Below are 60,948 nucleotides of genomic sequence, written 5' to 3'. Positions count from 1 at the left end.
ATTGGGTGGAATAGTTATTGAATTTGACGAACTTTTTTTGATTTAGCGAACATTTTTGGAAATGCCCGTGCCTTGCAACGGAAAAAAACTATCAAGTTATACATGTGTGGTAGATATAAAAAAGTATGAATCAAATTCACAAAGTATATACAAATCATGTCATGATGCGATAAGACACTTTTAAAATGTAATTTCAAAAAAGAACAATATGATGCTCATCAAAACTTGATTTTTTAAGGCGTCACAACAAAATATTTTGTGGCTGAGCAAACTGCATTGACGGACCCTGCCTGAGCTATACTAATAAATAAAGTGTCTCGTCTGGACTTAGCGTAGCGGTGTTTACCATAACCACTATTGTGATATGAAAATAAGCATAACTGTGTATGGAAGCAAAATAGACATTTAGTCATTTTAATATAGCTTACAAAAACAAACCCTTAGAAAGTTATGTCAATTTTGTTGGGTTCAGCGTTGTACAAAACACGGAAACCCTTTTTTACCCAACGCGAAGGACTAAATAAAATCATAAAACGAGCTATATAGATCTCCTAATAAAACCTTTATGGAACCTACAATTAGTTTTGTTCATTATTTACGGATGTGTTTTAATTTTTGTGAACATTTTCTAAAAGCTGATGGACATGATTTTTAAATTCCTGAATATGCTTTGAATATTGGCTCATTTAAAAAAATCATGAACATTTTTTATTTCATGAAATCATTAGAAATCGTGATTTGTTTATAATTTGTGAGCAATTTTTTAAGTCATGAACATTTTTTGATTTTTAGAATATTTTTTAAATTCACAAACAGTTTACCATTTTCCTACTTTTTTTCCAGAACTCGCAATTGTTTGATATTTTGGAAATCCGAAATTAATTTTGAGATAAAAAACCAAAACAGAAATAAAAAAGTAAAAAGAAATAAAAAATAGGGGGCGCCATCAATCCGAAATTTATTTTTAGGGAAAAAACAAAATAGAAATAAAAAAAAGATATAGAAAACAGGGGGCGCCACGACCCGCACATGGGCTGGCCCATTACTGCGCTTGGTAAAAAGAAAGAGAAAAAGCGTGAGAACCAGGGATCGAACCCTGCTCTCCTGTGTGGAGCATCGTTGCCTCAGCCATCGCGCTGCTCATGCATTGGTGCTACTATATCGTATCCACCTTTAATAACAGAACCCTGGAGCGATATTAGAAATTAAAAACGAATCGTTTTTGCCACTTACGGGTGGCATTGGTGGGTAACTATTGCCAACTTCAAGGGCACTTTTAATGACGGACGACCAGAAGCGATGCGTGCTTTATTAGTAGGGAAAGATATATATATATATATATATATATATATATATATATATATATATAGGGTCGCGTTATTCGTCACCCTAGGTGAGGAATAGTTATTCTTCAACCTCTCTCTATTTTGACATCAAGGCACCGTATTTTTACGTTTCGTAATTTTTTTCTTATTTCGTACATAAAAAGAGAACGTAAGAAAATATGTACTTGCCGTAAAAAATATTTTATGTTACGTAAAATTACGAATGTATGTAAAATATACATATAATGTGAGTTTTCTGATCTTATATTTTATATTTTTGCTTTTTTATATCAAAATTTACATATTGAATCAATATGCATGTAACTATTTATATTTTAAACGTAATTTATTTAGAAAGCGATCGTAAGATTATCTCGGATGAAGAATAACTTATTTTGCACCCTGGATTATGAATAGAGAGAGAAGCATACGCGATAGCTACAGCTCTATCTCAGTCCGTGTCATGTCAAGTAATTAGCTACAACAGCCTACAGCTCGCTTCAGGGGCGGAGCCACAGGGTGGGCCGCGGCTCACCCTGGAATTTTGGACCAGCCTATTATACATATACATCTATAACTGGGCCAGAGTTAAAAAACGGCCCAACGCACATACCGGTTGACCCACGCAGGCAAGCCCAGTCCAAGTAATGCCCTCGCATGGCACTGCTCGACCCCGACGCCCAGCCTCCTCACCAATTCATCATCGCCGTTCCTCACGACCTCGCCGCCCATCGCTGGCCGGAACCCGGCGCCCAGGAGGCTCCCGCGGTCTCGCCTCTCCTTCCCGCCCGCCCTGCCGTCCGTCCCTCTGGTCCGGCCGTGCCTCCCTGCCCGTGCCCCTGCCCTGCGCGCGGTTGCGGCTGCGCCCCTGTCCTTGCCCTCCTGCAAATCCGGCGGTAGTCACTGCCGCTCAGTCACCACACCAGCCCCAGGAATACCCCAATTGTAAAGGTATCCTAATTTCTGACTTGGGGTTTGATTTTCTGTACTATGCTATCCAGTACATGAATAGATACCTAATTTTGCACTAAAATTTAATTGAGAATTTTAATGTGTTGTAAGACCATATTGATCTACATATTTGTTTGTGATATTGGTAGTTAGTTAGGGCATCTTCAACGCTAGGCGCTAAGGGCATCTACAATGCCGGGCGCTAGTGCCGGGCGCCAGGATTAATAATGTGCTCAATTGGCAGTTAGAGTAACAAATCCCAGCGCCTTACCTGGCGTCGGCGCAAAGGTTGGAGGCGGGCGCTTCTCCTTTTTTTTTTCTCCAGCAGGCCTTCAGCGATGCATGTAGCGACAGGTCTTCCAACTGGTTTTGCTATTAATTAGCGACCGTCGTTAGCGCTCCCCGTTGGGTAAAAAGCGCTAAGCTGATTGTTTTTATTTTACGGTATTTATTTTGTCTTCCTAAGCGCCTACACAAGCGCTCTGCAATGGAAATGCCAACGCAGGTGCTATAAGCAGGCGCTAGGATGGATTTCCTTGCCGTTACCTTCATTCCCTGCTGATCCTGGGATTTTCCTTGGCGTTGACGTGTGAGGTGGCACCGGACGCTCCAGTAAAAAAAAATGTCTCACGTGTGGATATAAGTCATATAACGGGAGTCGGGCGCTACACAGGACGCAAAGGAAGGAACAGAAATCACCAGGTACATACGGATCTTGCGGTGAACTTCGATGGACGCTTCGTTAGCAGCATTGGAGGTTACAGGCGCTTGTATTTTTTTTTAATTTTCCTAAGCGTCCGCAGATTGATACGAGCGTTGGAGGCTGAGACTCTTACGTCGGTGCTAAGTGGTAAATTATTAATTTTTTCTTCTCAAGCGGCTGTACAAGCGCCTTCTCATTGGAAATGCCCTAAGGGTGCATGCTACGAATAATTTCCAGTCTGATCGGCAGTTACGCCCTCAATTCCTAGGGGTCTGGAGCTGCAGCGACGGAAAGAAAGGCATCGAGCGCTTGCCTCTTTTTTTTCCCACGAGATGAGGCGCGAGCATTGTTTTCCATACGTATTTAGCGCCCATGGTTAGCGCCAGCGTTGGAGCAGATAACGTTTGGGGATTTTTAAACCTTTTGCTATTTATTTTTTTCTGTTTAAGCACCTAGATAAGCGCCTACTATTGTACATGCTCTTAGACTAGCCACAGTGGAAGTAACTTTAACAGTAACATCGAGTCCAACTCAGCAAATTTGCTTATGTGGCAATGAGTTAATAAGAAAAGAGGTAGTTATAGTAACTTAGCTAGTTACTGTAACATCACATGTCCCAATGCAATATGAGTCTATAACCTAATAAATGAATCTTTGCATGTTACCATCCTTAAGTTACTACGCACTAGGGAGATAGTAACATAGTCTAAGGATATGTGTATGTTACTAGTGTATGTTACTATTCATTGTGGTTAGTTTTACTACGTTCGATGTGATATTGGTTGTCAAAAAAACTTAGGAGTGGACCACCCTGTTCTCAGATGCTAGCTCCGCCACTGGCTCGCTTGGTCAAGTTTGGTCGGGTCTACATATGAAAGTTTATCCGGATGAGTGCATGGTTGCAGATAAAAACAACCTGCAATTCGTCGCCATCCTCGCGAAAGGATCGGAACTCCTTCCTCCATGCGCGAAGGACGCATTCTCGGGCTGAAAGTTCTCTCTCTCTGTCTCTGGAATTCGTCTACGTTCCTGGAGAGCCGTGTACCGAGGGTAGTTGCGTGACCACTGAATGGTGGCCGTATCCGGTATCTAGCTGAACGAAGCCAAAGGCAGCAGCAAGTGGCATGGACCAGGCAAAGCAGGAACCATGCATGTACACACGTTCGCTAGCAGGTCCTACGCCAACGTAGTAGTACGTACTTATCCGGCCGAAGAAGAAAGCGAGGGCAAAATTGATAAATTTGACCTCAAAACGAAAGTATTTCACAAACTAAATTGTTTTTGAAAATATTTCACATCGCTGACCCTTTTGTGTAGCGTCCGACAACAAGGCGCTGCACTCTATTGTGCAACTTCTTACAGCTAGGCGTTGCACAGTGTAGTGCAACTCTTTAGAGTTAGGCGCTGCATAGTATGGCGCCTAAGTGTTAGGCGTTGCACAGTAGAGTGCAGCGCCTTGCTGTTAGGTGCTGCACATTAAAGGTCAGCCGAGTGAAATACTTTCAAGAACAGTTTAGTTTGTGAAATAGTTTCGATGTTAAATTTGTGCCTTTTGCCGAAAACGAGAGGCTGGCCGAGTGGACACCTGCGTACGGTTCACACGTTCCCGGCGTACGTGCTCATGGAAAGCTAACCTGACACTGACATGAGGAGCCTTTTGTTTGAGCAAAAGGGTTACGCAGGGCAGTAACCTGACCAAACGGACTGAAAGTGTATGTATGTATACCTATTGTTTTACACATTCCGCACGTGCGTCGCGCCCTTGAGGCCTTGGCCGTCCCGATCTTATCATGTCCGGTGCGGTCATCCACCGAGGGAAAGGAAAGAAAAATGGCGCGCGGTGCGGTGCGGCGGTCAGGTCCGTCACGCCCCTTCCCATCCCGCGTGCGGATCAAACTTGAACGTTCTTTTTCCATGCTTCGTCTCCGTACCGGCGCGGGCTGGGCTGGGCCTCTAATGCTACTAGTTGGTTCGGCCTGGCACTGCAGCAGGCACAATACAAGAGCTACAATGCTCTCTTTTTAATTTTATTTTTATTCTGTTTCCCTTAATGTTTGCTGCTGATTTAAATTCAAATGAGGGTTTACTTCCCACCTGAAAAACCTGTAAATTCCTGTCTAATCTCACTGGTGCAACCCAGCACACACAACAAATTTCACAAGTTTTGGAGATTATGTTTTTATTTCTAAACATATAATCCCAATTTGATTATGTTTTTATTTCATAAGTTCAGGGTTTTACCAATTTGATTAATAATTCTTAGAAAATTTATTATAGCTTCCAAATATTATTGGAGGATTAGATTCAAACTTTTAAGAGATTTCACAACGTAAAATCCCTCCTCCTAGATAGATCCAAGATTATCATTTTATTTATTTAGGTTCTAATTAAGATTTCCAAAATTATTTTATACTCCATCCGTTATTGTCTACAACAAGGTCACTTTGTTTTCATGCCAAACTTTAACTTGTATATTTTGGTCGTCAAAATATGGATTATATCAACAATATATCATCAAAAGGTTATTTGTAATATGCATCAAGGGCATGCTTTTTGTGGCATATAACTCACATCTTTTTGGTAGCTTAATGTACAAAGTTAGACATAAAATGTGAAGAGACCTTGTATATATAACGAGGGAGTACCATTCTTAAACCTTTGTAAAGATTGAGAGGATCCATATCATACACACACACACACATATATATATATATATAGTAAATTCAAAACTTGCATAGTAAAAAAATTATTTCAAAATTACTACATTTTATACAGTGTTTTACTAGATTTTGTACATAGCGTTACTGGGGTGTAGAATAAGCTATTCTACACTCACGCTTAGAATAGCGTAACCCTTTTATACAGTGTTTTACTAGATTTTTGTACATAGCGTTACTGGGGTGTAGAATAAGCTATTCTACACTCACACTTAGAATAGCGTAACCCTATATATATATATATATAATATAGTGCTACTGGTTGCGGCCAAGGACACACCTAAAACACCTAGGGTTTTACCTCATCTCGCAAATTGCACTACCATCATAGTCTACTTCATACCTAACGCCGACGTGCATCGGTGTGCGGGAGAGCAGGTCTCTGAAACCGTTCATCCTTGATCCTGCTCCGGGAGAGGACGAATTAGGTTTTTGGGAAGCGCTTGGCGCGACTGCTCAAGTTCGTCATCACGGGTCGTCTTCCATCCAAGTCGGACGGTGCTACTCATCGTCGTCTTCATCGCCATCAACAACAGATCGTCGCCAACACCGTCATCAACTCTGCTGCTCCTTCAGCAACTAACGAACAATACGTTCTACGTGTTATGTTCATGTCTCTCCTCGTAGTTGCTACTTCATGAGTGATGCCGGGGTACATGTTTATTTAGCTGTTCATCTAGTTTGTAAGACTGTTACATGCTAGTCTTTGTTTTAGTCATGAATTATTTACTAGAATTAATCATGAATTTACCTAATATTCCAACAGCAAACATCTCGAGAAACAATCGCTTTCCCAGCCTTGCCAAAAGAAAAGGAAAAAAAACTTGCACACATTTGAGCATCGCTTCCCCAGCCCTGCCACGAAGTCACCAACTAGCCAAAAAAAAAAAAGTCAACGGTCAAAACCCAAAAGAGTACACGAGGAAAGAAGAGATGAGTGACAGAGAAGCACGCGATAGCTACATCTCTGTGCCTCTCTCCGTGTCTGCTAATTAGCTCCTACTATAGCTCGCTTGGTCAGGTTTGCTTAGTAGCAAAAATTACATTAATCTTCATTTATCAATTTTAATAACCGTGGCAGTTTGATTTTTCTGTCTGCAGACGATCGAGGACGTCCGCTTGCATCCCCAGTTTCGGTCCATATACATATGGAGGTTTCTCCTACTAAGTGGTTGCAGATAAAAACAACCTTGTAAACTGTAGCTCGTCGCCGTTCTGTGAAAGGAACTCCTTACGACGGTTTCCACGCATTTCTGAGCGCTCCTCAAGTCAAATACGTTACACGTACGTACGTACGTTCCATCCACAGCCGCTCATGACCGAGGGTTGCGAGTGACCAAGACCAATGTATGGCGGTCGTATCCGGCTGAACAAATGGAGCCAAAGGCAGCAGCTAGCAAGTGGCACCGATCGATCGATCACTGGTTTACACGCGTTCGCTCGCAGGCAGGCCCTACGCCTACGCTACGTTGCGTACGCATCCGGAAGAAGAAGAAAGCGAGAGGCAGCAAACCGTGAGGTGGCGGCTATCACAGTTTCACGGCGTACACGAACCCTGACCTGACAGAGTAAAAATATTGTTCTGCTCATTGCTATCGTGCGTGCGTGCATGTTTGGTGCGGTCATCCACTCAAGGAGAGGAAAGAAATGGCGCGGCGGTCAGGTCCGTCATGCCCCAACCTGGCCTCCCCCCTCCCATGTAGTAGTACGTGCGGTGCGGATCACTTCAACGTGCTTTGACTCGCGGTGCGCCCATGCTTGATGCTTCGTCTCCGTTTCCTCCCTCGGAACAGTCAGAGCTGCATGGCATGCGAGCGGTCGTACCAGACCGCCGTTCCATTACCCGGCCGGCGGCTATAAATACGGGCGCACGCCGGTCAGCCTAAGCACAGTTCACAAAGCGCAACACAACACAACACATAGCCACAGAAGAGCAGCTAAGGCACCCGTAAAGAGGATCTTTGGTTTAGCAGCTCTCCTGTAAGTTCGTACTACCTAGCTGAAGAAGCTCGGGGGCACCGGCCGGTCGGAGGACCCCAGCATGTCGCCCGTGCACGTCCCGGAGCTCAGCAGCGGCGGGTCGGGGTCGGGGTCGCTCACCCTGAACCCCGTGCAGCGCGCGCTCAGCCGGCTGTCGTCGTCGTCGGCCCTCACGCCCAGGTCGCCCCCGCCGTCCTACGGGAGCATCGTCACCGTGCTCAGCATCGACGGCGGCGGCGTCCGCGGCATAATCCCCGGAACCATCCTCGCCTTCCTCGAAGAGAAGCTCCAGGTGAGTAGTAATTAGCTTCTGCTCCCGTTGCACCCATGGTAGTTACTGCAGGTGCACCGGTTCTAATGGCTTTCTTCTTATTTTCTGCAGGAGCTCGATGGGCCGGACGTGAGGATCGCCGACTACTTCGACGTGATCGCCGGGACAAGCACCGGGGGCCTGGTGACGGCCATGCTCACGGCGCCCGACGCCAAAGGACGCCCGCTCTTCGCCGCCAAGGACATCAACAACTTCTACCTGGAGCACTGCCCGAAGATCTTCCCCGCCGGCTACGGCGGGCCTCTGGGCTTGCTCAGGAGCATGAGGGGGCCCAAGTACGACGGCCAGTACCTCCACTCCGTCGTCAAAGAGCTGCTCGGCGAGACGCGGGTCGGCGAGGCGCTGCAGAACATAGTCATCCCCACCTTCGACATCAAGCTGCTCCAGCCAACCATCTTCTCCCGATACGACGTACGTGCATCATGATATATTTCCTACGTGAACTGCATGTTATTTCCTCTGCGTCGTGCTTACGTGAGGCATGCTTGTCCAGGCCCGCAACGACGTCTCCAAGAACGCTCTTCTGTCCGACGTCTGCATCAGCACGTCGGCGGCGCCTACTTACCTCCCCGGCCACCACTTCGAGACCAAGGACAAGGATGGCAGGCCCCGGGCCTTCAATCTCATCGACGGAGGCGTTGCCGCAAACAATCCGGTGAGTGATAGTAGACAGTTGGTGTATGTCTCCGTTCCTTAAAAAGCACTCCAAAGAATATAATGGAATTTCGATGACGTCCATCTACTGTGCTCTATTTTGATATGTTGACATTGGATACGTGTAGACAATGTTGGCCATGACGGACGTGAGCAAGCAGATCCTGCTGGGCAACCAGGACTTCTTCCCGATCAAGCCCGCCGACTACGGCAAATTCATGGTGCTCTCCCTCGGCACCGGCTCCGCCAAGGTGGAGGAGAAGTTCGACGCCGCAGCGTGCAGCAAGTGGGGGATCCTCGGATGGCTCTACAACCACGGCGCCACGCCGCTCATCGACAGCTTCAGCCAGGCCAGCGCCGACCTCGTCGACATCCAGGCGTCCGTGCTCTTCCAGGCGCTGCGCTGCGAGAAGCGCTACCTCCGCATCCAGGACGACGAGCTTAAAGGCGACACCTCATCTGTTGACGTGTCCACGCCGGAGAACCTTAACAGGCTCGTCGAGGTCGGCAAGGCGCTGCTCAAGAGGAGCGTGTGCAGGGTGAACGTCGAGACCGGCAAGACCGTGCCCGACGACAATAGAGGCACCAACGAGGAGGAGCTAATCGGTTTCGCACATATGCTCTCACAGGAGCGCAAGGCCAGGTTGCAGAAGAAGGGAGTCACCATCACACAGTAAACATGTGTAGTTCATAACATATAGCTAAACTCATATTACGTGTAAGGCAAATATAGGATAAGTCATTAGACGGTCGAACTTTGGTAGGCTAGAAATATTGAACTGCCAAAGCTCACAGACTTATGCAAGTTTTAGAGGTCCGCAAACAAGTTGTAAAGTGGGAGAATGAAATAAATGGCCAACTGTATATTGTGGGCACGACATGAAATTTATCAGCCTATATTGGATCCCAGAAAATACACATTGGCCCCCACGTCACTCCGCGAGGCGTCATCTGAAACCCAGACGCTCCTTGCCACCGCCGAATAGATGACGGGCATCCACTATGACACTGCAAAATTTGGCATTCGTCATTTTAGGAATATAATCCTTGTGTGTGACGAACATGCATAGGTAGTCATCATCGTAGGAGTAATCCTTGTGTATAAGTACCTCACTACGTCGGTTGTACCAAAACGTACCAACAACAATAGGATGGGAGAGGGGGGAGGGGTTGGCACGACGAAACATATGTGGGAAGACAGACAAAGAGATAGGCATAATAAACATGTGGGAGGACAGACGAAGAGACAGGCAGAAGAAAATTGACACAAGATAAAACATTTTCATCTTTTTTAGGTAGTATATACACTCTATTTCCTTATAACGAGGATGAGTAATTTTTTCATCAAAAATATAAAATCAAGTCTTGCCATGAATATGAACCAGGTCATTTCATACAAAAGAAAAATAAGAACTAACATGTATTCCTTGACCAACTCATTCTAAAAGTGATGAAACCTACAACCATGATCTTGTTTTGGATAACCAAACATGGATTCCCATTCAATTTCGGGTCCCTATAATGTATATCCTGTCTGCATTTGTGCACATGAATGTGCATGAAAGCATAAACTCTTCATAGGAGTGCAAAATCCGTGATATCTCTGAAAGCAATCATCATGATTCGATAGATTGACGAGAAAATATAGCTGATCAGAGATGGGAGACAAACATATGGAGCATACAGCTATTTTAAGTATGACAGAACAGGTTCAGTGGCTCCATTCTTTTGGAGGAGGCGGCTCCTCTGACGTGCCATTGGCCCACTGACATGTGGACCCGGGCCCACACGTCAGTGGCCCAACGTCAGGGCATCGTACGTCAGGGGAGCCATCCGGCTCCCCTTTTGGATTGGTTCCTTTTAGACTTCCTCGACCTATGAACACAATTTTCACAATTCATCATTCACTCACCATTAATGGTTATAAAACTCACTTAAATGTAGATAGTTTTTTTTAGCTGGAAATGTAGGATAGTTGCAAAAGTAAGCAAACAGAAGTTCAATAATATGGCTGCAAATGGTAATTGCTGGAAAATCCACATCGGTATATCAGGCAAACTAGCCGAACTTTACTATAAGCACCGTTTCAAAATGTATGGCCAATTTTATCAACAAGAAAAGCGATTATACAAGGATCGGTCTAAAGTATACATAGCATTGAATATGGTCCAACTAAATAGAGAATAGTATATTTTTGTATCACATGTATTTCCGAAATAAAAGACTATGTGCATCTTTTAGAGTCTGTTTTTAGAGAGGAGGCCTGCTTAAGTATCATCAGGACAAGTTTGCACAACACTTCCAAAATGGTAGCAGAAGATGTATGTCTGTGAGAGAAAACAGTTCATTAGGAAGAACTGGATCAAACATGAGGTTGAATGACCGACCTGTGGAAGATTCATTAACTCCATAACAGCCCTCTTCGGAGTTAGTTCATTATCAATTATCCGTGCTACCGCTGTCAAGACTGGCAGTTTGACGTTGTACTTCTGAGCTAATGCGATGACAGCGCCAGCAGTTGACACGCCTTCAGCAACCTGAAGTGAGAGACAATATACTAATTACCAACCATACAGGTGATATATCGAAGCAATAGAGGGGAATATTACAAACCTGATTCATTGAATCCAAGATCTCATCAAGTTTCTCGCCTGAACCAAGACGCAATCCCACGTTTCTGTTCCGTGAAAGATTGACAAAACATGTAAGCATGATATCACCCGAGCCAGATAAACCAGAAAGGGTTGTTGGCTTTGCTCCCATCTGCAAATTAATAAGTTGATCCTTTAAACCAGTAGTTTTTTGTTTTATAGATAATACAGTCCAGAAGATAAACTACTACTGCACACCTTTGTCGCCAACCACCGAATTTCAGAACAGCCTTGAGCAACAAGGGCAGCCATACAATTATTTCCAAGATGCATACCTTCTACTATACCTGCTGCTATTGCAAGAACATTCTTAAGTGCCCCTGCAATTTCTACCCCTGTAACGTCACTGAAGCATCACAGTTCACATTTAAATATTTTTTCTAATACTTGAATGCATGGCTATAAATCAATGCACAACCCTAACAGTATATCTTATAATTCATCTTGCCGGTCTGAAATCTTAAAATAAAGCATAGTAAAATTAGATAAGATAGCTTTATCTGGAGAAGAGATTTTCAGTGTGTGCCACACCATCTGAAGCTACTACTTAAAACCCAGTGTGCTATATCAGCTGAAGCTACTGCTCAAAATCCACCACTACAATGCATAGTAGCCAATCGATGGGGGTCCAGAAATCCAGAGCGAGGCTACATGGCACTCCAACATACAGCAGCTTCATTTTCTTTTCGCGAATACGGAAGAGATCTTCATATCATTCCATTCCAAGAAGGAAAAGTTTACACTGCCGTCCTACGGCTCTACAAACATAGCAGATTCTTGAACACGTTTGCAAGGAAACACGAGAAACTGCTCTAGAAAAATACAAAAGCCTATTATCTAACTATATGAAGCAAAGCAAGTATACATCTGACGAACCACACTCAGAGAGGAGTTGCTCTAGGCTGGACAGACACAGGTTAATCAAATATACCTCTGGTCTATCTATAGCTACTGGCTTCGCTAATGTGGGTGTCTATTGTGAACCTTGATTCACAACAGGGTAACTATGGTGCTGAAGATAGCCAGATGGCATGGCTGCGAGCGAATGGGTAGACATAGGTTTAGTTGAGAGAATAACTTGGGGAAATAGATTGATCGTTCTTGCTTTCCTCAACCCCAGACACATAGTATGTTCATACGGTAGAGCTTAGGCCTCACTTACACAATTGGACTCCTTAGACCTATGCTAAATCTGATCATTAGTCCGGCCGAGCTGGAGGCCGGGCTTGCAAAAGACCAACCTTCAAACTGCAAGCCCAAGCCCGGCCCGAACAACACTTCTCGTCGCCTCCACATGTAAGCCTGGCTTGAAGCTTGAAAGCCCCGCCCGAAATCATGAAAAACAGAAGCCTGAGCCCAGCCCAAACTGCCTTTCGGGCTAGATAATGAAGCCCAGCTCGGCCCGAATGCCAAGCCTGACCCGGCCTGGCCTGGCTTTTTCGGGCCAGGTCGTTGGGCCAGGCTGTCCATGCCCAGGTCTAGACAGGACGTAGAGCTATTACGCATCTAGGGGGCTGAACCTGGGTAAACCACTGTGTCAGCATCATCGCCGACGAGAACCCTTTGGGCACGGCCCCTCTTTACATTTGTTGCACGACTACCTTTAGATCGCAAGATCGACAGACTATTATTCGCCAACACAACCCTAGATACATGGTATGCTTATATACTACTCCCTCCATCCTGAATTAGTTGTCTTAGACACGTTTTAGTCTTAGGTACATCCGTATCTAGACAAATCAAAAACAACTAATTTGGGACGGAGGTAATAGATGCTTAGGCCTTCCTAATTAATTGGACTCCTTAGACCTATGCTAATATGAACTCTCATGTTAACACCTAGCCTACGAAATCTGCTAGCAGAACCCTTCTCTCTGTTTGGACTCCCTCCTGGTAGTCCACAACACTTTCCTACATGAATAACTAAATCAATTGTCCACAGGTGGGCAATATAGACCCTCTTATGCAAAAGAAATCTCAAATTGTTCACAGTAAGTCATATCCTATTATTTAATTATGTAATAGCAACTAGTTTTGTGGCTGAAGACAATACAGCGCAACCAAACAAACAATAATCATGATTATGACATGCATGCTTTTGTACACGTTTTGTGGCTGAAGATTATCATAGCGTCTAAAGCTGAAGTATTAGGTATAATTACCTTGATGTGCTTATCCTCAAATTTGAAGACGCTAAGAGCTGCTGAACAGCACTTGCCAGCTTTTTGTCTTTGGATGCCACCACCATAGCTGCAATATTAAGTTGGATAATTATGTAGTTCTATTTACACAACAGATTCCAGAAAGTGCTTGGAAAGCCAAAAATTCTTCAACATAAGCAACATGAACCAGACAACTTTGTGTCACAGGAAAGCACAAGAGAATATGACATAAAACTTAACAATATGAGAAATGATGTTAACTAACCTGTTGGTAGTTTCTCCATCAGTTCCACGGCAAAAGAAGGTCCTGACAGAACAATAAATGGCTGGCGAGGATTTCCCAATGCAAGAGGAATGATTTGAGACATTGTCCGAAGGGTGTTAAGTTCTAGCCCTTTGCTAAGCGATATGAATGGCAACTTTGGATCAACATAAGTTGAAATACTGCCAAGAAAGGATGAACTGAACTGCCAGGGAAAATATCAGACTCCAAAAAAGAAGAAACCCTCCTGGAAGCCACAGTGCTTCATAAAGAAGTGTTAATACCTGAACAGGGACAGCGTGGAAGCAGAAATCAGCTCCTGCTAACGCCTCGCTAGCACTAGTTGTTGCAACAATGTTTTCTGGCAAGCTGTATTCTGACAAGTATTTGCTGCAGTGGAATCAATCAATCAATCATCGACGAAAACATGACTATGTGCATCAATCAATCGAATCGTTTGCAATATTTTTCTTACGAAACTAGTCACATGGTCTTTTCATGGAGAAGCATCTGAATGCTCGCATGAAATACATTGTACCTCATCATATCAATCATGGACGAAAACATGACTAAAATGGACCCTCTTCGTGTTAGGCAGATACTGCAGTAAGGAAAGCGACGAGGTTACCCACGAGTTGACATGGCGGTGGTTGATGGAGCGGCAGACGAGGTCATCCCGGAGCAGCATGGCCACCTCAAGGTCGGGCTTCTTGGCTGCCACCTGCGCCGCCATCGCCGTTCCGAACGAGCCCCCACCGAGGACCACCACCTGCAGTTTTCCTCCGACGATCAGATCCCATCCCACAAAAAAGTTTGCGGCTCCATGGGTTGAAGCAGACAAGAGTCTTTCCGTCACCTTGCGCGTGGTCTCGAGGACGTCGCTGCGGTTGCGGCTGCGCCAGGAGCGAGACCAGCGGACGAGCTTCTCCCACGCGATCCGCACCACGCGGCGCCGGTCCTTCCGGCCGCTGCGTGGGGCCTCTCCCTCGTCCGTCTCGGCATCTGGCGGCGGTACGTCGGAGGCGGCAGCGCAGATGGGTGAGGCACGGTGGCGAGCGGTGGTGGTGCGAGGGCGAAAGATTGGGGCGGGGGGAAGGAAGGCGGCGGCGGCGGCCATGAGAGCGAGCAGCAAAGGGGGGAACGGAAGAATGGGGGTGTTTTGCTATCTTATCCGTTCCCGCCCCTTTTCTCGGTTTCTTGTTTGTCGCTCTGCTTCGTCTCAAAACGCCCGCTCGCATCTCGACCAGCTTTTGCCTAAACCAACTCCAATCCTTTTACCAATTAACATCTTAGAAGATTTCACAAAATCGTTATCACTTAGCTTTCGACTTTTCGGGAATATATTGACGGATGAACTAGTTATTGTTGTTGTTGTTGTTGTTTCTTTAGTTCCCTTAGTCATCCCTATACATGTTTCTTGGATTATTTACAGGCGGTATTCAAGCTCTTATTTTTGCAACATTAGTTTCAGCCTATATAGGTGAATCCATGGATGGGTCATCATTGAATTGACTAGTTTTAGAAATAGTATTTATTTTTTTGTAGCTTAGCTCAATTCATGCATGGTTTCAGATAATCAGCTTGGTTACAAAAGAATAGTTCGTATGAATATATGAGATTTTCAAAGTATATATGCATTAAGGAGGGTTGAGTCAGGTCATTTTATTATCCAAACGGTACCTTATCGATTCTTGTCTGGAATCCTGCAAACAGCGTCCATGTCGACGACATCTCGGTCAACAACCCGATGCACTATATGATGCTGCGTACCACGACTACGTACACCCAAGCTACAACATGTACCCTGCCATGCCGCAACACAATTTGCCTCCACCAGGGCCAGGTAAGAACATACCCATGCTTGTGAGTCGCAACATGGTGTTGTCCTCTCTTTCTTCGATGTACATTGTGACTTACCAACATTGCTTTGTTGATTGAAGGATATGTTTACCCGGTGAACTCCCATCTGACGCACCCGGTGCTGCACCATGACACCCATGGCAGACTATGGCTCTCAATGCCGCTAGATAACCGCTTCCACCCGCACTTGTCTCCGGTGCCAACGTACCCGTCTATGCCCTCCAACACAATGACGATGCCTCTGATGCCGCTGGATGGTCGCTTCCATGCACAACTGCCTCCTTCGTTGTCGGCTTACCCGGATGCACCCTTCGACCCAAGGACGCATCCAGTGTGGACACGACGACCCACATATATACCCTTTGTAGAACCACAGTAGTTCTCGCGTCTTGCAAGGCATGCTGATGGTTTTTATTAGCATTTTGTAACTACTGATATCCGTGACAATTGATCGACAATCAATCTCCTATACAAATTTGGCATATAGATTCATAGCAATGACTATACGAGTAGTTCACCACAAGGAATATGTTGATTTATGATTAAAATATAATGACAATGACCAAACTAACCATAAGTCTAGGAACGTTTTCTATGAGATTGTCATCGAATGTTCCAACCCTGCAAGTTTATTGAAGATTTGTTATAAATTATATGTTTTCATTGTACGATATCGTCATATAAGTATGTATCTTCTTTTATGACCTTATTTTTAGTCCATTTTGACCAAATTATATCATCATAATTTGTAATGATAACAACGACACAGATCTTGTCGATGGTGCTGACTGGGCGATAGCTTGACATTTCCTCCTAGGTGTTTGGGACCCACCAAGTGTAAACCGCATGGACTCGACATTTCGTCCTACATGTTTGGAACCCATCGAGTGTAAACCGCATGGACAAGTAACTTGGGAAGCCAAGTGAGGGACTCACGACTAATATATGGGTCCAATGACTTTGTGGCACCCACTGACTGATTTTTCGGCCAACCTGAATGGTGATACTGAAGTGAGGGACCGTTGACATGTGGTGCCAACTTGTTACTCTCAAATCTTACGATGAAGCATTGATTTTATCTATCGGGGCTTGGTTATAATTCAAGCCGTGTGTGTGAAATATTGGGCTTGCTTGGTAGCCAATTTGGAACGTGAGCATTTGTCAAGTCTAAAAGCTGCCAAAAATTAGCAAGTTTTGTGAGGTGGCTAAGTAGGCTGTAAACCAACCAATTTTTTGGCTTGCCTATGTATTGCGAAGCTAACTTTTAGCGAAAAAAAACAAATAAACATGCCAACAAGGATGAAGGATCAAGGATTCAACTAAAAGGACGGAATGAGTAGGCAACTACAATTTTTAACTTTCTTTGTTGATTCCAGGGATTGCGAAATTAAAGGTCCTCTAAAATGCAGTTAAGATCAGTCGACCTATATGATTATAAGCAACTAGCAAGCAAGATACACAAGATAACAAACTAGATAACATGGAATGAGAAACTCTTTGATAGATATAACCAAATGCATAGATATGGGTACATATCCAAAGTTCACGTCCTTGGAGATACTAACTACTCCCTCCTTTCCGGTTTATAAGGCTCAATTCAAAAATCTCACCAACCAAGGTAGATGGTGAGTGGTGGAATACTTTTTGTAATTTGCAAAAGCACCCAATTAATGCCCTTGTTTTCCACAAAAAATTAAGTTTACCAATGTATTAATTACAATGCATGCATGCATAAAGTACATGCATTGGTCAATTTTTTCTTAATACTTGCATGCAATGATTTAATGCACCTTGACATCTGAACTTGTGATGGGGAACAACCAAATTGAGCCTTATAAAATGGAAAAACTAAGATCTTCAGATAAGCCCTATAAACCGGAAAGGATGGAGTAACTAGATAACAGGTCATGTCAAGCATGTGAAGTATAGATTTTCTAGCGGTGGGATGTTGGTATCTATGGTGAATCCGACGACAGGTAACGCATAATGAACCAAGCCTGCCGGCAGACAAATGGTCATTATCAGTGTTGGCAATAACAGGTGGTTACTGTTGGGGATCGTAGCAGAAATTTAAAATTTTCTACGCATCACCAAGATCAATCTATGGAGTAATCTAGCAACGAGGGGAAGGAGAGTGCATCTACATACCCTTGTACATCTCTAAGCGGAAGCGTTGCAAGAACGCGGATGAAGGAGTCGTACTCGCAGCGATTCAGATCGCGGTTGATTCCGATCTAAGCGCCGAACAACGGCGCTTCCGCGTTCAACACACGTGCAGCCTGGTGACGTCTCCCACGCCTTGATCCAGCAAGGGGAGAAGGAGGGGTTGGGGAAGACTCCATCCAACAGCAGCACGACGGTGTGGTGGTGGTGGAGCGCGGAACTCCAGCAGGACTTCGCCAAGCACTACGAGAGACGAGGAGGTAGAGAGGTAGGGCTGCGCCAAGAGGGAGATGATCTCGTGTGTCTTGCAGCCCCCAATAACTCAAGTATATATAGGGGAAGGGGAGGGGCTGCGCCCCCATCTAGGGTTCCCTCCCTAGGGGTGGCGGCAGCCCCAAAACCCATCTAGGGTGGCGGCCAAGGGGGGAGAGAGGGGGCGCACCTAGGGTGGGCCTTAAGGCCCATCTGGACTTAGGGTTTGCCCCCTCCCACTCTCCCTTGCGCCTTGGGCCTTGGTGGGGGGCGCACCAGCCCACCTGGGGATGGTCCCCTCCCACACTTGGCCCATGCAGCCTTCTAGGACTGGTGGCCCCACCTGGTGGACCCCCAGGACCCTCTCGGTGGTCCCGGTACGTTACCGATAGCACCCGAAACTTTTCCGGTGACCAAAACAGGACTTCCCATATATAAATCTTTACCTCCGGATCATTCCGGAACTCCTCGTGACGTCCGGGATCTCATCTGGGACTCCGAACAACATTCAATACCCGCGTACATACTTTCCCTATAACCCTAGCGTCATCGACCATTAAGTGTGTAGACCCTACGAGCTCGGGAGTCATGCAGACATGGCCGAGACAACTCTCCGGTCAATAACCAACAGCAGGATCTGGATACCCATGTTGGCTCCCACGTGCTCCACGGTTATCTCATCGGATGAACCACGATGTCAAGGATTCAATCAATCCCGTATACAATTCCCTTTGTCTATCGGTACGATACTTGCCCGAGATTCGATCGTCGGTATCCTGATACCTTGTTCAATCTCGTTACCGGCAAGTCTCTTTACTCGTTCCATAACACATCATCCCATGATCAACTCCTTGGTCACATTGTGCACATTATGATGATGTCCTACCGAGTGGGCCCAGAGATACCTCTCCATTACACGGAGTGACAAATCCCAGTCTCGATTCGTGTCAACCCAACAGACACTTTTGGAGATTCCCGTAGTGCACCTTTATAGCCACCCAGTTACGTTGTGACGTTTGGCACACCCAAAGCACTCCTACGGTATCCGGGAGTTGCACAATCTCATGGTCTAAGGAAATGATACTTGACATTAGAAAAGCTTTAGCATACGAACTACACGATCTTGTGCTAGGCTTAGGATTGGGTCTTGTCCATCACATCATTCTCCTAATGATGTGATCCCGTTATCAATGACATCCAATGTCCATGGTCAGGAAACCGTAACCATCTATTGATCAACGAGCTAGTCAACTAGAGGCTTACTAGGGACATGGTGTTGTCTATGTATCCACACATGTATCTGAGTTTCCTATCAATACAATTCTAGCATGGATAATAAACGATTATCATGAACAAGGAAATATAATAATAACCAATTTATTATTGCCTCTAGGGCATATTTCCAACAGTCTCCCACTTGCACTAGAGTTAATAATCTAGTTCACATCGCCATGTGATTAACACTCACATGTCACATCGCCATGTGACCAACATCCAAAGAGTTTACTAGACTCGATAATCTAGTTCACATCATTATGTGATTAACACTCAATGAGTTCTGGGTTTGATCATGTTATGCTTGTGAGAGAGGTTGTAATCAACGGGTCTGCAATATTCAGATCCCTATGTATTTCGCAAAACTTTATGCCATATCGTAGATGCTGCTACCACGTTCCACTTGGAGCTATTCCAAATTGTTGCTCCATTATACGTATCCGGTATCTCTACTCAGAGCTATCCGGATAGGTGTTAAGCTTGCATCGACGTAACTCTTTACGTCGAACTCTTTATCACCTCCATAACCGAGAAACATTTCCTTATTCCTCTAAGGATAATTTTGACCGCTATCTGGTGATCCACTCCTAGGTCACCTTTGTACCCTCTTGCCAGACATGTGGCAAGGCACACATCAGGTGCGCTACTCAGCATGGCATACCTTATAGAGCCTATGACAGAAGCATAGGGGACGACCTTCGTCCTTCCTCTTTCTTATGTCGTGGTCAATCTTTGAGTCTTACTCAACTTCACACCTTACAACTCAGGTAAGAGCCCCTTCTTTGACTGATCTATTTTGAAATCCTTCAAAAACATGTCAAGGTGTGCGTTCTTTGAAAGTATCATCAGGCGTCTTGATCTATCTCTATAGATCTTGATGCCCATTATGTAAGCAGTTTTATCCAGGTCTTCCTTTGAAAATCACTCTTCAAACAACCGTTTATGCTTTCTAGAAATTCTACATTATTTCGGATCAACAATATGTCATCCACATATACTTATCAGAAATGTTGTAGTGCTCCCACTCACTTTCTTGTAAATACAAGTTTCTTGCAAACATTGTATAAACCTAAAAGCTTTGATCACTCCATCAAAGCATATATTCCGATTCCGAGATGCTTGCTCTAGTCCATAGAAGGATTGTTGGAGCCAGCATACCTTTTAGCATCCTTAGGATCGACAAAACCTTTTATTGTATCACATACAACCTTTTCTTATGAAAACTGGTAAGAAAACTTGTTTTGACATACATCTGTCAGATTTTATAATCGAAAAATACAGTTAATGCTAACATGATTCTGACGGACTTAAACATCGCTACGGGTGAGAAAATCTCATCGTAGTCAACTCCTTGAACTTGTGAAAAGACTCTTTGCCACAAGTCGAGCTTCATAGACGGTAACATTACCGTCCACGTCCGTCTTCTTCTTAAAGATCCATTTATCTCAATGACTTGCCGATCATTGGGCAAGTCCACCAAAGTCCATGCTTTGTTCTGATACATGGATCCTATCTCGGATTTCATGGCTTCTAACCATTTGTCGGAATACGGGCCCACCATTGCTCCTCCATAGTTCGTAGGTTCATTGTTGTCCAACAACATGATATCTAAGACAGGATTACTGTACCACTCAGGAGTAGTACATATCCTTGTCGACCTATGAGGTTCGATAGCAACTTGATCCGAAGCTTCATGATCACTATCATTAACTTCCTCTTCAACAGACGTAGGTGCCACAGAAAACATCTTTCTGTGTTGCATCACTCTCTGGTTGAAGTAAAGGTTCGACAACCTCATCAAGTTCTATCTTCCTCCCACTCAATTCTTTCGAGAGAAACTCCTTCTCGAGAAAGGACCCGTTCTTAGCGACAAACAATTTGCCCTCGGATCTGAGATAGAAGGTATACCCAACTGTTACCTTTGGGTATCCTATGAAGATGTGTTTGTCCGCTTTTGGGTTCGAGCTTCTCCGGCTGAAGCCTTAAGCATCGCAGCCCCAAACATTAAGAAACGACAACTTTGGTTTCTTGCCAAACCATATTCATACGACGTCGTCTCAACGGACTTAGATGGTGTCCTATCTAAAGTGAATGCAGCTGTCTCTAACACATATCCTCAAAAATGAAAATGGTAGATCGGTAAGAGATATCATAGATCGCACCATATCTCATAAGGTTCGATTACGATGTCCGGACACACCATTACCCTGTGGTGTTCCAGGTGGCTTCAACTGTGAAACAATTCCACAATGTCTTAAGTGATTGCCAAACTCATAACTCAGAAATTCTCATCGATCAGATCGTAGGAATTTGATCTTCTTGTTATGATGGTTCTTAACTTCACTCTGAAATCGTTTGAACCTTTCAAATGTTTCAGACTTGTGCTTCATTAAGTAAATATACCTATGTCTACTCAAATCGTCAGTGAAGATGAGAAAATAGCGATATCCACTGCACGCTTCAATTCTCATTGGATCACACGCATCAGCATGTATGATTTCCAACAAGTCGCTTGCCCGTTTCATTGTACCTGAAAACGGGGTCTTAGTCATCCTACCCATGAGGCATGGCTCGCATGTGTCAAGCGATTCAAAATCAAGTGACTCCAAACATCCATCGATATGGAGTTTCTTCATGCATCTTACGCCAATATGACCTAAGCGGCAGTGCCACAAGAAAGTGGTACTATCATTATTAACTCTACATCTTTTGGCGTGAACATGCGTATTACCACGACCGAGATTCAATGAACCATTCACATAGGGTGCATGACCATGAAAGGTATTATTCATGTAAACAGAATAACCATTATTCTCTAACTTAAATGAATAACCGTATTGCAATGAACATGATCTAATCATATTCATGCTCAACGTAGACACCTGATAACATTTATCTAGGTTCAATACTAATCCCGAAGGCAGATGGAGCATGCGATGGTGATCTCATCAACTTTGGAAACACTTCCAACACACATCGTCACCTCGCCCTTAGCCAGTCTCCGTTTAGTCCGTAGCTTTTGCTTCAAGTCACCAATAATAGCAACTGAACCGGTATCCAATACCTGGGTGCTACCAGGAGTACTAGTGAGGTACACATTAATAACACGTATATACTTTGTTGAAGTTGCCAGCCTTCTTATCTACCATGCATTTGGGGTAATTCCGCCACCAGTGACCGTTCCCTTACAATAGAAGCACTTAGTCTCGGGTTTGGGTTCAACCTTGGGTTCCTTCACTGGAGCGACAACTGGTTTGCCATCCATGAAGTTTCCCTTCTAGCCCTTGCCCTTCTTGAAACCAGTGGTCTTGTTAAACCATCAACACTTGATGCTCCTTCTTGATTTCTACCTTTTTCGGCCTTAAACACCGCGAACAGCTCCGGGATCAACTCCATCCCTTGCATGTCATAGTTCATCACGAAGATCTAGTAGCTTAGTGATAGTGGCTAGAGAACTCTATCAATCACTATCTTATCTGGAAGTTTAACTCCCACCTGCTTTAAGTGATTGTAGCACCCAGACATTTTGAGCACATGCTCACTAGCTGAGCTATTCTCCTCCATCTTGTTGGCAAAAGAACTTGTCAGAGGTCTCATACCTCTCAACACGGGCATGAGCCTGAAATCCCAATTTCAGCTCTTGGAACATCTCATATGTCTTATGGCGTTCAAAACGTCATTGGAATCCCAATTCTAAGCCGTAAAGTATGGTGCACTAAACTATCAAGTAGTCATCAGGATGTGTCTGTCAGGTGTTCACAACATCCACAGACGAGGTTGTAGGGGTTTGCACATCGAGCGGTGCATCAAAGACGTAAGCCTTCTGTGTAGCAGTGAGGACACTCCTCGGACTACGGACCCAGTCTGCATCATTGCTTACAATATCTTTCAACTTAGTCTTTCTCTAGGAACGTATTGAAACAGGGAGCTACAACGTGAGCTATTTATCTACAACATATTTGCAAAGACAATTTAGACTATGTTCATGATAATTAAGTTCATCTAATCAAATTATTTAATGAACTCCCACTCAGATAGACATCCCTCTAGTCATCTAAGTGAAACATGATCCGAGTCAACTAGGCCGTGTCCGATCATCACGTGAGACGGACTAGTCATCATCGGTGAACATCTTCATGTTGATCGTATCTTCTATACGACTCATGTTTGACCTTTCGGTCTTCCGTGTTCCGAGGCCATGTCTGTACATGCTAGGCTCGTCAAGTCAACCTAAGTGTATTGCGTGTGTAAATCTGGCTTACACCCGTTGTATTCGAACGTTAGAATCTATCACACCCGATCATCACGTGGTGCTTCGAAACAACGAACCTTCGCAATGGTGCACGGTTAGGGGGAACACTTTGTTGAAATTATTGCGAGGGATCATCTTATTTAAGCTACCGTCGTTCTAAGCAAATAAGATGTAAAACATGATAACCATCACATGCGATCAAATAGTGACATGATATGGCCAATATCATTTTGCTCCTTTTGATCTCCATCTTCGGGGCGCCATGATCATCATCGTCATCGGCATGACACCATGATCTCCATCATCGTGTCTTCATGAAGTCGTCTCATCAACTATTACTTCTACTACTATGGCTAACGGTTTAGCAATAAAGTAAAGTAATTACATAACGTTTAAGTTGACACGCGGGTCATAAATAAATTAAGACAACTCCTATGGCTCCTGCCGGTTGTCATATTCATCGACATGCAAGTCATGATTCCTATTACAAGAACATGATCAATCTCATACATCACATATATCATTCATCACATCCTTTTGGCCATATCACATCACACGGCATATGCTGCAAAAATAAGTTAGACGTCCTCTAATTGTTGTTGCAAATTTTTTACGTGGCTGCTATAGGTTTCTAGCAAGAACGTTTCTTAACTACGCCAAAACCACAACGTGATATGCCAATTTCTATTTACCCTTCATAAGGACCCTTTTCATCGAATCCGATCCGACTAAAGTAGGAGAGACAGACACCCGCTAGCCACCTTATGCAACTAGTGCATGTCAGTCGGTGGAACCTGTCTCACGTAAGAGTACGTGTAAGGTCGGTCTGGGCCGCTTCATCCCACGATGCCGCCGAATCAAGAGAAGACTAGTAATGGCAAGTAAATTGACAAAATCGACGCCCACAACAACTTGTGTTCTACTCGTGCATAGAAACTACGCATAGACCTAGCTCACGATGCCACTGTTGGGGATCATAGCAGAAATTTAAAATTTTCTACGCATCACCAAGATCAATCTATGGAGTAATCTAGCAACGAGGGGAAGGGGAGTGCATCTACATACCCTTGTAGATCACTAAGCGTAAGCATTGCAAGAACACGGATGAAGGAGTCGTACTCGCAGTGATTCAGATCGCGGTTGATTCCGATCTAAGCGCCGAACAACGGCGCCTCCGCGTTCAACACACGTGCAGCCCGGTGACGTCTCCCACGCCTTGATCCAGCAAGGGGAGAATGAGAGGTTGGGGAAGACTCCATCCAGCAGCAGCACGACGGTGTGGTGGTGGTGGAGGAACGCGGAACTCTAGCAGGGCTTCGCCAAGCACTACGAGAGACGAGGAGGGAGAGAGGTAGGGCTGCGCCAAGAGGGAGATGATCTCGTGTGTCTTGCAGCCCCCAATACCTCAAGTATATATAGGGGAAGGGGAGGGGCTGCACCCCCATCTAGGGTTCCCTCCCTAGGGGTGGCGGCAGCCCCAAAACCCATCTAGGGTGGCGGCCAAGGGGGAAGAGAGGGGGGCGCACCTAGGGTGGGCCTTAAGGCCCATCTGGACCTAGGGTTTGCCCCCTCCCACTCTCCCTTGCGCCTTGGGCCTTGGTGGGGGGGGGGCGCACCAGCCCACCTGGGGCTGGTCCCCTCCCACACTTGGCCCACGCAGCCTTCTAGGGCTGGTGGCCCCACCTGGTGGACCCCCGGGACCCTCCCGGTGGTCCCGGTACGTTACCGATAGCACCCGAAACTTTTCTAGTGACCAAAACGGGACTTCCCATATATAAATCTTTACCTCCGGACCATTCCGGAACTCCTCGTGACGTCCGGGATCTCATCTGGGACTCCGAACAACATTCAATACCCGCGTACATACTTTCCCTATAACCCTAGTGTCATCGACCATTAAGTGTGTAGACCCTACGGGCTCGGGAGTCATGCAGACATGGCCGAGACAACTCTCCGGTCAATAACCAACAGCAGGATCTGGATACCCATGTTGGCTCCCACATGCTCCACGATTATCTCATCGGATGAACCACGATGTCAAGGATTCAATCAATCCCGTATACAATTCCCTTTGTCTATCGGTACGATACTTGCCTAAGATTCGATCGTCGGTATCCCGATACCTTGTTCAATCTCGTTACCGGCAAGTCTCTTTACTCGTCCGGTAACACATCATCCCGTGATCAACTCCTTGGTCACATTGTGCACATTATGATGATGTCCTACCGAGTGGCCCAGAGATACCTCTCCATTACACGGAGTGACAAATCCCAGTCTCGATTCGTGCCAACCCAACAGACACTTTCAGAGATACCCGTAGTGCACCTTTATAGCCACCCAGTTACGTTGTGACGTTTGGCACACCCAAAGCACTCCTACGGTAGGGAGTTGCACAATCTCATGGTCTAAGGAAATGATACTTGACATTAGAAAAGCTTTAGCATACGAACTACACGATCTTGTGCTAGGCTTAGGATTGGGTCTTGTCCATCACATCGTTCTCCTAATGATGTGATCCCGTTATCAACGACATCCAATGTCCATGGTCAGGAAACCGTAACCATCTATTGATCAACGAGCTAGTCAACTAGAGGCTTACTAGGGACATGCTGTTGTCTATATATCCACACATGTATCTGAGTTTCCTATCAATACAATTCTAGCATGGATAATAAACGATTATCATGAACAAGGAAATATAATAATAACCAATTTATTATTGCCTCTAGGGCATATTTCTAATAGTTACAATAAACCTTCAACCCGGACCAGGAAGGAACCGGAACAAAGGTCGACACGGTATGAACCAAGATTTGTTAAAGTAAACATTGATGTTATTTTTTATGAGGATGTTGGAGAGGAGCTACGGCTGATATAATCAGAGATGAGAGGAGACAATGCTTGGAAGCACAATGCAAACATATTGAATATGCTTATGATATAACCGACAATCGAGACAAGGCCTATGCGGTGTGGACTAGAGATTGCAAACTCTTTAGGATTTAATTGAGTTGAGGTGGAATCCGACCCCCTTGAAGTCATCAATTTATACACAGGACAAACTCAATGGCGGGATGCATCAGCACCAATATTCTCATATTGTCTGGATACGAGTGATGGAGTTCTGGACTAAGGGGTCCTCGGGCGTCCGGCCTATTAGCCATGGGGCGGACTGATGGGCTGTGAAGATACGAAGACCGAAGACTGTACCCGTGTCCGGATGGGACTCTCCTTGGCGTGGAAGGCAAGCTTGGCGATCAAATAAGTAGATTCCTTTCTTTGTAATCGACCTTATGTAACCCTAGATCCTCCCGGTGTCTATAAACCGGAGGACTTAGTCCGGAGGAAGGACAATCATTACCATAGTCATACATGCTAGGCTTTTAGGGTTTAGCCATCTCAATCTCGTGGTAGATCAACTCTTGTAATACTCATATTCATCAAGATCAATCAAGCAGGAAGTAGGGTATTACCTCCATAGAGAGGGCCCGAACCTGGGTAAACATCATGTCCCCTGTCTCTTGTTACCATTGATCTTAGACGCACAGTTCGGGACCCCCTACCCGAGATCCGCCGTTTTTGACACCGGCATTGGTGCTTTCATTGAGAGTTCCACTGTGCCGTCCTCAAAAGGTTTGATGGCTCCTTCAATCATCCACAACGACGCTGTCCAAGGGGAGGTCTTCCTCCCTGGATAGATCTTCGTGTTCGGCGGCTTTGCACTGCAGGCAAACTCGCTTGGCCATCTGGAGTAGATCGACAGCTACGCCCCTGGCCGTCAGGTGAGATTTGGGAGTTTGAACTATGTCGCGGATATCGGCGGAGACTTGATCTTCGACGGATTCGATACCACGGCAATCGCTCCCCGTCACCTTGATGAACATGACTTAGATCTGTCATCAGGCCATACCCAGGAAATTGCACCTGTAACCGCTCTGGCCTTAGATTCGGAGCAGGTTGCGCCATCCGAGGACAGGAAGCTTAACCCCGCCAAGGAAGCCGCAGATTCCACGGCATTGGAGCCGCACACAGACCGAACCTCTGGTAATGCCTGTGTCACCGGAACCTCGGGCTCCTTCCCGGTTAAAAGTTCCAAACTATGTGCGTCCGCACATGTCGAGCATGATCGGTTATCGATCGCCGAATTCAGCGCCGCAGACGTATTCCAGTACTCACCCTTGGGCGATGTGCTGAATTCATTAAAAAATCTATCCTTAGCGGGGGATTCACAGTCGAACTATATTCGGTTCGAACTAGAAGCTGATGAAAGGGAATTTTGCTTCCCACCCACCACCCACTTCATAGCCACGGTCAAGGATTTAACTGACACGCTCGATTACAGCTCTCAAGACATCGACGGTATGGACGACGATGCTGATGAGGAGCAAAACCAAAATCCACCATTTACTGGACGCTGGACGGCCACTTCTTCGTACGATGTGTACATGGTGGACACACCCAAAACAACCAACGACGATGATAAAGAAGATCCAGTCGAGAATAAACCTCCTGAGACACAGCAAAAATGCCGGCGTCCTCAGCACTGCTCTAAGTCACGTCGTTCAAAAGACAGCAATGCTGGCACCGGAGAAAATAATACCCTGACGACGCCGAAAACAATGAAGACCTTGCTGAGGTAACATCCGAACAGGAGGAGCAAGAAAACGGGCAAGCTAGTCCCGACGAACAGGCCAGACCCAACGACTCGAAGGACGGTAGTTATCGTTCGCTCTCCGAGGATGAGGAAAGCCTCGGCAACGAAGATTTCACCGTGCTTGAGAAACCTCTCGAGTAGGAGCGCTTCAAGCGCCGGCTAATAGCCACCGCAAGGAGCCTGAAAAAGAAGTAGCAACAGCTTCAAGCTGACCAAGATCTGCTCGTCGATAGGTGGACTGATGTTCTCACAACCGAAGAATACGGCCTCAGATGCCCAGCCAAGAGCTACCCGAAGCGAAGGTTGCTACCGCAGTTCGATGAAGAGACGCCGGAGCCCATACCTCCCTCGCGTAATGCGGCCGATCAACCACTACGCGGTTGGGACAGTGCGGTGGACCAACCACCACGTGGTCAGGATAGAGTGGCAACTCAGGCCGAACAGCAACCTGCCCCACCGCCACGTAAAAATAGAGACAAAACAGTTCGGGGTCATACATACGACCTCTGGCAGACCCTGGATAGTAGAGCAGGATATACCCGATCGATTTACGGATCGCGAGGACGTTCCTCGACACATGATGATGGCTACATATTCGTACGTGACAAACCTGGTCATGCCCGAGCCAACAACCACAGACGGACTCCATCGGAGCTACTCGCGATGCGGCCAGGTATAGAGGCGCCGCACCCCCTCTTTGCTTCAGTGATGAAGTAATGGATCACGAATTCCCTGAAGGGTTCAAACCCATGAATATTGAATCATACAACGGGACAACTGATCCCGCGGTATGGATCGAGGACTTTATCCTCCACATCCACATGGCCCGCGGAGATGACCTCCATGCTATCAAATACCTCCCACTAAAACTTAAAGGACCAGCTCGACACTGGTTAAATAGCCTACCCGAAAATTCTATCGGCAGCTGGGAGGACTTGGAAAAAGCCTTCCTCGACAACTTCCAAGGTACATATGTCCGGCCACCAGACACTGATGACTTAAGCCACATAGTTCAACAACCTGGAGAGTCAGCCAGGAAATTCTGGACTAGGTTCCTAACCAAAAAGAACTAGATCGTCGACTGTCCGGATGCCGAAGCCCTAGCGGCCTTTAAACATAGCATCCGCGATGAATGGCTCGCCCGCCACCTCAGACAAGAAAAGCCAAAATCTATGGCAGCCCTTACGACACTCATGACCCGCTTTTGCGTGGGTGAGGATAGTTGGCTGGCTCGCAGCAAAAACACAGCCAGCGAGGTAGGCCCCTCCGAGGTCAAAAACAGCAATGGCAAGCTCCGACGTAACAGGCACAAACGCCGAAGCAATGGTGATAATACCGATGACACTACAGTCAATGCCGGATTCAGCGGCTCCAAGTCCAGCCAGTGGAAGAAACCATACAAAAGAAATAATCAGAGACCATCCAGGTTGGACCGCATACTCGATCGCCCGTGCCAGATACATGGCACCCCAGACAAACCAGCCAATCACACCAACAGAGATTGTTGGGTTTTCAAACATGCCGGCAAATTAAACGCCGAGAACAGGGAAAAGGGGTCACAAAGCGAGGACGACGACGAGGAGCCCCGACAATCGAACACAGGGGGACAGAAGAAGTTTCTCCCTCAAGTCAAAACAGTGAACATGATATATGCTACACACATCCCCGAAAGGGAGCGCAAGCGCGCACTAAGGAACGTCTACGCGATAGAGCCAGTCGCCCCAAAATTCAACCCATGGTCTTCATTCTCGATCACCTTTGATTGTCGGGATCATCCGACTAGTATCCGTCATGGCGGCTCAGCCGTGCTAGTCCTCGACCCTATCATTGACGGATTTCACCTGACGCGCGTCCTTATGGACGGGGGTAGCAGCCTCAATCTGCTCTATCAGGACATAGTGCACAAAATGGGCATTAATCCATCACGGATCAAACCCACAAAGACTACCTCCAAAGGAGTCATACTAGGTGTAGAGGCCCGCTGTACGGGCTCAATCACGCTTGAGGTTGTCTTCGGATCTCCGGACAATTTCCGAAGCAAGGGGTTAATCTTCGACATAGTCCCCTTTCGCAGCGGCTATCACACACTGCTCGGACGGACCGCATTCGCCCGATTCAACGCAGTGCCACACTATGCTTATCTCAAGCTCAAGATGCCCGGTCCACGTGGCGTCATAACAGTCAATGGAAATACGAAACGCTCCCTCCGTACAGAAGAGCACACAGCTGCCTTAGTAGCAGAAGTATAGAGCGACCTTCTCAAGCAGAGCCTTCATTCGGCTGCCGAGCCCACGGACACCATCAAGAGGGTCCGAACTACCCTGCAGCAGGACAGCTTGGCTCGTCAAGAGCTAGACTAGCAATTCGGCCTCCGTCTCAGTCCTGGTCAAGTAGTGGCACTCGCACCACGCGTACATAACTGCGCACTCAAAATTCCATGGGCATCGACACAAGCATAACTAGTTTGTGATCCACAGTACGGCTCAACCGACACCGGATACACACATACTTTCACTTTTATTCGTTTCCTTTTCAGGTTTCAATCCTGCAGGCCCCATCTGATGGCCTGATCACCAGCCCTCTTGAAGGATAAACACACCAAGACGGCGAGAAACGCAGACGTATGGGGGATTTTCAAGGTGGTTTCGTTAACAATCACTCTACCTGTTTTTCAGGACCCACATGCAGCTCTCCCCTTGGTTTTTGGCATGATAAATAGCCTATTGCTTATCGCACTACTTGTATCATTGCGCCTCGACGTATTAATCAAATTACAATGAAAACAGTTCGCGGCTGGAGCTTTAAGGCCCCAGCTTATCACCTTTGCACCCTTTATGTTTTCTTTCTTTTTTCTCTTTTTATCCCCCTGTGGGTAACCCTATCAGGTAGCACCCGTACACTTTGGTACGTTTGATGTTTGCCAGGGGCTTCATAGCACCCCACACTACAGCAACAAAAAGTCTGAACACTTCTCATAGTATAGTTCGGCACCCCGAATTTAGCACTATATGCATTGGCTTCGAATCATGTCTTTGGTCAATATTTGGGTTACCCAGCTCCTGTGCTTGCTACCTTATGTTCCGCTATATCGGCTAAGGTAGTAAAGGGAGAACTACTGCGATTGTGCCTTGGTTTATCCAAAGGAGCACCTCAGTAGAGAAAGCCGAAAACTGACTGTCATGATGCGGCGAGAGCCGGTGAGCTCTTCGGATGTCTCAAATCGTTAGAGATTTTTTTCCGCATTACGCGAGGGATTGGTACTTACCCGATCAGGTGTTTATAGCTTCCTGGTTCGAATACCAGGGGCTGCGCCCAAATTTTTATCGTCAAACTCCTATGGCTAAGTGAGGGTATTCAAGCCGAATAGTCTGATTGCCTATTTCGCTGCGCTAAACACCTCCTTCAAGGACCAAATAATTGGATCAAGAGTGTTTAGATTATATCCCGAACACCCCCGTACTTCCTACGTGGGGGTAGAAGCTGACGACTGACCAACTCTCAGATTTCATACAACACGGCCGCATAGGAGGTGAATTTTTTTTAAAAAAACATTATATTACATAACAAAATTTGTTTCATCATACAAGGCAGAGACAACATGAATATATTCATTCGAATATAATGTCTTGCGCACATTGCGTCGCCACAATGCGGGACCCCTCCAGGGCGTCTTCAAAATACCGCTCCGGCATGCGGTGCTCCTTGCCTTCAGGTGGCCCCTCGGTCACACGCTTGACGGCATCCATCTTCGCCCACCACACCTTGAGGCGGGCGAAGGCCATGCGCGCGCCCTCGATGCAGGCCGACCTCTTGATGATGTCCAGCCGAGGGTAGGCACCAACCAGCTGCTTCACGAGTCCGAAGTAGCTGCTGGGTATAACTTCGGCAGGCCACAGCCGGATTATCAAATCCTTCATGGCCAGTTCGGCCATCCTATGCAGCTTGACCAGCTGTTTTAGCTTATCGGTGAAGGGCATTGGATGTTCTGGCATAAGGTATTGCGACCAGAACAGATTCTCTGCTGAGCTCCCTTCTTCGGCTCGAAAGAACTCCGCAGCGTCAGACACACTGCGCGGTACATCTGCAAATGCCCCTGGAGAACTCCGAATTTGGGTTAGTAGGAAATACTTCTTCTTCACATACTTGCTTTGCATACTAAATGCCTTACCCGCCACGATCTTCTTGGCCTCTCGGATCTCCTGGAGGGCACCCTGGGCTTCGACCCGGGCCGTTTCCATGCTTTGGCGAGCCTTGGCGAGTTCGGCCTCTCAAGCCGAAACATCGCCTTCCAAGGCCTCACACTTATTCACCGCGTCCAGGAGCTCTTGCTGGACCTCGTTCAGCCTAGCCTTAAGCTTCTTACGAGCGGCCTGCTCGTTGACAGCTTTCCCTTCGGCTTTGTCCAGGGCCTTTTTAAGGGCCTTGACCTCGGTCGTCGCTCCTACACATATCCTAACATTACGATCAGTATACATCATTTATTCTTTCCGAATATATAGCGAGTCACTACATACCTTGCTAGTCTTCTAGCTGCTTCCTCGCTTGCCCGAGCTCCTCTTCGGCCCACTCCAGTCTTTGCTGTAGTCCGGAGACTTCGGTAGTGTGTGAGGTCGCGGCCAGCAACGACGCTTGCTTATTCACATAAGACGCATTTAGTTAGTTCCCTGCGAAATTTAATTGATCCTCTATCCGGCTTTTCTTTCTGAACACCGGACAGTGTCTCAGGGGCTACTGTCTATATATAAGGATTTTCCCTTTGGCGTCGCTTACCTCAAAACCTGTCAGCAGGCCGCTGCAGGCTTCGGTCAGTCCACTCTTAACGGACTGAACCTTCTTAATCACCGTACCCATAAAAATACGGTGTTCTTCCACAATGGAAGCGCCTCGTAGCACTTCTAGTAGATTATCTGGCGCCTCTGGATGGACAGAGGTCACCGGTGGGACAGGCACGCCCCCTCTCTGGAAGGAGACTACCTGTCAGATTTCGGAGCCGCATGGGTCTCCGGATCCATGTTCGGATGAGGGCCGAACTGAGCATGGCCCCCATCATCATTCTCCATGGTGGTCTGTTCCCCCATGTGTCCGGCGGCCGAGGTGTCGCCCTCCGGCGCCGCCATGACGGCCTCCTGAACCTCTCCCTGGCCCGGGAAGGTCCTTTGGGATAGCACCTCGCCATCTCCCTTGGCCTTGGGAGAGTAAGCGGTCGGCGGTGAATCGCTAGCCGTTGCTTTCGAAACAAACGAGCCTCTTGATGAGGATCGCTGGGAGTTGTCGTGGGCCGGACTGCAATAACATGATTAGTCATATAAAATACCATAAGGTGGAGAGGCTGGATAAATGGATGTGTGTGGGTTCCTAGTACTCACGATGCGGCCAGGGGCTTGTTCCGGGGGCGCCGCTCCGGACTACTGTCGACGTCCCATGCGGAGTTGTCCGCGAGAGGGCCTTTCCCCTTCTTGGGCGCCTCCGCCTCCAGATTTGTGGAGGCCACCTCTTCTTCCTCCCTCCATCAGGGGGAGATTTGCTCTCTTCCTCCTCCTCCTACTCGTCGTCTTCGGCGGCAGAGGAGCGGGTCTTGTCTTCAGACGTCACGTCCGAACTGCTCTTGCGGTGCGGGCCACTCCGGACCCCCTTGGCCTTCTTCTCCGGTGCCGTATAGGGCACCGGTACCAGCATCTTCGCCAGGCCCGGGATGACTGGTTCCTCGGGCAGCGGAGCCGGACACCAAATCTGCTCCGCTCTCTCTGTCCATACCTGAAACAATAAAAGTTTAGGTATCCTCCTTGAAGTAAACAAGTAGAGGGTGTGTTAAAGGCTTACCTCGTTGGCAGGGTGGGTAATGTCGTGCCCACGGTCTGAATCTATGGCCGGCGGCATCTCATTGCCTTTGAAGAGCAACTTCCAGGCGTCTTCGTGAGTGGTTCCAAAGAGCCTTTCCAGAGCTTGGTGCTTCCTCGGATTGAATTCCAATAAAGGGCGGCTTCGGCTTTGGCACAGGAGAATCCGGCGAACTAGCATCACCTGGATTACGTCGACGAGCTTGATATCTTTATCCACCATGCTTTGAACGCGCGTTTGCAGCGCTATCAGCTCATCTGAGGAAGACCAATTTGGGCCCTTCTCAATCCAGGAAGTGAGCCGCATCGTAGCTCCGGAGTTGAATTCGGCAGCCACGGCCCACGTGACGCCACGAGGCTCTGTGATATAGAACCACAGTTTCTGCCACTCCTTGATAGTCTCCACGAAAGTACCTTTTGGCCAGATGGCATTGGGCATCTTGCTCACCATGGCGCCTCCGCACTCCGCATGCTCGCCATCCATCACCTTCGGCTTCACGTTGAAGACCTTGAGCCACAGGCCAAAGTGGGGTTGGATGCGAAGGAAAGCCTCGCACACGATAATGAATGCCGAGATGTTGAGGAAGGAGTTTGGGGCTAGATCATGGAAGTCTAGCCTATAATAGAGCATCAGCCCACGGACGAAAGGGTGGAGTGGAAATCCTAACCCGCGGACGAAACGAGGGAGGAAAACCACCCTCTCATTGGGCTTCGGTGTAGGGATGACTTGCCCCTTGGCCGGAAGACGGTGGGCGCTTTCCTTCGCCAGATACCTGGCCGCCCGAAGCTCAGTGATGTCCTTCTCCTTGACGGAGGAGGCCATCCACTTGCCTTGACCTCCGGATCCGGACATGGTTGAAGTGCTTGCTCGAGTTGGGAAATAAGAGAACTTGGACGCTGGGGCTCAAGGATGGAAGGGCAGAGGAAGAAGACATGGGAGAAGAAAGGGAATCCTTATCCCCTTATAAAGGCAGTGACTATTGAACGCCTCCCCACTCGCCTTGAAACTCGCCTATTCCCAAGGGTTGTGTGAACGACACGATTGGGTTACCCATGCCCGTATTGATGAGAATCCCGCAATAAGGGGATATGATCTCTGCTTTGACAAGACATGCCAATGGCAACCACGTCTCGAATCGTGGGGCGGCAGATGAAAAACGGTTCAAAATTGTGACCAGACAGACGTGATGTCATGTTGCAAAAAATTGTCAGCGGATTGGACTCGTGGATTATTATATTCTCTGCGGTTGTGTGTGGTGTGTGTGTTACAGGTTCGGACACGACCACTACGTCCGAAGACCGTTTTAGAGTTCGGGAGGAGGAACCCGCCTTGCAATGCCGAAGACAGATCTACGCGTCGGATACCTTGTCATTGAAGCCAGGTTCAGGGGCTACTGAGGGAGTCCTGGACTAAGGGGTCCTCGGGCGTCCGGCCTGTTAGCCATGGGCCGGACTGATGTGCTGTGAAGATACGAAGACCGAAGACTGCACCCGTGTCCGGATGGGACTCTCCTTGGCGTGGAAGGCAAGCTTGGCGATCAAATAAGTAGATTCCTTTCTTTGTAACCGACCTTATGTAACCCTAGATCCTCCCGGTGTCTATATAAACCGGAGGACTTAGTCCGGAGGGAGGACAATCATTACCATAGTCATACAGGCTAGGTTGTTAGGGTTTAGCCATCTCGATCTCGTGGTAGATCAACTCTTGTAATACTCATATTCATCAAGATCAATCAAGCAGGAAGTAGGGTATTACCTCCATAGAGAGGGCCCGAATCTGGGTAAACATCTTGTCCCCTGTCACCTGTTACCATCGACCTTAAACGCACAGTTCGGAACCCCTACCCGAGATCCGCCAGTTTTGACACCGACAACGAGTACAACAATTGGGATGGTGAAATTTAAACATTGTTTTCATGCGGCAAATTGCACATCTCATGAGCTAGCGAAATTTATTTTTTGCAATAAAATTTCCAAGAATTGGGTTGACGAAGCTCTAGGTTGTGTCGTCAACAGACTGGTGGATGATTTACTTTTGACCTAAGTTAATAAAGCTAGGGATGATGGTCTTTCCTAAAATAAATATAGTTGGAGAGGCTTGGGGGCACAAACCTTCTCAAGAACAAGTGATCTCTGGCCATATTCTCCTTGAGCCTTAGCAAACCAAGCCCAAACTTGACCACCAAGGGTACACGCTACAAATCTCCGTGTCTCAGGGATGGGCAAGTCGTCCATCACTACACCAGTGCTAGGTGTCATGGTCTAGCTCGTCACTAGTAAAAATGTATCAGTGAATGGCTCCGAATGCGAACCAACCTGTGGTTGTATGGTTAGATGGACAGTGGTATCCCGAATCCATCAGGGTCCAAGTCCTGGTGCTTGCATTTATCCTGAATTTATTTCAGGATTTCCGGCGATACACGTTCAGTGGGAGGAGACATTTCCATTGACTATGAGGCGCCTTCGTAAAATCTTAGGATGATATGCCGGCTCAGCCTCTCGGAGGTGCTCATAAGGGTAGGGTGTGCGTGTGTACATTTATAGGGGTGAGTGTATGCACGTATATATGAGTGTTTGTGTCTGTACCGTGTTCAAAAAAAATGAATGGCTCCAAATCTCTCCCCATCACTATAGAGTATTTATGGATATGAAACACCATAAATCACCAATTGATCCCTACATATCATTCTTAGGTACAAATTGATCACAAAATATCATTGGCTCTGCTGTCTTTAAAGATCATAAATCCATATACCCTACAAAAGACACCCACCATAAAAAAAATCTCGACATAACAGAAGAACATAAGCTGATACTACTAGGGTAAGGAGAAGGCCCTTCATCGACCTTTTGTAAGGCACCATGGCAATTTTGTTATCATGATACTCTTTTTACAAAAAAATCCTTCCTTTTCCATTATATCATGAAAATAAACTTTAAGTTGGAATGGCAATTTTTTGTAATTTTAAGCCATTTTCCCCATCAAATTCATGCCGAACTTGATGGGATTTTTCACTATATAGTACTACATCATTGCTAGTTATTTTGTATTTTTGTTTTAGCTATTTAAAGTCATGTCTAAGTAAATTGGGGCATTGGGGGTCGCGCTACAAGCTGATCGAAGCGAACGATCGCTTCCCAAAGGAACGATTCGTTCGAACGCCAGCCCCATATCCCGGCCCTTTGATGAAATGCTACAAAGCACAGATTCGTGGTGGCCCGTTCAGCTTGGACATAGGCCACATAATATTCACGAAAAGCATCGAGGCCTTTGTAATATACTCATAAGTCTTTGCAAAGGTCGTCGGTCCCCGTCACGTGAGATTCGCCGCTCTCAGCAGTGGGTTTGATCATGAGATTGAGTTGTTTGATGACGCAGTTTCAGCATCTGGTCCTGGGGAAAGCAGAGGAGAAATTGGACGTTTGCTTGAAGCTAGGGGAATCACTCTTTACTTTCTTCCAAGATGGACGTGTTGGAGCTGTTAGGGTTCCTGGTGGCTCGATGTCGAAGTATTGCCAGTTCGATGTGAGGGTGTTCAAGATTATCACACCAGATGCCATTTCTCTCAGTGAATATTATTACTACTAGGCAAGATAGTAACCTTGACATTCACAAGCAATCTGTTCCCCACATAAAACCGTCTGGTTCTCTAAACAGGTAGCGTCAGGGCGTGGAATTATATTACACATTTCGTTCATTGCAAGCTTGACCAAACACCAAAGGAGCCTAGGCTAAATTTGCTAAGCCGCTTCATGCTGCGGTACCTCGACGGAGGGCGGTGGCAGCAGCCGGTCTTCAGGCCTTGATGCAGCACTGGAAATAGCTCAGGAACCTCTTCCTTCCCTGCATCAACAAACAAATTCCTTCCAGGTCATTACATTATACAATACATTACATGTAGCCATCAGCCAGGTGATACGGCAAGAATATAGCACGCCACAGCTGAAGTTCAAGCATAACTTTATTTTCCCTTCTTTTTTTGCCAACTAGATAACCAGGTTGCGCGGCAGCGACGCCTCGCAGGATTGCAGTTCTGAAATGTTGTTTGGCAAACTATGGTTGGATGAAGGTTCGGTGTCAACCAATTTGTGCTTTGTCATAAGGAAAGGGAAAGCTAATGTATATTTGGCCAAGATTGGCACCAGCTTGTAGCAAGCTGTACGTACAGGGCCGTTGATAACTACTAATTCTCGGCTTCTTCAATCCTATTTTTTGCCACTTCTCATCATACATATGATTAGGAAAATGAGATGATCTGTCCTTGCCAAGCAGCTGTGAGCTGTGACAAAAGCACTAGTAGATGCAAATGGTTGGAGTGGCCGGTGCTACGGGTTGATATATCTGCCGACCAACCTATATCAGCTGAACCGACTCCACTCATTGTCGATGCAGCTGCGGGTAGACGCCCTAAACATCGCATAGGGCCCATCATCATCATCTAAACTTGCTTAGAATGATGTTACCCCTGAAACAGAGGCGGCGGTTCGACTTTTCGGTGTTGTAGTACGTACTCTACTTGTTTTCACCGGTTCATCATAACAGGCTTTGCACTTGCAGCTCAGAAGAGCCATCAGGTAAATGCAGAGTAACAGAATGGTTACCAACATGTACGCCGTGACACAGAGTCAGTTTCACTCGCTTGTTCTCTCTTTTCCTAGCACTTCTTTGAAGTACTTGGCACATGAAAACATGTGTATAACTAAGATATTAACTAAATAGCCGGTCAAATTATCAGTGCGTTGGAGTACGAGTTTGACCCAGCAGAGCCCCATGGCTGCTGCTGTTCAACAAGCAACGAATATTATACTGCTGTTCATCGATTCGGGTGTTGCTTACTGAAAGTATACTAGTACGTAGTTAAAGCAGAAAGTCCGAATCTTTATGCTACTACTAGTTCCGGGTCAGCTATGAACACCCGAATCGAAATGGAGAAAAGTTTCCTCTTTCCTTTTTTTCCTTTTGACGAAGCGGAGAAAAGGTTGTGGGCATGGGATTCCTCCTTGACCGTTGGGCGGCGGCTAATCGATGACTTATCAAACTACCAGGCCGAATAGTAAGCAACAGGGAGGGAAGAAGAGCGAGCGAGCTTGCTTACGGTGGGCGAGTGGTCGCGGCCGTGGTCTTTGGCCGGAGCGCCGAGCTTGGTGGGCTGCTGGGGAGCCTTGGCGGCGGGCTGCTGCTGGTGGTGGTGCTGCTTGTGGTGGGCGAGGAGGTCGTCGTCGCCGCCGAGGCTGGCGCGGGAGAGCTCCTTCTTGTTCTGCTTGCGCATCTCCCGGATCTTGGAGAAGTCCATGGAGTAGTCCGGCATGGCGCCGTTCTTCATGTCCCAGTCCCCGAACGCCGGCACCGTCATCCACGCCGTCGCCCCCTCCCCCTGCACCACACGCACGCACGCATCCAAATCTTCTATCAAGCCACCACATAACCAGATCGCGAGGAAGGGAAAGGAAACCCATGGATGAACTCTCGCAAGCAGGAGGATTCGATCTCTCCGCACGAAAGCCGGAAGGATCCGTAGGGGGGGATGGGAATTGGGCTCACCTCCTTGTGGCTGTCCTTCTCCATGGACGATCTCCCTCTCGCGGACTCACGGATATTTTCCTCTTGTGCCGCCGGAGCTGTGGAGCAGATTTGGAAGCTAAGCTGAGCAAGAAAAGCTGGCTAGATGGAGCACCACAGCACAGTGCGGGACTTGTCTAGTCGTAGCTTGGATCGGATGAGAGAGGAGGGAGGGAGGGGTGGTCTCTGCAAAACTCCAAGGAAATGTATGTGGACGGTGACTGGGCGGAGCAAGGAGATCGACGGGGCTGTACTTATATAGGTTGACGGCCAACGCAAAAAAGAACCAAACTTTTTGCAATTCACACACACCCCCAGCTGGTAATCAGCTCGGCTGACGCCCACCACGGCCAAACCCCAGGGCTTAACCAACCCCTCCGCCGCTAATCACTCCCCTGTCTAGAATAACTTGGCAATTTGGGCCGCGATTAGTCTATGGCCGCGGCCGCCCGTGACGCTGTGGATGTGGTGCTACTGCCCGTTGTGCGGCACGCGTGACGCGTCTGCCGTCTGAGCGAGGACACAGCTGGCGGCACGTCGACGTATTGATGTGCGTGGGGTGTCCCGGGCCCACCGGCCAGTGGCGCCGCCCACTAGCTGGCTGGACTTCACACGGCTTTCTTTCTTTCTGGCCAGGGAGCACGAACGAAAAGGCGGCGAGAAAGGTCGGCGGCTCCGTGTGTCCAGCTCACCGGAGACGTTGGCCTAACGCGTTGCGTTGGGCGGGCGGCAGCTTGCAGAGAGAGAATGTGTGGTGTGGTGTCGATTGGGGTTTCGTGCGCTGGCGAGCTCTGGATGGGAGGGTTCGGAGGTCCGGTTCTGAATAAGAAACGTTTTGGGAGTATAATCAGCTGACAGTTGCGGACACCTGCCGTTGATTCGGGCGTGGATTATACTATGTGCTAGACTTCGCGGGCAAGGGATTCGGTTGCCAAGGCAATGGAGCTTTGTTGGTTGGGAACACAAGATACTCCGAGCGACTCAGATGTTAATTGGTGTGAAACTAAATGACTCGTTGCGTCCATCGCGCAAAGGCCAATTGCAGCCACCAAGCAAAGCAATCTATGAACAACATGTTTTGCGAATGAATGATCCGTAAAGTGTTTGCACTGATCAATAGTAAGATGGATAATGACGTTCGGCGTTGCCCCACCCACACAGGGTGAGGCTGGGTCCACCCTGTCAGCGTCGTTCGCGCCCTGTCGGGTTGTTTGGCTCGCGCAGGCGCTAGCCCGGGAATTTCTTCCTGCTTGGCTACTCGGTTGTTTTCAAGGGTACTGTCGGTGTCAAAAACCAGCGGATCTCGGGTAGGGGGTCCCGAACTGTGCGTCTAGGCCGGATGGTAACAGAAGGCAAGGGACACGAAGTTTTACCCAGCTTCGGGCCCTTTCGATGGAAGTAAAACCCTACGTCCTGCTTGATTAATATTGATGATATGGGTAGTACAAGAGTAGATCTACCACGAGATCAGAGAGACTAAACCCTAAAAGCTAGCATATGGTATGATTGTTGATGTGTATGTTGTCCTACGGACTAAAACCCTCCGGTTTATATAGACACCGGATAGGATTAGGGTTACATAGAGTCGGTTACAATGGTAGGAGATCTGTATATCCGTATCGCCAAGCTTGCCTTCCACGCCAAGGAAAGTCCCTTCCGGACACGGGACGAAGTCTTCAATCTTGTATCTTCATAGTCCAGGAGTCCGGCTGAAGGTATAGTCCGGCTATCCGAACACCCCCTAATCCAGGACTCGCTCAGTAGCCCGTGAACCAGACTTCAATGACGACGAGTCCGGCGCGCAAATTGTCTTCGGCATTGCAAGGCGGGTTCCTCCTCTAAGTACTTCATAGAAGATTTTGAACACAAAGGTAGTGTCCGGCTCTGCAAAATAATTTTCCACATATTGCCATAGAGAGAATAGTATTTACACAAATCTAATCTGCTGACGCACTCCGTAGTGTGACATCACACCACGGCCAAGCTTTTATTCGAACCGTTTTACTGTCCCATCTCAGCGCGTTATGCGAGGCGGTTTCCTTGGCACGTCTTGTTAAAGCAGAGATCGTGTCCCCTTATTCCGGGATTCTCATCAATACGGGCGTGGGTAACCCAACCGCTTCTAGGACTCATAGATTATAGGCAAGTCCAAGCGAACACGGAGAGGACGCTTGATATTCACCCTCTTTATAAAGGGGACAAGGCTCTTATTTTTCCTTCCAGTGCTCAATCGAATCCTTCCCCCACCTCAAGCTCAAACGCCCGAAGTTCAGGTCAGGTGCTCCGAACCTCCAGTCATGTCCGGATCTAGCCTTCAAGGCCGATGGGTGCCTTCCTCCGTCACGGAAGAAGACATCAAAAAGCTAAGGGAGGCCAGATATCTGACCGCCGAAATTCCGCATCGGCTGCCTCCCCGAGGGCAGGCCGTCCCTACCCCCGAACCCAACGAGAACGTCGTGTTCGTCTCCCACTTCCTCCGAGGTCTAGGCCTTGCTCTGGATCCTTTCGTCAGGGGTTTGATGTTTTATTACGGGCTAGACTTCCATGATCTAGCTCCGGACTCCTTTCTTCATATCACGACATTTATCGTCGTGTGCGAGGCCTTCCTCCGGGTTACCCCTCACTTTGGCCTATGGCTCAAGACCTTTGAAGTGAAGCCGAAGATGATCGAGGGGCAACATGCAGTGTGTGGAGGTGCCTCAATACGCAAGATGACGGGAGCTCCGTGGCCCAAAGGTTCCATCCCGGAGGTGTCTGAACTGTGGCAACAGGAGTGGTTCTATATCACGGCTCCTAGAAGCGCCAAGTGGGCGGCCGCCCCTGTTTTCCGCTCGGGCCCTCCACCACAACTGATGTCATGGATCAGCAGGGGTCTGAGTTGGGGTCCAGCCAAGGACGTGCCTATACTGCAAAGCCGCATTCGAGATCTCTTCAATGGAGATTTCAGTTTGGTTGCGGTAGCACAAGTTATGCTGGTTCGCCAAGTCCAGCCTTGCAAACGCCGGCCCCTTCGCTTGTGGGAGTTCAATCCCAAGGGACCGCGTGTCATTCAAAATTTCCTCAGTTTGACACACGAGGAGATGTACAAGTCATTCTTCGGACCTCAGGTAGAGTGTCTGGAAATCACCGAGGACGTGGGCCTGAGCAGTACCCGCACCGCTGAACAGGTAAGGAATCTTCCGGCCGAACATACTGTCTCTCATTTGTTACGAAGTTATTTCTGAGAGTTCACTTTTTGATCAGGACTGGCTAGCAAAGGCAAAGTTGATTCGGTGTTCGGCCCCCCTCCCTGAGGGTTTGGAAAATCCGGTCCTGGAAAAGATGCTCCAGATCGCACCTTGCCCGGAGCCCTTGAAGGAAGATACTGCGGAGGACGGTAAGGGCGAATGCGGGCCCCCAACGCTGCCTATTCTAACCGAGGGAGCGGGCGTCTCCATGAAGGAAGACGACCGGAAGAGGAAAAGGACCGCGCCCGGGGATTCGAAAGCCGAAGCTTCCAAACAGGAGAAGAAGTCTCCCACCGAGGGTCCTACCTTGGGGGTGCTGTTGCCGCACAAAGTCCGCGGGGGGATCAATTCTTCCGCGAGTCGTAAGTGACCTGGAATACTTTAACAGTATAGATGTGCCATCTTTTTCTTCTGAGAAAATAACCACCGCATATATCTTAGCAGTTCAGGCTTTAGCCCCTCTCAAATGAGCTCGTCTTCGAAGGATCTTCTTCCAGAGATGATGGAGAGCGAAACGCCTCCTCCGGACTCCTCCGCTCCGGAAGCGGGCAACCCTGAAGTGTCATCGCGGAGGGCCTCTCTGAGTCCGGTGAGGCCAGAAGATAATCCCATTGGCCCCCGAAGCTCCCAGTGTCCGGCTCCCGAGGAGAGCAGACAAAAGAGTCCGACACCGTCTAGTGTGCAATCGGATGTTCTGAGGGAGTTGGTGGGGCGAGCGGCCATCTCAGATGAACACCGTGTGCTGATGAATACGGTGATGGAGAGAATATCGTCCGCCGAAAGCGGATTGCATGAAGCTTTTATGAGTCTACTAACAGGCTTTGAGGTACGTAAAAGAATGTATGATAGTCCTGCACATGCTAGGTGTGCCCTGTGTAGATAGTAGCCCCTGAGACTCTGGTTGTCGTCGGAAACGATGATGAACAGAGGATCAAATTCCGGTAATAACCATACCGCCTCTATGTGCAGGTGATGGAAGCTCCGGTGGCTAGCCGGACTAGCGAGTTTGCCCATTTAGAACGGCAGTTGGATGCGGCAGACGCCGACATCGAGCTTGTTAACAAAAGTCTTGACGAGGCACAGGGTAAGTGTCTTTATCTGGTAAACGTCATATAAGAAGAGCAGCATAATGCCAATATCTTTAATATGTTGTGACTGCAGATGGAGCTGCCACTGTTGAAGCCTTGCGGGCAGAACTTGCCCGAGCCAAGGAACAAGCGAGGTTGGGTAATGCGGCTGCTTTGAAGGCGGCCGAAGAGTTGCAAACCGAGAAGGCCGCACATGGCGAAAGCCGAGACAAGATGGCCAAGATGGCCATAGAATTAAAAGCCGCCGCCGACCGTTGCCGGGTTCTTGAAATGGAAAACCAGGCGAAGGCATCGGACCTTGAGAAGGCTGCTGCAATGAGAAAGGACCTCCACTCTGCTATGAGGGCAAAGAAGGAGGAGCTGCGGGAAGCTGAGGATATTGTAGCTGGGAAATCCTTTATGTTGCGGAGGAAGTTCGGAGATCCACGGTATGCCCCCTGGATCGGCTGTGGAGCTCGGAGGATGTGTATATGGATTTGGCGGCGAGCGCTGCCGATGCGGCCAAGTACTTCTAGGGTCAGACGGACCGTGGAGTAGACCAGCTGTTTTGAAGACAATTCCATACTCCCGAGCGTCCACTTTCATTGACTGACCAATTAGCCGAATGGGCCGAACTAAATAGGTTGTCCAGACTCTCCATGAGGTCTGTTGTGGATCAGTTATGGCCGGAAGGGTCAAAACCGAACAACTATTTTAGCTTGGTGCAGCAGTTACTCGATGTGGTGCCGCGGATTGATGCGATGAAGAGGTCGGCATGCATAGAGGGTGCACGGATGGCCTTTGCCCGTGTCAAGGCATACTGGGCGGAGATGGATGCTACCAATGTTGCAGCGCGGGATTCGGCCATAGGTCGAAAGGCCGCTGAGCACTACTTTGAAGAAGTTCTTGAGGGTGCCCGTTTGGTAGAGACCCAGTGCTCAAAAAATATTATGTTTGAGTGATATGTAATCTCATTGTAAGCGAAATGCTTTTATAGAGTTTTATAAGGCTATTTTTATACTTTTGCCTGAAAGTAATATGATGCCTCTTGGGCGGCCGTTTTTGTATACGTGTGTATAACCTGAAAGATTGCAGTCGTCGGCTTCAACCCCCACGCACATAATGCGGAGGTGCTGGCAAAAACACACTTTCACACTTAACCCAACGTCTTGGTCCTATTAAGGAGGTGATGGCGGAGTGAGCGAGGCAACCGGACTATAATGCTTTAACACTTTCACTTAGCCATAGGAGTTTGACAGTGGGGCTACTACATAGCCCCTCGTGGCTCCGCACTCTCCCGATCTCGGGGTGCGTACATGCCTGGCCGGAAAACGGACCTTCGTTAAGGCGGAGGAATTCTAACATTCCCACAGGTCATCGAGTGGTTGACCAGTCTCACGCTATATCATGACAGTCAGTTTTCGGCTTTCTCTACTGAGGTGCTCGTCCGGATGAACCAGGGCACAATCGCAGTAGTTCTCCTAGTGCTACCTTAGCCGGTAAAGCGGAACGTAAGGCACCAAAACACAGGAGCCGGGCAAACCCAACATTTGACCATAGACAATGATTCGGAGCTGATGCATATAGGGCCAAACTCGCGACGCCGAACACTCCCTAAGGTATTCGGTCTTTGTGGTATAAACCGGGCCTAAATAATGGCCTTTGTAAGAAGCCCCTTGTGTCCAGGTACGTGCATTGTTCTAGCGTGGCCACATGCCAAGACGTCAGCATCCTTCACAACGGTGGATATGTATCAACAAGAGACAATAAAAAAGGTTTACGCAAGGTCTTAATCTAAAAAGAATCCTTTGAGCGGGTCCCTGCTGCACGTCTGCGCCTGTGTCTCTGTTGTGCCATATCCTGGACGGGTGTAGCACGATGATCGTCTGTAAAAGAGAGGAAGTTAAGTGAAAAAGTTGTCGTGCAAAAATATAGTTTTTAAAGAAACCATGTATAATTGAAGGTGATAAGAAATTGCCACTTGTCTGCGCGCGTTGAGCCCCTTGTATTGACAAATAGGGGTGTGATCACTTATAGCGGCGCCGGACTCGATCGCTGGTCCGGACGCCTTTAATGTTCGGCTGCCAAGGCAACCTCACTCTCTTCGGCGCGCAGAGAGCGCTTGATATCTCCGTGCACTGTAATGATGCCACGTGGACCGGGCATCTTGAGTGTGAGGGAGGCGTAGTGTGGTATTGCATTAAAGCGAGCAAAAGCTTCACGTCCGAGCAGTGCTTGATAACTACTTTGAAACGGAGTGATGTGTAAAGTTAATGCTCGTGACGGAAGTTATCGGGGGAGCCGAATGTAACTTGTAATGAGAGGGAGCCCGTACAACGAGCCCCTGGGCCTGGCGTTACTCCTTTAAAGGTAGTATTGCTATGGCGAATTTGTGTTGGGTCTAACCCCATCCCGCGGATTGTATCCTGATATATTAGGTTTAGGCTACTACCACCGTCCATCAAGACTTGTGTGAAGTGATATCCGTCAATTACTGGGTCTAATACTAGGGCAGCCCATCCTGCGTGTCGGATACTTGCTGAGTAATCATGATGGTCGAAAGTGATCGGTTGAGATGACCAGTGGCAGGACTTCGCGGTGACAGGCACTTGGGTATGTTTTCCTGGGAGTGCCGTGTTGTTTTTTCCCCTGATCACGTGTAACAGTTTACTGTTTTGACTTCTGGTGGAAATTTCTTTTGTTCCGCCGTGTCTTGTTTGGGAGGCTCGTCCTTGTCTTCACTTGGTGTATCCTCCCTCTTGTGTATGGCGTTGAGCTTGCCGGACTGCTTGAAGACCCAACATTCTCTGTGGGTATGATTAGCGGGTTTACCAGGGGTACTATGGATCTGGCATACTTGGTCCAGAATTTTGTTGAGGCTGGACAGTTCGTCCCTGGTGCCTTTAGGGGGCGGCTTTTGACCTGGCTGAGAGCTTTTGAATCCGGCATTTACTGCCGTGCCCTTCGTGCTATCTTCTTTAATCCAGCATTTGCTATTGCTGTTGCGCTGTGATTTCCCGTTTCCATCTCTAACTTCGGATGTACTGGGGTCGCTGGTGCTGCATCTGGCTAGCCAGCTGTCCTCACCCACGCAAAAAGCGGGTCATGAGGTTTGTTAATGCGGCCATCGTTCTCGGCTTATTTTGGCCGAGGTGTCTGGCGATCCATTTGTCGTGGACGCTATGTTTGAAAGCTGCCAAGGCTTCGGCATCCGGACAGTCGACAATCTAGTTCTTTTTAGTAAGAAACCTGTTCCAAAGCTTTCGGGCTGACTCTCCGGGCTGTTGAGTTATATGACTCAAATCGTCCGCATCCGGAGGTCGGACATAAGTCCCTTGAAAATTTGTCCGAAAGGCGTCTTCGAGCTCTTCCCAACTTCCAATGGAGCTTTCGGGGAGGCCTTTGAGCCAGTGACGAGCTGGCCCTTTGAGCTTGAGGGGTAAGTACTTGATGGCGTGGAGATCGTCTCCTCGAGCCATATGGATGTGAAGGATGTAGTCCTCAATCCAGACTCCCGGGTTTGTTGTTTCGTCGTATGCCTCTATGTTTACGGGTTTGAATCCCTCTGGAAATTCATGGTCCAGCACCTCATCGGTGAAACACAGGGGGTGTGCGGCACCCCTGTAGCTGGGTGTACCGCGTTGTTCGGATGTTTGTTGTGTTGCGTTGTATGCTGGGGCGCGCTTGCGTGGTCCATAGATGGATCTTGTTGCGTCGTCCTTTGGGTGCGAGCCCTCGCATGGGTCGCGTATTGTATTGTGAGTGGCGTTGTATGCCGCTCTGTGTTGGTAGAGGGGTCGTTTATCCGACCAGGTGGCTGCTTTGATATTTGGTTGTGGAGGTTCTGAGGCCTCCTCATCGAATTCGGGCAGCAGCTTCTGCTTTGGGTAGCTCTTGGAGGGGCGATTGTCGCCGTACCTTGCTGTTGTGCTGAGTATTTTACTCCATCTGAATTGGAGTGTGTCTTGCGCGGCCTTGAGCCTTTGCTTCTGTTTTTTCAGGCTCCTGGCGGTGGCAACAAGCCTTTTACGGGTAGTCTGCTGCTCCGGGTGTCTGTCCGGCGTTATGTCGTCCGGGCCATTATCCTTGATAGCATTTGTTTGTTTGGTTTGATTATCCGGATTGCCGTTATCCGGCAGCGGTTCGCCCTACTCCAGCGTTGGGTCTGTGTGATCGCTATTTCTGTCGAGGCGGGATTTGGGGCAGCGCTTGCGTCGCCACTTTGACTGCTTTTTGAGGGAACAAGCCTTCGGTGCATCCTTCCGTTCCTTGTCGTCATCTTTTGGTGCGTCCACCATGTATACGTCATATGACGAGGTGGCGTTCCAGGGCCCAATGGGCGCTGGTTCCTCAACGTCTCCTTTATCGGCGTCCATACCGTCGATGTCTTCGGAGTTGAAGTCGAGCATGTCGGTTAAGTCGTCGACAGTGGCTACAAAGTGGGTGGTGGGTGGGCTTTGAATTTCTTCATCGTCTGAAACCCAACCTTGCTGGCCGTAGTCCGGCCAGGGCTCTCCTGATAAAGAGAGAGACTTCAGTGTCTTCAGGATATCACCAAAAGGCGAGTGCTGAAAGATGTCCGCGACAGTGAACTCCATGATCGGCGCCCAATCGGATTCGATTGGCAGGGGTGCGGAGGGTTCGGAGTCCGGAGAGGAGTCCGGCTCCTTGGAGTCACGAGTCTCACGGAGTACGGGGCTGGTGTTCGGCTCAATCGCCATGGGGATCGCAGCCCCCGAGGCGGCGTCCAACCGCCCATCCTCAATCGGCGCAGTTGGCTCCAAATTAGGGATCGGAGCCGATGCGGGTGCGGCCTTCAGGGCACTGTTCGGCGGCAGAGCTAGATCATGCTCGTCGGGACAGTGCGGCGCGCTCGGCAGTGGCTCGAATTCGTCGAAGATCAAGTCCCCGCGGATGTCAGCCGTTTAGTTTAAACTTCCGGATCTGACCTGACGGCCAGGGGCGTAGCTTTTGATCTGCTCCAGATGGCCAAGTGAATTGGCCCGCAGTGCGAAGCCGCCGAAGACGAAGATCTGTCCGGGGAGGAAGGTCTTACCCTGGACTGCATCGCCGTTGATGATCGTCGAAGCCATCGAGCCTGACGACGACGACACAGAGGAACTCTCAATGAAAGCACCAATGTCGGTGTCAAAACCGGCGGATCTCGGGTAGGGGGTCCCGAACTGTGCGTCTAGGCCGGATGGTAACAGGAGGCAAGGGACACGAAGTTTTACCCAGGTTCGGGCCCTCTCGATGGAGGTAAACCCCTACGTCCTGCTTGATTAATATTGATGATATGGGTAGTACAAGAGTAGATCTACCATGAGATCAGAGAGGCTAAACCCTAGAAGCTAGCCTATGGTATGATTGTTGATGTGTATGTTGTCCTATGGACTAAAACCCTCCGGTTTATATAGACACCGGATAGGGTTAGGGTTACATAGAGTCGGTTACAATGGTAGGAGATTTTTATATCCATATCGCCAAGCTTGCCTTCTACGCCAAGAAAAGTCCCTTTCGGACACGGAACGAAGTCTTCAATCTTGTATCTTCATAGTCCAGGAGTCTGGCTGAAGGTATAGTCCGGCTATCCGAACACGCCCTAATCCAGGACTCCCTCAGGTACCATTCTTCTCTCTTATATTAGGCAAACTGATGTCGGATCATTCGCCTCGCATTAATGCTAGTATCAATGGTGAGCCACCAGTGGCGGAGCCAGGATTCGGGTATAGGGGGGGCCGAGTACATATATTGATTGGTAATTACTCATCGCTGCTACTAAAATTTGAAGGAAATATGCCCTAGAGGCAATAATAAAGTTATTATTTATTTTCTTATATCATGATAAATGTTTATTATTCATGCTAGAATTGTATTAACCGGAAACATAATACATGTGTGAATACATAGACAAATAGAGTGTCACTAGTATGCCTCTACTTGACTAGCTCATTAATCAAAGATGGTTATGTTTCCTAACCATGGACAAAGAGTTGTTATTTGATTAACGAGATCACATCATTAGTCGAATGATCTGATTGAGATGACCCATTCCATTAGCTTAGCACCCGATCGTTTAGTATGTTGCTATTGCTTTCTTCATGACTTATACATGTTCCTATGACTATGAGATTATGCAACTCCCGTTTGCCGGAGGAACACTTTGTGTGCTACCAAACGTCACAACGTAACTGGGTGATTATAAAGGAGCTCTACAGGTGTCTCCAAAGGTACATGTTGGGTTGGCGTATTTCGAGATTAGGATTTGTCACTCCGATTGTCGGAGAGGTATCTCTGGGCCCTCTCGGTAATGCACATCACTTAAGCCTTGCAAGCATTACAACTAATGAGTTAGTTGTGAGATGATGTATTACGGAACGAGTAAAGAGACTTGCCGGTAACGAGATTGAACTAGGTATTAAGATACCGACGATCGAATCACGGGCAAGTAACATACCGATGACAAAGGGAACAACGTATGTTGTTATGCGGTCTGACCGATAAAGATCTTCGTAGAATATGTGGGAGCCAATATGAGCATCCAGGTTCCACTATTGGTTATTGACTAGAGACGTGTCTCGGTCATGTCTACATTGTTCTCGAACCCGTAGGGTCCGCACGCTTAAGGTTTCGATGACATTTATATTATGAGTTTATGAGTTTTGATGTACCGAAGGAGTTCGGAGTCTCGGATGAGATCGAGGACATGACGAGGAGTCTCGAAATGGTCGAGACGTAAAGATCGATATATTGGACGACTATATTCGGACATCGGAAAGGTTCCGAGTGATTCGGGTATTTTTCGGAGTACCGGGTAGTTACGGGAGAAGCAATGGGCCTTGATGGGCTTTAGTGGGAAGAGGAGAAAGGGCCAAGGGGCTGTTGTGCCCCCCCCTCCCCTCTAGTCCGAATTGGTTTAGGGAAAAGGGGGCCGGCCACCTCTCCTTCTCCTCCACTTCCTTCTCCCTTCCTCCCCTCTTGGTGGATTCCTACTAGGACTTGGAGTCCTAGTAGGACTCCACATCCTGGCCGCACCAATTGCCTTGGCCGGCCTTCTCCTCCTTCATCCTTTATATACTGAGGCAAGGGGCACCCCATAGACACAAGTTGATCTTCGTGATCGTTCCTTAGCCGTGTGCGGTGCCCCCCTCCACCATATTCCACCTCGGTCATATTGTAGCGGTGCTTAGGCGAAGCCCTGCGATAGTAGTACATCAAGATCGTCACCACGCCGTCGTGCTGACGGAACTCTTCCCCGACACTTTGCTGGATCGGAGTCTGGGGATCGTCATCGAGATGAACGTGTGCTAGAACTCGGAGGTGCCGTAGTTTCGGTGCTTGATCGGTCGGGCCGTGGAGACGTACGACTACATCAACCAAATTAACGCTTCCGTTGTCGATCTACAAGGGTATGTAGATCACACTCTCCCCCTCTCGTTGCTATGCGTCACATTGATCTTGCGTGTGCGTAGGAATTTTTTTGAAATTACTACAAAACCCAACAGTGGCATCCGAGCCTAGGTTTTTATGGTTTGATGTTATATGCACGAGTAGAACACAAGTGAGTTGTGGGCGATATAAGTCATACTGCTTACCAGCATGTCATACTTTGGTTCGGCGGTATTGTTGGATGAAGCGGCCCGGACCGACATTACGCGTACGCTTACGCGAGACTGGTTCTACCGACGTGCTTTGCACACAGGTGGCTGGCGGGTGTCAGTTTCTCCAACTTTAGTTGAACCGAGTGTGGCTACGCCCAGTCCTTGCGACGGTTAAAACAACATCAACTTGACAAACTATCGTTGTGGTTTTGATGCGTAGGTAAGATTGGTTCTTGCTTAAGCCCGTAGCAGCCACGTAAAACTTGCAACAACAAAGTAGAGGACGTCTAACTTGTTTTTGCAGGGCATGTTGTGATGTGATATGGTCAAAACGTGATGAGATATAAGTTGTTGTATGAGATGATCATGTTTTGTTAAAGTTATCGGCAACTGGCAAAAGCCTTATGGTTGTCTCTTTATTGCATAAGATGCAAGCGCCAAATAATTGCTTTACTTTATCGCTATGCGATAGCAATAGTTGCAAGAGCAATAGTTGGTGAGACGACCGTGTGACGACACATTGATATAGATCAAGATGATGGAGATCATGGTGTCATGCCGGTGACGATAGAGATCATGACAGTACTTTGGAGATGGAGATCAAAGGCGCAAGATGATGATGGCCATATCATGTCATATATTTTGATTGCATATGATGTTTATCTTTTATACATCTTATTTTGCTTAGTTTGACGGTAGCATTTTAAGATGATCTCTCACTAATTATCAAGAAGTGTTCTCCCTGAGTATGCACCATTGCGAAAGTTCTTCGTGCTGAGACACCACGTGATGATCGGGTGTGATAGGCTCTACGTTCAAATACAACGGGTGCAAAACAGTTGCACACGCGGAATACTCAGGTTATACTTGACGAGCCAAGCATATACAGATATGGCCTCGGAACACGGAGACCGAAAGGTCGAGCGTGAATCATATAGTAGATATGATCAACATAGTGATGTTCACCAATGAAACTACTCCATCTCACGTGATGATCGGACATGGTTTAGTTGATTTGGATCACGTGATCACTTAGAGGATTAGAGGGATGTCTATCTAAGTGGGAGTTCTTAAGTAATATGATTAAATTAAACTTAAATTTATCATGAACTTAGTCCTGGTAGTATTTTGCAAATCATGTTGTAGATCAATAGCTCGCGTTGTTGCTTCCCTGTGTTTATTTTGATATGTTCCTAGAGAAAATTGTGTTGAAAGATGTTAGTAGCAAAGATGCGGATTGGATCCGTGATCTGAGGTTTATCCTCATTGCTGCACAGAAGAATTATGTCCTTGATGCACCGCTAGGTGACAGACCTATTGCAGGAGCAGATGCAGACATTATGAATGTTTGGCTAGCTCAATATGATGACTACTTGATAGTTTAGTGCATCATGCTTAATGGCTTAGAATCGGGACTTCAAAGACGTTTTGAACGTCATGGACCATATGAGATGTTCCAGGAGTTGAAGTTAATATTTCAAGCAAATACCCGAATTGAGAAATATGAAGTCTCCAACAAGTTCTATAGCTAAAAGATGGAGGAGAATCGCTCAACTAGTGAGCATGTGCCCAGATTGTCTGAGTACTACAATCGCTTGAATCAAGTGGGAGTTAATCTTCCAGATAAGATAGTGATTGACAGAATTCTCTAGTCACCATCACCAAGTTAGTAGAACTTCGTGATGAACTACGATATGCAAGGGATAACGGAAACGATTCCCAAGCTCTTCGTAATGCGGAAATTGATGAAGGTAGAAATCGAGAAAAACATCAAGTGTTGATGGTAGACAAGACCACTAGTTTCAAGAAAAGGGCAGAGGGAAGAAGGGGAACTTCAAAAAGAACATCAAGCAAGTTATTGCTCAAGTGAAGAAGCCCAAGTCTGATCCTGAGCCTGAGACTAAGTGCTTCTACTGCAAAGGGACTGGTCACTGGAAGCGGAACTACCCCAAGTGATTGGCAAAAAAGAAGGATGGCAAAGTGAACATAAGTATATTTGATATACATGTTATTGATGTGTACTTTAGTAGTGTTTATAGCAACCCCTCAGTATTTGATACTAGTTCAGTTGCTAAGATTAGTAACTCGAAACGGGAGTTGCAGAATAAACAAAGACTAGTTAAGGGTGAAGTGACGATGTGTGTTGGAAGTGGTTCCAAGATTGATATGATCATCATCACACACTCCCTATAAATTCGGGATTAGTGTTGAACCTAAATAAGTGTTATTTGGTGTTTACGTTGAGCATGAATATGATTTGATCATGTTTATTGTAATATGGTTATTCATTTAAGTAAGAGAATAATTTGTTGTTCTGTTTACATGAATAAAACCTTATATGGTTACACATCCAATGAAAATAGTTCGTTGGATCTCGATCATAGTGATACACATAATCATAATATTGAAACCAAAAGATGCAAAGTTAATAATGATAGTGCAACTTATTTGTAGCACTGTCGTTTAGGTCATATTGGTGTAAAGCGCATGAAGAAACTCCATGCTGATGGGCTTTTGGAATCACTTGATTATGAATCAGTTGATGCTTGCGAACCATGCCTCATGGGCAAGATGAGTAAGACTCTGTTCTTCGGAACAATGGAGCGAGCAACAGATTTGTTGGAAATCATACATACTGATGTATGTGGTCCGATGAATATTGAGGCTCGCGATAGGTATCATTATTTTCTGATCTTCACAGATGATTTGAGCAGATATGAGTATATCTACTTGATGAAACAAAGGTCTGAAACATTTGAAAAGTTCAAAGAATTTCAGAGTGAAGTGGAGAATCATCGTAACAAAAATGAAAGTTTCTACGATATGATCGCAGAAGTAAAATATTTGAGTTACGAGTTTGGTCTTCAATTAAAACAATGTGGAATAGTTTCACAGACTCATGCCACCTGGAACACCACAGCATAATGGTGTGTCCGAATGTCATAACCGTACTTTATTAGATATGGTGCGATCTATGATGTCTCTTACCGATCTACCACTATCGTTTTGGGGTTATGCATTAGAGACAGCTGCATTCACATTAAATAGGGCACCATCTAAGTCCGTTGAGACGACACAATCTGAACTGTGGTTTGGCAAGAAACCAAAGTTGTCGTTTCTTAAAGTTTGGGGTTGTGATGCTTATATGAAAAAGTTTCATCCTAATAAGCTCAAACCCAAATCGGAGAAATATGTCTTCATAGAATACCCAAAGGAGACTGTTGGGTACACCTTCTATCACAAATCCGAAGGCAAGACTTTTGTTGCTAAATTCAGAGTTTTTCTAGAGAAGGAGTTTCTCTCGAAAGAAGTGAGTGGGAGGAAAGTAGAACTTGATGAGGTAACTGTACCTGCTCCCTTATTGGAAAGTAGTTCATCACAGAAATCTGTTCCTGTGACTACTACACCAATTAGTGAGGAAGCTAATGATGATGATCATGTAACTTCAGATCAAGTTACTACCAAATCTCGTAGGTAAACCAGAGTGAGATCCGCACCAAAGTGGTACGGTAATCCTGTTCTGGAAGTCATGTTACTAGACCATGACGAACTTGCGAACTATGAGGAAGCGATGATGAGCCCAGATTCCATGAAATGGTTTGAGGCCATGAAATCTGAGATATGATCCATGTATGAGAACAAAGTATGGACTTTGATGGATTTGCCCGATGATCGGCAAGCCATAGAAAATAAATGGATCTTCAAGAGGAAGACGGACGCTGATAGTAGTGTTACTATCTACAAAGCTAGAATTGTCGCAAAAGGTTTTCGACAAGTTCAAGGTGTTGACTACGATGAGATTTTCTCACTCGTATCTATGCTTAAGTCTGTCTAAATCATGTTAGCAATTGCCGCATTTTATGAAATCTGGCAAATGGATAAACAAAAATGCATTCCTTAATGGATTTACTAAAGAAGAGTTGTATACGATGCAACTAGAAGGTTTTGTTGATCCTAAAGGTGTTAACTAAATATGCAAGCTCCAGCGATCCATCTATGGACTGGTGCAAGAATCTCGGAGTTAGAATATACGCTTTGATAAGTTGATCAAAGCATATAGTTTTATACAGACTTGCGATGAAGCCTGTATTTACAAGAAAGTGAGTGGGAGCACTACATCATTTCTGATAAGTATATGCGTATGACATATTGTTGATCAGAAATAATGTAGAATTATTCTGCAAAGCATAAAGGAGTGTTTGAAAGGAGTTTTTCAAAGAAAGACCTCGGTAAAGCTGCTTACATATTGAGTATCAAGATCTATAGAGATAGATCAAGACGCTTGATAAGTTTTTCAATGAGTACATACCTTGACAAGATTTTGAAGTAGTTCAAAATGGAACAGTCAAAGAAAAAGTTTCTTGCCTGTGTTACAAGGTGTGAAGTTGAGTAAGACTCAAAGCCCGACCACGGCAGAAGATAGAAAGAGAATGAAAGTCATTCCCTATGCCTCAGTCATAGGTTCTATAAAGTATGCCATGCTGTGTACCAGATCTATTGTATACCATACACTGTGTTAAGAGAGGGAGTACAATAGTGATCTAAGAGTAGATCAATGGACAGCGGTCAAAATTATCCTTACTGGAATAAGGATATGTTTCTTGATTACGGAGGTGACAAAAGGTTCGTCGTAAAGGGTTACGTCGATGCAAGCTTTGACACTGATCCAGATGACTCTAAGTCTCAATCTGGATACATATTGAAAGTGGGAGCAATTAGCTAGAGTAGCTCCATGCAGAGCATTATTGACATAGAAATTTGCAAAATACATGCGGATCTGAATGTGACAGACCCGTTGACTAAACTTCTCTCACAAGCAAAACATGATCACTTTTTGGGTCTTAATCACATAGCGATGTGAACTAGATTATTGAATCTAGTAAACCCTTTGGGTGTTAGTCACATGGAGATGTGAACCAATCACATAAAGATGTGAACTATTGATGTTAAATCACATGGCGATGTGATCTAGATTACTGACTCTAGTGCAAGTGGGAGACTGAAGGAAATATGCCCTAGAGGCAATAATAAAGTTATTATTTATTTCCTTATATCATGATAAATGTTTATTATTCATGCTAGAATTGTATTAACCGGAAACATAATACATGTGTGAATACATAGACAAACAGAGTGTCACTAGTATGCCTCTACTTGACTAGCTCGTTAATCAAAGATGGTTATGTTTCCTAACCATGGACAAAGAGTTGTTATTTGATTAACGGGATCACATCATTAGTTGAATGATCTGATTGACATGACCCATTCCATTAGCTTAGCACCCGATCGTTTAGTATGTTGCTATTGCTTTCTTCATGACTTATACATGTTCCTATGACTATGAGATTATGCAACTCCCGTTTGCCGGAGGAACACTTTGTGTGCTACAAAACATCACAACGTAAATGGGTGATTATAAAGGAGCTCTACAGGTGTCTCCAAAGGTACATGTTGGGTTGGCGTATTTCGAGATTAGGATTTGTCACTCCGATTGTCGGAGAGGTATCTCTGGGCCCTCATGGTAATGCACATCACTTAAGCCTTGCAAGCATTGCAACTAATGAGTTAGTTGCGGGATGATGTATTACAGAACGAGTAAAGAGACTTGCCGGTAACGAGATTGAACTAGGTATTGGATACCGACGATCGAATCTCGGGCAAGTAACATACCGATGACAAAGGGAACAACGTATGTTGTTATGCGGTCTGACCGATAAAGATCTTCGTAGAATATGTAGGAGCCAATATGGGCATCCAGGTCCCGCTATTGGTTATTGACCGGAGACGTGTCTCGGTCATGTCTACATTGTTCTCGAACCCGTAGGGTCCGCACGCTTAAGGTTTCGATGACAGTTATATTATGAGTTTATGAGTTTTGATGTACCGAAGGAGTTCGGAGTCCCGGATGAGATCGGGGACATGACGAGGAGTCTCGAAATGGTCGAGACGTAAATATCGATATATTGGACGACTATATTCGGACATCAGAAAGGTTCCGAGTGATTCGGGTATTTTTCGTAGTACCGGGTAGTTACGGGAGAAGCAATGGGCCTTGATGGGCTTTAGTGGGAAGAGGAGAAAGGGCCAAGGGGCTGCTGCGCCCCCCCTCCCCTCTGGTCCGAATTGGTTTAGGGAAAAGGGGGCCGGCCACCTCTCCTTCTCCTCCACTTCCTTCTCCCTTCCTCCCCTCTTGGTGGACTCCTAGTAGGACTTGGAGTCCTAGTAGGACTCCACATCCTGGCCGCACCAATTGCCTTGGCCGGCCTCCTCCTCCTCCATCCTTTATATACTGAGGCAAGGGGCACCCCATAGACACAAGTTGATCTTCGTGATCGTTCCTTAGCCGTGTGCGGTGCCCCCCTCCACCATATTCCACCTCGGTCATATTGTAGCGGTGCTTAGGCGAAGCCCTGCGACAGTAGTACATCAAGATCGTCACCACGCCGTCGTGCTGACGGAACTCTTCCCCGACACTTTGCTGGATCGGAGTCCGGGGATCATCATCGAGCTGAACGTGTGCTAGAACTCGGAGGTGCCGTAGTTTCGGTGCTTGATCGGTCGGGCCGTGGAGACGTACGACTACATCAACCAAATTAACGCTTCCGTTGTCGATCTACAAGGGTACGTAGATCACACTCTCCCCCTCTCGTTGCTATGTATCACCATGATCTTGCGTGTGCCTAGGATTTTTTTTGATATTACTACGAAACCCAAAAAAATTGTCGATCATTGGGGGGGGGGGTAGCCGCCTGCTCGTCCTCCCCTGGCTCCGCCCTTGTGAGCCACTGCCAAGACTGCTCGGGCCGTAGCAAGCACCTGCTTTGGAGTCGAATGTGCTATTCGAGTTCACCCAGGTGAAACGTATTGGAGTCCGGCTCGCATAACCGATAAACATGCACCCCACGTAGAGTACAGACTTGTACACGAACCATGCCAGCCGATGAGAGCCCACGGCTAGACGAACCGAGCAAACCAAAAACCAGCCTCTCGAACGGCCTCCTAACCAGCCATCGACAACACAACAAAGGTGGACGGAACCCGGAACTGGAAAGTAACAACCGACAGCGGGACCCTGGACGTCTGTATCGATCCATGTGAGTACACGAATGATATTCGAGTGAAACTTTGGTTATAATGTGATGTTTCCTTTGCTTCTGATACTTTACAAAACCCGAGATGCACCGGTATCCCCCTGAGTCACCACCATACTCATTATACCAAAATCCTCGTTACCGTTTGTTCTTCTTTCTGGCATCCCCGTGACTAAGTTATGTGTGTCTGGCCAGACGATGATTGATGCCGTCACATCGAGAGGGCCCTAAGAATATCTCTCCACCGTCGGAGGATCAAATCACACTTTTGAGCTATCTGGTCACTTGTCAAACTTTTTGATGAACCTGTAAGTTGTTGTTATGATTATCGTGTTACTGTAGATGTTTGAGAAACCCTAAAGCCCACTGCACGGTAAGAAGTGAGCACGATACACTCATGGTCTAAGGAGCAATATCACGCATTAACACTCTATGTTATTATAATTGAATGCAGACGATATTAACTCAATTTATAACAAACAAGATTGAGTCGATTCAATATGATCGTTTTTCATATCACGCATTAACTCAATTTATAACAAACAAGATTGAGTCGATTCAATATCTCTCCACCGTCGCAGGATCAAATCACACTTTTGAGCTATCTGGTCACTTGTCAAACTTTTTGATGAACCTGTAAGTTGTCGTTATGATTATCGTGTTACTGTAGACGTTTGAGCAACCCTAAAGCCCACTGCATGGTAAGAAGTGAGCACGATACACTCATGGTCTAAGGAGCAATATCACGCATTAACACTCTGTTATTATAATTGAATGCAGACGATATTAACTCAATTTATAACAAACAAGATTGAGTCGATTCAATATGATCGTTTTTCTAACGTCATAATCTCAATGTTGTCTTAGGATCATTATTATACTTAATGATACCTTAAGATCTGAAAAAAGTGATCACCAACAGCACTTGAGCTAGTCTTAAAGGCGAGACTAGGAACCTTTTTTTAAAACGAGGCAAAAGACTTGCCATTTTCATTGATTAAGAAGAAGTGAGAATTTCCCGATTAATTGACGGAAAACCAGGCAAAAACCGAAACAACCCAACCCATAAACACATGGGCACCACCGGCCAGCCTGGCCACCGACATGGAACAAACTCCACGACGGCACATGCCAACAGATGGCCACACGCAAGAATAACTGACAACTCCGACTTTGAAGACGGTCATCGCCCGGGAAATATGCAGGACTTGCGCCGACCGTGCCCGCTGCAAATGACCACCGAGCGCCTGTCATCGTCACCACCTGGACTCGCTCCACCGCAGCTCCGACTTCAAAGCAACAAGGCAACCGACGAAAGAGCACCTCGGACACGCCGGGAAGATCCGACTAGCGAAGCCCGAGTCGCGACCCAAGCTCCTCTCGATGCCATCATCGTTGCCAAACAGAAATTGGCGCCCCCGAAATAGCTGCCTCAGCAACCACGTGGTGAAGATGCCGCCATCCACCGCGATGAAGATGCCGCCTTCCATCGGTCTCTAGTTATAGCCGGCTCCGAGACAATGCTCCCAAGGAGGAATAAGACGTGGAGACGACTTCATCACCCGATCCCACGGATCTGAGGATTCCCTCCGGAGCCAAGGCTGCGGGGAGAAGCACCACACCAAAACGACGCTTCCAAGAAAGAGTGTGGCGCCCGCGGGCATCGCCATCGCCGGATCCGGCAGAGGCCGGAGAAGGATTTCTCCCAGAGATGCTCAACGACTGCAAGCCCGAACCAGCCGGCCACCAACCGCCACCAAACCAGCACCGCAGAGCACCGAGAGGGAAGCTCCCGCCAGCGCCCGCGCCCGTCCTAGCTGAGGCCGTCCCGCACGACCCCCCGGCCAGCAGCAAACGTGTTGTCGGGTCCTGGGCGCGCATCGCAGTCTCCACCAACCGGCCGACCCTGCTAGAGGAGGCCGCTGCCCCGACATGCTGCTCCGGTGAGGCGCAGCCGCGCCGCCAGCACCCGCACCACCACAGATCGCCCCACGCCCCGCCAGCCACCTCCGACGACGTGCCCAGCCGCAGCCACGCCAGATCCGACCAAGGCCGGCCGAATCCGTCCGCCACGCACCATCCGTCGTCCCTCCGACGCGTCCATCCGCACGCGCCGGAGCAAGGGACCCACACCGACAGCCAACGCCGCCGAACACCCGGAGCGGCCTCCGCGATGCCTGACGTCGCTGAATCGCACCCGAGCGCCCGGGATTCACGCGCCACGCCATGCAGCGAGATGCCCCGCCGCCACCCTCCCTGGAGCCTGCCCGGGCTTCGCTGGCCGACTCCTCAGGCGGCGGCGAGACGGGGGGAGGGGAGGAGGGGAGAGGTAGCGGCGCCGGTGGGGGTTCCCACGTATTGCCAGAGCAGAGG

The 60,948-nt window shown here is 47.3% G+C and overlaps 3 protein-coding genes across 4 annotated transcripts; 1 reads left to right on the top strand and 2 right to left on the bottom strand.

Moving 5' to 3' along the window:
• Positions 1–7,317: 7,317 nt before the first annotated feature.
• LOC123084773 (patatin-like protein 2) lies at positions 7,318–9,558 on the top strand. The gene is made up of 4 exons (XM_044506281.1): positions 7,318–7,968; positions 8,059–8,418; positions 8,501–8,662; positions 8,790–9,558. Exons 1-4 carry the CDS (start codon positions 7,738–7,740, stop codon positions 9,336–9,338), a joined length of 1,302 nt encoding a protein of 433 aa, XP_044362216.1. The 5' UTR covers positions 7,318–7,737; the 3' UTR covers positions 9,339–9,558.
• On the bottom strand, positions 9,411–14,929 carry LOC123084772 (glycerol-3-phosphate dehydrogenase [NAD(+)], chloroplastic). 2 transcript variants are annotated; one of them, XM_044506279.1, is made up of 9 exons: positions 14,593–14,929; positions 14,369–14,505; positions 14,021–14,126; positions 13,740–13,941; positions 13,475–13,562; positions 11,511–11,658; positions 11,275–11,424; positions 11,049–11,198; positions 9,411–9,669 (listed from the first exon to the last, which is right to left on the bottom strand). In XM_044506279.1, the coding sequence occupies exons 1-9, from the start codon at positions 14,851–14,853 to the stop codon at positions 9,556–9,558; spliced, it is 1,356 nt and encodes a 451-aa protein (XP_044362214.1). In that variant the 5' UTR covers positions 14,854–14,929; the 3' UTR covers positions 9,411–9,555. The 2 variants fall into 2 exon arrangements, with proteins under 2 accessions (XP_044362214.1, XP_044362215.1); XM_044506280.1 differs by lacking the exon at positions 9,411–9,669 and adding an exon at positions 9,923–10,536 and having other exon boundaries at positions 14,593–14,925.
• A 22,660-nt stretch (positions 14,930–37,589) lies between these two features.
• On the bottom strand, positions 37,590–39,844 carry LOC123084771 (uncharacterized). Its single transcript, XM_044506278.1, has 3 exons — positions 39,572–39,844; positions 39,126–39,404; positions 37,590–37,873 (listed from the first exon to the last, which is right to left on the bottom strand). The coding sequence occupies exons 1-3, from the start codon at positions 39,593–39,595 to the stop codon at positions 37,826–37,828; spliced, it is 351 nt and encodes a 116-aa protein (XP_044362213.1). The 5' UTR covers positions 39,596–39,844; the 3' UTR covers positions 37,590–37,825.
• Between the last annotated feature and the right edge of the window lie 21,104 nt (positions 39,845–60,948).

Source organism: Triticum aestivum, chromosome 4A, assembly GCF_018294505.1.
Source record: "Triticum aestivum cultivar Chinese Spring chromosome 4A, IWGSC CS RefSeq v2.1, whole genome shotgun sequence".
NCBI classification, from domain to species: Eukaryota; Viridiplantae; Streptophyta; class Magnoliopsida; order Poales; family Poaceae; genus Triticum; species Triticum aestivum.
This window is presented reverse-complemented; position numbering and strand designations above follow the sequence as displayed.

Excerpts from the sequence above, each read along its gene's own strand:
- LOC123084773 (XM_044506281.1), top strand. The coding sequence starts at position 7,738 with ATGTCGCCCGTGCACGTCCCGGAGCTCAGCAGCGGCGGGTCGGGGTCG. Across the intron at positions 7,969-8,058 it reads TCCTCGAAGAGAAGCTCCAG|GAGCTCGATGGGCCGGACGT; the intron begins GTGAGTAGTAAT and ends TATTTTCTGCAG. Across the intron at positions 8,663-8,789 it reads GCGTTGCCGCAAACAATCCG|ACAATGTTGGCCATGACGGA; the intron begins GTGAGTGATAGT and ends GGATACGTGTAG.
- LOC123084772 (XM_044506279.1), bottom strand. The coding sequence starts at position 14,853 with ATGGCCGCCGCCGCCGCCTTCCTTCCCCCCGCCCCAATCTTTCGCCCT. Across the intron at positions 14,127-14,368 it reads AACCACCGCCATGTCAACTC|CAAATACTTGTCAGAATACA; the intron begins GTGGGTAACCTC and ends ATTCCACTGCAG. Across the intron at positions 11,199-11,274 it reads TCTTGGATTCAATGAATCAG|GTTGCTGAAGGCGTGTCAAC; the intron begins GTTTGTAATATT and ends CTCTCACTTCAG.
- LOC123084771 (XM_044506278.1), bottom strand. The coding sequence starts at position 39,595 with ATGGAGAAGGACAGCCACAAGGAG. Across the intron at positions 39,405-39,571 it reads AGAAGGACAGCCACAAGGAG|GGGGAGGGGGCGACGGCGTG; the intron begins GTGAGCCCAATT and ends CGTGTGGTGCAG. Across the intron at positions 37,874-39,125 it reads GCCGCGACCACTCGCCCACC|GGAAGGAAGAGGTTCCTGAG; the intron begins GTAAGCAAGCTC and ends TTGTTGATGCAG.